This window comes from Spermophilus citellus, assembly GCF_964194105.1.
Source record: "Spermophilus citellus genome assembly, chromosome: 9".
In the NCBI taxonomy this organism is placed as follows: domain Eukaryota; kingdom Metazoa; phylum Chordata; class Mammalia; order Rodentia; family Sciuridae; genus Spermophilus; species Spermophilus citellus.
The window spans coordinates 80,950,101-81,022,189 of NC_138191.1; the positions used below are offsets into that span (position 1 = coordinate 80,950,101).

The window sequence follows — 72,089 nt, forward strand, 5'->3', positions numbered from 1 at the left end:
TCATTTTCAGACCCACTGTTGTAAGTATGATTCTAGTCCAATTTGATAATAATTTTCTTTAAACATTACCAAAATAATCTGAATTTAAAGATGAGAGCCAAACATCCATTACCCTCTGCTACTTATGGATACCCCAAGAAAACAATGTTAAAGGAAAGTTTTTTTTAAGTGTGAAGCCACAACAAACAATGAAAAAGGAAACAATAGTAAGAAAATTCTGGAATTTCTATAATAAATATCTATATCTTCAGTGTTCAAAGTGAATGCTCTTTCCAATGTAGAATTCTCTATCTAGCCAAACTATCAATCAAGTATAAGGGTAGATGGAAACCATTTTCAAACAAGAATGTTCAAATTTATCTACCATGAATTTTCAGTAATCCACCAGAGCATGTGCTCTGCTAAAAGAAGAGATTAAGAAAGAAGACAACACAGAGTACAGAACATGCAGGATTCAATAACACGACAGAGGTGGGAAAAGCCCCAAGATAATTGTAAGTGCAATTCCTCAGATGACTGCTGAGAACCATGACAAGAAATTAAACAATACATAGAGGAGGGGGTTAAAAAGCCCCAGGAAAGACAATCTGAAGTGTTTAACTACATGAAGAGAAAATTTACACATGTAAGGTAATATGTGGGGATAATTTAATGTTTTTCATTCAGAAAATGAAGAAAAAATTTTAATGAGAAAATTGCAAAAGGCATCAGGGGCAGATTAGTTGTTGAGAGTATAAGTTCAGGGGAGGAAGCATGGGAGCAGGAAAGATGATGGAATGAGATGGACATTATTACCCTAGGTTCATGTATGACTGCACATATGGTGGGATGCTATATCGTGTACAGAGAAATGAAAAATGTTGTGCTGTAATTGTATACACTGAATCAAAATGCATTCTGCTGACATATATACCTAATTAAAATAAAGAATACATTTTTAAAAAATAGTATAAATTCTTCATAAAAGGATGAAATCTTGTCATTTACAGCAATATGGATGGCCTGGAAGACATTATGTTAAGTGAAACAAACCAGGCACAGAAAGACAATTTCTACATGTTATCACTTGTATGTAGAAGCTTACAAAAATAGATCTTTTAGAAATACAGAGTAGAATAGTGGCTACCAGAAGCTGAGAAGAGGCAGGGGTAGAAAAAAGTGCTGGGAAAGGATGGTTAATAGTCAGAAGTGCAAATGGACAGGAGGAATAACTTCTAATATCCTATAACACGGTAGGTTGACCATGGTTGATAATAATTATGTATTTCAAAATAACTAGTAGAGAGGATTCTGAATGTTCCCACATAAATAATTTATAATGTTTGAGGTAATTAATATGCCAGCTATTCTGATCTGATCATTATATATCATACACTTGTGTTGAAATACCAACACTGTACCCCAGAAAACATTCAATTACTATATGTCAACTAAAAAATTTTTAAGTGTAGGCTCTTGAACCAAACTCTTTGAATTCAACCCCTGACTCTGCCACATACACCTAATTTTCCTCAAATGTAAAACAGAGATAATAGTACATTTACCTTGTATGTTGTATTGATACATATATGGATAATCTATAGAAATCTCTAAAAACAGTGTCTGTCCACAACACAAGAGCTCAATACATACTAGTAATTGCAGTATGCTTTATGTTTCAGGTATATCTAACATGCATGCAGTCACGATAATGCAAAACTGAATATTCAATAAAGTGAAAATACACTGATAGCGAGGGAGAAAGATGAAAGGATGATGTGACAATTGAGACCTTATACTGAGTAAAAAGGGTGTGTAGAAGGAAAATATTCTCAATTCCCTTATCTAATAATACCTAAAAGTGATCATCCCCAAAAGAGTAATAGTAGTGTATTGTTTAGAATTACAAATCAGAAGATTAGAAGAATTAACTTAAAGAATTAAAAAGAATTCCTTTGAATGGAGAAATGAAGAGAAGGCAGGCACATTTTTCATGATTTAAAAAAACATTAGACTCCTTGAACTCTGTGCATGAACAGATTTTAAAAATGAAACCAGAATTTAACCAAAAATAAACCCCTCTGTATGTAATACCAGATAGAAAGTGATTTACAAAGCAGAACATAGAATGGTAGCAGCTTTGCTATCTGTAGATAATAACACATTGAATAAACATATACTTCCAGGGATAGCAATTAAGCTCCTTCTATGAATGATTCTTGGACGTGTCATTTTGGAAAACATCTGACCCCAACTGCTAGCCTTCTTCTATATTTGGAGGGACTTTCCTAGCTCTCTGTGTCACTGTGACAGGTGAATAACTAGGAAAAAAAAAAAAGTCTGCCTGTGGACACTTGTTTAAAATGCTAGAGCTGGGCTGACAGATGCTCCTCCAGAAGGTTAATGAGATAAAGGTTCCTCCAGCTGGCTCGTAAGCAGAGATTACACCTGAGTGGAAGATCAGCGGATTATTCCAGAAACAGACACTGCTGCATGCTCTTCATAAATTAGCACCCTCATAAAGATAAATCAAAAAGGTTATTTTCACTCAGCTGGCACCAACATTTAATTAATTTTTTCATCCTTCTGTCATTTTATTTCTTTTAATGAAATTTGGGGGTGTTCTGTAATTTTCAGAATTACCAATACACAAAAGCCAGAATGTATTTGGAAACTAAAAGGGCTATTTTTGTTATTTGGATTTTTCTTCAAGTTCAAGGAAACAAAGGTAAGTTATTTAAACATTTCTTTATTTTTAAAATTGTCTATCTATAAAATCTATTTATAGAAGTGAATATTCAGAAACAACAAAGTTACTACTAAATTTTAGAGGGTAAATAGAAGGCAGGTTCTGAATAATAACTGATTAACTAGTTGGTTAGTTGATTCATTGATTATTAGAAAGGATAGTTAATGATGATTTAATGTTTACTACACAATCTTAAATGTGATTTGTGTTAACAAAATAGCAGAGATTAATGCATCCTTTTTGCCATTATAAAAAAATGCAAATTCATATCATTAATATCAATAACATTAGTAGGTCCGTGAAATCAATCCCATTTATCCACCTAAACTCAACATACAAAACCTAAAATTGAAATTAATTATAAGACATTTATGATCAGACCAAAATGCATTTCCTAACTTCTCTCAATTAAATCATGAATTGTTTCCCCTTAGAAAACAGCCAAGCGTGTTTCATCTCCAGTGTTCATAATGGCAATCCTAGAAACTTCGTTGTTTTTGAGGCTATATGAAGAGAACTAGACAATATAGGTTCTTGTGGTGAAGCTTTACCTGAATTTGAAATGAAACCAAGGCACAAAACAGGCTTATAAGAAAAATAATGTGTTTTATTTTTAAAAAAACATGTCAAAGTCTTGATTTTTTAAAAAATAACCCTTATCATTACAACACAATATTTTTAAGCTGCTTGAAATCAATAATGTTAGGTTCTTCTTTAAGGATAACATTAAAACACTCAATGAACATTTTGATTACAGTATTGGTTTTGAAATGTCTATGGAAAAAAATTTTTTAAATATGTATTGCAAATTAAGTAAAAAATAACTGTGATTCTATCAGTTATTTTATACTTAATTTTATACTTATTTTATACTTAATTTCTCTTAATCTGCATTTGGAGGGAGAAAATTTTTTCTGGAAAAGATCATATTAAGTTTCCTTCAAAGTTTCCTTCATGTTCTGTTACGTATAAATGATAGGGGATGAAGCAAAACTTTATTTACCTTTCTTTTCAATTATCAATTATATATAATGGGTTTTTGTTGTTGTTTTAATACTTTTTTAATTTTAGATGCACACAATAACTTCATTTATTTATTTATTTATTTATATGTGGTGCTGAGGATTGAACCTAGTGCCTCACATGTGCTCGGCAGGCTCTCTACAACTGAACTATAACCCTAGCCCCTCTATAATATTTATGAAAACATTTTGATTAAAAACAAATGACTATATTTCAGTATCCTAAGATTAAACTAATGAAGTAGATCAATTTGTCTGTTTGATGAACTTGACCAGGCAAATAAGATTTGCAATTTTTTATATGTTTGCTTAATTATATTAACTAATTTATTTTTTTTCTATTTTCATATATATTGGCCATTATACATAATTACAAATAGCATAATTTCACATATAACAATTTAAATTTTAAAAACTCATCAAAAAATTACAATTTGTTTTATGCCAACTTCTATCAAAAAATGTGCTCTAATTGCATAATAAAAAGTGCTAACATGATATTAGTTTTGGACTTTTTATTACACAAGCATCTAAGATCGTGAATATCTGTTAATTTCAATTAGTGAGGTCTACTTTAATCACAGTTTATGTACTTCAGGCAGACTGGTTTCTTATTTGTGACTAATTAAACGTCATGATTATATTTACATAGAAAATAGTTTGGGGGAGAAAAATGAGGGTTCAATTCAATACAACTAGGTGCTAAGCATAATAATTGAGTATTTAGATAAACTCAAATGTTTCTTTTTTAAAAATTACAGATTTGAAAAATCAAAGAGATATTTTCTAAATCACCCATAGTATTTCCATCCAAATATAATCTACATGGGGACCTCAGTGTTTCCTCATTTTCTTTTCTAGGTATGCTTCTTTTCTACATGATTGTTGCTCTATCACACACACAATTTTATATAAGGCTTTTTACAGTTTTATTAGATTATATGAATTTCTACATTGCTTTCTAGCTTTGACAAACATCATTTGATTGGCTGCCTACTGTTCCCTTCTATAGATATATCAAGATTTGTTCTATCCAAATATTTAACAAAAGAGAACTAATTATTTCTAATTATTCTGTTATTATGAATAATATTAAAATAAATAGCTTTGGGTATATATATATATATATATATATATATATATATATATATATATCAGTAATCAAAACTTAACATAAGTTTACTAAAATAAAATTATTAGATCAAAACAATATAAACAGGGGCTGGGGATGTGGCTCAAGCGGTAGCGCGCTCGCCTGGCATGCATGCGGCCCGGGTTCAATCCTCAGCACCACATACAAACAAAGATGTTGTGTCCGCCGAAAACTAAAAAATAAATATTAAAATTCTCTCTCTCTCTCTCTCTCTCTCTCTCTCTCTCTCTCTCTCTCTTTAAAAAAAAACAATATAAACAGTTTTGTGGCAATTATTCATATTGATAAATTGCTTCTAAAAGTTTTCTAACATCCTTCAGTGATTTTTCCCAGTGTGATTCAAGAATGCTTACCATGTACACAATACTGTGCTAGACACAAAAAACAAAAGAGATTTAAAAACTTGCCAGTTTTCTTTGGAGATTCTGAATGTAGTTTTTCCATAGACCACAAAGGTGGAATGGATTTGATTTCAAAACATTCATTAAATAAAATTGTTTCAGCATCAAAAAAGATACTTCAAATTTTCAAAACACTATTTCACTTCATCAACATCAAGTCTCCTGTATTTTGGAAAAATAACAAGGATGCCAGTTCCATGTGATATATGTGGCACTGCTTTGTGCTCTTACCTTTCTTTTTCATATAAATCATTTCATTTCATTTCTTGTGACATTCAATGTGTGGGAGAAAGAGAAAAGAGAAAACCCACTGTTGGCAAGTCCTAAAAATGGAAATGGTGTTTATCTTAGTGTGTGCCTTTTGCATTACATTTGGCTATACTAAATGAAACCTTTAACAAAGTTATTATTAGTTCATCCAAGTTGGATAATTATTTTAGTGGCTGAAAATGTCAGGAAATTTGCATTTGAAGATACTCCACTTCTTACTAATCCTGTTCTATTGGGAAATGCTCTCATTTCATAAAATTGTCCAGGAAGGTATTTTCTCCCATTGTTGCTCCATTAACAAAGAACATGGCTTCATTTGTATACCTGAGATAGCTGCCCAACAGCAGTCGCATTAACTGTGCAGCTCCTGTATCTAATTTGTCTGAGCTACAGTCTCAGGACAGTGAAATTCAAAAGTTCGAAGGCAGATTGTTTTGCTCAATTATATCTGAAAAGATGTTCTTAAAATTGAAGCTGTGTAAATTAGGGATGCTGAACAAACTGTGGCAATACACCTGAAACTATTCAATTATATACTTACTTTAAAATTAAAAAGAAATGGCTGCCTTTTGGCCCATGTGCGTGTATCACTGATCACATTAGAGGACTTTTGTATGTGTAAGCTAATTAGACAGGGCTGACATGACCTACTGCTTTCTTGGCCATTTCTGTCAATCATGAGGGTGCAACCACCTTAACGATCAACTGGATTTCCATGCTAATTATCTTTAGAAACTCAAATCCTATGTACATTGGTGCCACAATCGTTTTCACAGTTGTGCTATTTTCAAATAATCCACCTGAGACAACAAAGTTTGTTTTTTACAATAGTTTCTAGGTTTATATTATAATTCAATATATATGTTTTAATGACCATAATAAAATGCTGACCTCATTACTGCACTGTGAAATATCAGACTACCTTATCCCTGAGGTCTCTATCCACACTACCACTTTTTGCTTAAGGGTCGGAAAGATAGTTCTGCAGTCATGCAGGCTTTAGAATCACAGAAAGCAGAATTTTGAAAGGAAGAAATGTGAGTTCTGACCAAAATGTGAGTTTCAACATCCCAAAGGAGAGTTTTCAACAACCATGGAGTCTAAGCTCACTGTCTGAGATCTTTTCATCCAAGACTAGGTAGGATTACAGCCCCACAAGACAAGAGCACCAAGTCAGATGGAACCATTTTAATAAAGTAGGAGGGTGTGCTCTTTGCTCTGGGGCCAAGGCAAACTGCATGCCAAAGCTCATCTTACAATGAGTTGATGAGGTTGAGTGGCATAGCCATGGCAATGAGAATTCAAATATGGAAATGCTGCTGTCAAGCTCGGAACTGCAGCATGCACCACTATAATTATTTATTGAGAATGTTCTCCCACTGCTGCACCTCTCTTCCAGCCACAGTGAATGTAGGAAGAATACAAAAAGCTGTAGAACAGCAATGCTGCTTCTAAGCATGTGATTGTATTCAGGAGATAAATAGGTTCCCATTTACATTCAGTTATTCCCAAGGAAATGGTGTCTTTCTGTGTGCTTTTGTAAAGCCATCTTAATTCATGCCAACGTAGTTTTCTTTATTCAGTCATCTTAAGTATTTTCATCACAGCTGGCATCTATTTTCATAATAGCCCCCAGGAGAAAGGTTAAAGAAAGCTAAACCAAAAGGAATTTTGCAAAGATATGTCAGAACCTCAAAATTAACGAAAAGTTTTCACTTCAGAAAGACTAACTCTATTCAGAAAATAACATGTATAGAGCTAATTTTTCCATCTAAGGTTTTTACTGCATTAATAAATAAACAAAAGTCATATTTAATTAAGCTGAACTGTGAAACACAATGGCACTATTATTAACCCATTGTACTCGGATCAGTTCAGACCTCATCAAAACGTTTTGTACACAGCGATCGTGTTAATAAATGTTAGTAACCATTTGCTTTAATACGTTTCTCTTTGATTACTGACATATACACACAAGCTAATTTTATTAATCTTGTGTCTTAATATTTCTCTGGGTGATGAGCACTGTGCTCATTTATAAGGCAGAAAGTGGTAAGTATTTTTTAAGGTAGGAGAGAGAAAACCAAAGCTGAGAACCGAGCAGTGTCCGGTTCTATCTTGTGTCTACTTAGTCTAACATCAGTCCAATATAATATTACGAATGAAAGTAATATGATTTTTAGTACTTTTTTTTTTTTTTTGGTACTTGGAATTGAACCCGGAGGTGTTTAACCACTGAGCCACATCCCAAGCCCTTTTTTTTATATTTTATTTAGAGACAGGTCTCGCTGAGTTACTTAGGGCCTCACTAAGTTGCTGAGACTGGCTTTGAACTTGCAATCCACCTGCCTCAGCCTCCCTATTAATTAAAAAAACAACTTTCCTCTGCTACCACCAGATGATGGTTGGTTTGGGGCCATTTCTAACATCTATTTTTCATGAATATCTCAGAATACCTGGTCATGTTCTTCAGCTCTACCTTGGAAATGGAAGTACCTGTCTTAGGACTTCTACTCTTCATTAGAAAAAAAGATGTGATATTTTGAACTCCACAAATCATGGTGGTTTTTTTTTTTTAAATGCCCATCATTAAGATCTCAGTTTAGTGGTAATTTACTTAAGATTGTGTCACATATTTCCATATTTCCATAACTTTCCTAATGAATGTTTTACAAAACAGTGGGAAAAACTTCTAAAACAAAAAAATAAGAACATCCTCATCTAAACACTAAAATTTCACCTCAAGTTCACAACATGTTTGGCCTCTGGAGATATCAAATTCTGAAACACTCCTTTTTAATGATTTCTCTTTCTTCCTTCTATTATCTCTAATCCTATTCTCATCAGAATAATCCAATCCCTCAGGCAGTTGCTCCAGTTCTTCAGCCCATCCTGGTCTCAGTGTGCTGCACATTAACCCTAGAACCTATTATGGGCTCCTGAGCAATTCTCAGTGGTCTTTCTGTTTGTATGATAGGAACCTTAGTCCTTGACCTCTCCCTTCTATTTCGTTAATTCTACTTGGGAAAACTTTACCTTTCACTTTTTCTATGATCTGAGCTGCCAACTATTTTTAGAGTGCCAAATAGAATGCTTGCATGAAGAAAATCAATGCACTATTACCTTATCTGAGTCCTATATGCAATTCTATCACCATCGGATTCCTTGACTTAGTCCCCTAAAGAGATTCCCAAACCTTCCCTCTCACCTGAGTCTACCACCAGATTTCTCTCTTTCACAGAAGCAGTGATAGCAGCAGAGTTCAGAGCAAAAGCTCTCAGGCTTGCACAGAACTACATTCTGCCTGGAACACTCTGTCACTCACTCTGTGATCTGGGCAAATTGCTCAACCTCATACATTACTCATTCTTATGGTTTCCTCATCTATAAAATAGGAATAATAATAGCAGTGAATGCCTCAAAAGAGCTAACGCTTTTAGTGAGACATCTGGTACAACAAAGTTCAAAACGTGCTGACTTCTAAAATGGATATGATGACTACCACTACTGCCATTGTCCTATCACCTCCTCCTACGTACTGAGAAGACTGAGTCACTTGACTTCCTTCCCCTTGTCCTTTCTACTTCAAAGTTTCTCTGAATCTATCCAAACTCTTCTCATTCTCTTGTATTTCAGAGAAAATTAATTTCATGTCTTTGCTAATGTTATTTCTACTTATGATATTAACTACACTCACCACCAATTCCCATTAGACCTTCCCCTACCAGTCTCCTTTTCTGTTGACTTTATTTCCCAGACTGAAAGGTTTCATGTAACCATTTCGACATTCATTTAAAACTCCAGTGCTGAGGTTCTACCTTTTATGATTCTAATCTCATTGATCTAGGATGGAATCCAAGATGGAATAATTACTAAAATTATCCAGATGATTCAGGATAATATAATTCTTAATAAGAAGAAGCATTAGTACCCTTCTGGAAAGATTCTATATGTGGGTCATCATTTGATGAACCACCAGGGGATTTGTCCTAATCTGATTTTTTAAAATAAATATATATCACATAGCTTTTCTATCTATATACCACCTTCTGCTTAGCAACAAAACCTCTGAAATGGAAATAAAGAAAACCACTCCATTCACAATATCCTCAAAGAAAATAAGATACTTGGGAAACAACCTAACAAAAGAGGTGAAAGATTTATACAATGAAAACTACAGAACTCTAAAGAGAGAAGTAGAAGAAGATCTCAGAAGATGGAAAAATATACCCTGTTCATGGATAGGCAGAACTAACATCATCAAAATGGCGATATTACCAAAAGTTCTCTATAGGTTTAATGCAATGCCAATCAAAATCCCAACGGCATTTCTTGTAGAAATAGATAAAGCAATCATGAAATTCATATGGAAAAATAAAAGACCCAGAATAGCAAAAGCAATTCTAAACAGGAAGTGTGAATCAGGCGGTATAGCGATACCAGATTTCAAACTATATTACAGAGCAATAGTGACAAAAACAGCATGGTACTGGTACCAAAACAGGCGGGTGGACCAACGGTTTAGAATAGAGGACACAGAGAGTAATCCACAAAGTTACAACTATCTTATATTTGATAAAGGGGCTAAAAGCATGCAATGGAGGAAGGATAGCATCTTCAACAAATGGTGTTGGGAAAACTGGAAATCCATATGCAACAAAATGAAACTGAATCCCTTTCTCTCGCCATGCACAAAAGTTAACTGAAAATGGATCAAGGAGCTTGATATCAAACCAGAGACTCTGCGTCTGATAGAAGAAAAAGTTGGCTCCGATCTACAGATTGTGGGGTCGGGCTCCAAATTCCTTAACAGGACACCCATAGCACAAGAGTTAACAACAAGAATCAACAAATGAGACTTAATTAAACTTAAAAGTTTTTTCTCAGCAAGAGAAACAATAAGAGAGGTAAATAGGGAGCCTACATCCTGGGAACAAATTTTTACTCCTCACACTTCAGATAGAGCCTAATATCCAGAGTATACAAAGAACTCAAAAAATTAGACAATAAGATAACAAATAACCCAATCAACAAATGGGCCAAGGACCTGAACAGACACTTCTCAGAGGAGGACATACAATCAATCAACAAGTACATGAAAAAATGCTCACCATCTCTAGCAGTCAGAGAAATGCAAATCAAAACCACCCTAAGATACCATTTCACTCCAGTGAGATTGGCAGCCACTATGAAGTCAAACAACAACAAGTGCTGGCGAGGATGTGGAGAAAAGGGTACACTTGTACATTGCTGGTGGGACTGCAAATTGGTGCGGCCAATTTGGAAAGCAGTTTGGAGATTCCTGGGAAAGCTGGGAATGGAACCACCATTTGACCCTGCTATTGCCCTTCTCCGACTATTCCCTGAAGACCTTAAAAGAGCATGCTACAGGGATACTGCCACATCGATGTTCATAGCAGCACAATTCACAATAGCTAGACTGTGGAACCAACCCAGATGCCCCTCAATAGATGAATGGATAAAAAAAATGTGGCATCTATACACAATGGAGTACTATGCAGCAATAAAAAATGACAAAATCATAGAATTTGCAGGGAAATGGACGGCACTAGAGCAGATTATGCTTAGTGAAGCTAGCCAATCCCTAAAAAACAAATACCAAATGTCTTCTTTGATATAATGAGAGCAAATATGAACAGAGCAGGGAGGAAGAGTAGGAAGAAAATAGCAACATTAATCAGTGACATGAGATGGGAGGGAAAGGGAGAGAAGAGGAAAATTGCATGGAAATGAAGGGAGACCCTCATTGCTATACAAAATTACATATAAGAGGTTGTGAGGGGAATGGGAAAATAAACAAGGAGAGAAATGAATTACAGTAGATGGGGTAGAGAGAAAAGAAGGGAGGGGAGGGGAGGGGGGATAGTAGGGGATAGGAAAGGTAGCAGAATACAACAATTACTAATACGGCATTATGTAAAATTGTGGATGTGTAACCGACGTGATTCTGCAATCTGCATTTGGGGTAAAATTGGGGGTTCATAACCCACTTCAATCTAATGTATGAAGTATGATATGTCAAGAGCTTTGTAATGTTGTGAACAACCAATAAAAAAATAAATAAATAAAAATAAAACAAACAAACAAAAAAATGTGGCATTTATACACAATGGAGTATTACTTTGCATTAAAAATGACAAAATCATAGAATTTGGAGGGAAATGGATGGCATTAGAGCAGATTATGCTAAGTGAAGCTAGCCAATCCTTAAAAAACAAATGCCAAATGACTTCTTTGATATAAGGGGAGTAACCAAGGACAGGGTAGGGACGAAGAGCTTGAGAAGAAGATTAACATTAAACAGGGATGAGAGGTGGGAGGGAAAGGGAGAAGGGAAATCGCATGGAAATGGAAGGTGTTCCTCAGGGTTATACAAAATTACATATAAGAGGAAAGGAGGGGTAAGAGAAGAATAATACAAGTGGAAGAAATGATTTACAGTAGAGGGGGTAGAGAGAGAAATGGGGAGGGGAGGGGGGATAGTAGAGAATAGGATAGACAGCAGAATACATCAGACACTAGAATGGCAATATGTAAATCAATGGAAGTGTAACTGATGTGATACAGCAATCTGTATACGGGGTAAAAATGGGAGTTCATAACCCACTTGAATCAAACTGTGAAATATGATATATTAAGAACTATGTAATGTTTTGAACGACCAACAATAAAAAAAAAAAAGAAAGAAAGTTCATGGAATCAGGGAAATTCTAGTTCCAGTGGAAAAAAATTAATAAATAAATAAAACCTTCTAGGAGTGTGGAAAGAGAAAAAGTCTGACAATAGATAAAAACAAGTTAAGATGCTTCAATGGACCCTTTAAGACCCAGAATGCATCATTGTATAGACTTCATCCAAATCTGGGGATAGGGAGCCACCGTGATAGGTTTGGGAAGTGTGAAAGCACCTTAGACCAAAACGAGCACAAAATGAGACTGTCTAAGTTGCCCCTTTTGGAAGACATTATAATAATCACCAAGTGTTCCCATTCATCTTTTCTAGGCACAAGCTCCCTGAAATTAGGTACAGCCATTACTTTAGCATGAACTTGTTAGGTAGTAGTTAGTAATGAGCTGTGAAATATGAACTAATGACATAGCAAGGGCACAGTGTTTCTTTGAATTGATTTTAATGAACAATCAAGTAACTCATAAAACAACTGATATACTAACCTTGACAATAAACACATGGAAACAAAGGGAGCTAATTAAGAAATCAGTCAAGGACATCATTACCCTAAGTACATGTATGATTGCACAAATAGTGTGACCCTACTATAGGCAGAGAAGTGAAAACTTATGCTCCATTTGTGTACAATGAATCAAAGAGCATTCTGCTGTCAGTATAACTGATTAGAACAAATAAATTTTAAAAAAGGAAGAAAGAAAGAAAGAAAAGAAATAAGTCAACAAGGAAAGATCCATGGGGATAACTCCTGAGCAGGTCTACTGAAGTCATTGAAAAGTTAAGATTTATGGCCATAGGTTTCTCAACATATTCCAGGAGGGAAATTTCATTATGAGCTCAGGTTCACTAAGATGAAGTCTACTTGGTCATTGACCCCAGCACCTGTATTAAAATAGAATTGATTTGTAGCATTTTATCACGTTTGTCATAACAGATTTATGTTTGCAAATTTGGGGGGGGGGGCCTTGGGGAGTATCAGGGATTGAACTCAGGGGTATTTAACCACTGAACCATATCCCCAGCCCTTTGTATTTTATTTTGTTTTTATTTTGAGACAGGTTCTTCCAAGTTGCTTAGGCCCTTGCTAACTTGCTGAGGCTGGTTTTGAACCTTTTCTCCTGCCTCAGCCTCCCAAGCCACTCGATTTACAAGTGTGAACCACCACGCCTAGTTATTTTTGAAAGTTTAAAAAAATTCATGCGCTAACACACAAATCTACTTTTTATTTAACATTGAAATGTCATCATATTTTTGCATATAGTGTATTTCATTTTCACTGCTTAAGTTTAATCTATGTTAAATTCTTCAATTTGACATTTGTGTTTTTATTTTTACCCTTTTACAAATATATATTGCTTTCAACATTTTGCACACTCTTCCAAAATATATGTGCTAGGTTTTTTTTTCCTGTGGAGTAGTTGTAGTTAAATCTCTGTGTCATACAGTAAGGGAATTTTTAATTAAGAAAATAAATTATTATTATTTTGTATGTTGGTTTATTACCTCACAATAGGATTCAAGTGTAGATACCAAGTTGTACTAATTTACATTTCCATTCAAAAAGCATGATGACGTTTAGTCATTGCAACACTAGATATTTGAAATTTTCATATTTTCTGATTTGATACATACAAAATGCCATTTCATTGTGAGTTTGCTTTGAATTTTTCAGATTATTAGTGATCTTTAAAATGTGTTGTTTGTTTAGCTAATTCCTATCCCTCTACTTTTCCTATTACTCCTCTTTCCATTTATTTTCATTTATTTGTTAGTTGGATCATTACTGCAGTATCATAGCAAGTAACAATAGATTACATTCTATTATTATTGTTGTTGTCTTACCTGTTATAAAAAACTGGCAACCAAAGGTATCTTTTAAAGCTGATACACTAAGCAAAAGATATTAAGCACACTTAATACAAAAATTAACACTAGGAACTATAATATTAATGACTAAATGTGAATGGTAAGGGAAGATAATATAAGCTAATTTTAGAGAAGACAATCTAAGCTAATTTTATTCTTATTAAGAATGCAAAACTCATAGGTATTCTAATGAAATTGGGAACTAAGTATTACATAAAAGTATAAGAATAAAGGTAACCAATGGAGCAATTTACAAACCTATCTAAATGCAAGAATATCTATAATAAAAGGGGGGCAGTAGGGAAAGAACATATGGTAAAAGATTTGAGTGAAGAAAAGGGGAAAACAAAAATAAATAGTAACTTTTTTAAAACAAAACACCGGGAAAGATTCAAAAGGTCAGCTTCACTGTGAAACTAATAAAGTTTTAGAATCAGAGGAATTTCAAAGCCCCAGAAGGGCTACATTGAGGTCAAATGGTTATGTTTTCATAAATTGTTTATAAATTAAATATTTGAATTACAAGTAGCACCAAGTTTGTATTTGAAATTTTGTTTTCTTTTCCTTAAAATGGGTCACAAATTCCAGAAACTTTTTGATCCAAAACCTTGGATCCAATTTTCCTGAGGAACTAATGAGTTAGTTTTAAGAAACTAATAAAAATATGAATGAATTTGGTGGGAGGAATGGGAGATATGGCGAGATACAGTGAGAGCAAGACTTTATAACTTCAAATATATGACTTTTAGTTTCTAAGTCATGTAAATATAGTCTCTATTAAGAATGTGTAAACTTTCTTTTTTTAATATTTGATTTTATTTTTTAAATACTTTACAGCAGAATGCATTACAATTCTTATTACACATATAGAGCACAATTTTTCATATCTCTGTATATAAAGTATGTTCACACCAATTCATGTCTTCATACATGTACTTTGGATAATGATGTCTATCACAAAATGTGTAAACTTTCAAAATTAACTTTAAAAGACTGAGGTTAAATGTTGCTGTGAACAAGATTATTTAAGATCATTGAAAAAGCATTTAGTGTCATTAATCATAATTACATACAGTAAATGCATTATTTGAGCAGAAACATATACATAAAAAGGCAAAACACCAAACATATAAATAAAAAGAAAGAAAAGAAACACGGGAATAGATATTTGAGACCATGTTTTAGTAAACTTTTCATCACTATAATCAAAGTAGCTGACAAAAATATCTTAGAGGAGGAAAAGTTTATCGGGGCTCATGGTTTCAGAAGTTTATTCCATGTTCAGCCAAGTCCATATCTCTTGGCCCAAGATGAAGAAGAATATCATGATGGAAGGGCATGGTGGAGGAAAGTTCGTGAAGCTCGGCTCATGATAGCCAGGCAGGAGACAGAGAGAGAGAGAGAGAGAGAGAGAGAGATAAAGAGAGATCCATTACACCAGATATAATTCCCAGTGACTTATTTTCTCCAGTCTCGTCCCATCTGCCTCCAGTTACAACCCAGTTAATCAACTCAATTTATTTATTCATCAAATGTATTAATCTACTGATTAGTTTACAGCTGTCATAATCTAAACATTTGACCTTTGAACATTCTCGCATTTTCTAACAAGAACTTTGGGGAGACACCTCATATCCAAAACCACAATAGATTAGGGTAAAATTTCTGGAAAAACATTATATGATAATACATCAAGTATTGTATCTCCAACAGTGTTTTTTGGGTAGAAGTAAAGATGATGTGTTCTAGAAATCCGTTTGTTTGATGGCTCACATTGGTTGTAGTTATAAATAAGAATAAAATGCCAGTTCAGTATATGAAGTTTGAATTGAAAAGTCATTTATAAGGTAAAATAAAATAAAGCATTGTTAACATAAATGCAATTTTTACAATTTAAAATATTTTTAAAAATTGAAATGCTTTGAGCAACCCAGCTTCATGAGAGTAAAAATATACTTTTTCAAGGTAACTGGTTAGAAGTTAACACTAATTTCTAGGCACAAATTTTCCTGTTTTCAAGTGAATGTTTGTATATGGTATATTATCCAGGTGGGTGGGGTTAGGTTTAAAATTTAGGGAAAGAAATGAAATTGTTGTGAAAAATAACACCAGAAATTGTCTATTTATGAACAAGCTGAATTTGGTTGACTGTATGCAACTTTATTCTTTCTCACGAGGCCCTGTCAAACTTGCTTCATGGGCCTCATCTTCCCAAGCCCTGACTGAAATCTCAGGTAGGTCCCATCAGTTTGGGGGTCATTTTTACCTAATAAAATGTTCTCTAACTTTCCAGTATTGACGAGTGCAGGTGTCCTTGAGAATTACATAATTCTACTATGGTGCTATATTTTTTTTTCAAACTCATTGAAGGAAAAATCTGTGCCTAGTTAAGTGGAGCACCCACATTTAATCTAGAAAGCCTACATTTGGGAAAAGAATGGACAACATTCTCCCCGGTTTGTTCTACCCCTTTTCCCATATTGCTGACTGCCATTTCTTACCCAGAGATTGAGGTGATAAGAAGAAAATAGCACAGTCATAGATACCTGACACAATGTCAGTCCAGCACTGGAGACCCCTGGATGGGGTTGATGACCAAGGTGGACCTGCTCTACATCATAGAATTCTTTAGTGGTTCTCTGCAGATCTGCCCAATGGGACTCTCTTCTCTACCTCTCTAGAAACAGGAAATGTCCCCACTTCTGCTGGCCACTTATAAGCTCCCTCATCTCCCTCAACCGCCTGGGACTTCAGTGGTCACAGGCTAATGACGCCTCTTTGGGCCTCCAGCCAGTCCTCTTGGAAGCTTCTTTTCTCAAGATCCTGTTTTGGTCTCCAAGAAGCACAGTTTTCTTACAGTTTGTTCTTCCTGGTAAAAATGAACCTGGCTCTCAAGGCAACCCTCCCTACCCAACTCTCAGCACACAGCTGCAGGCACAGATTCTCATCTCAGGCTTTTCTCCTTTGAGCTATTATAAGTACACCATATTAATAAAATTTACAATGCTATTTTTATGTTAGAAATAAGTTCCACTGTTCTTCATGTAATTATTCTTCTACTTTAAGAATCTGCTTGCTTAGATTTTGTCACTTTGTATCTTTGCTCAAAAGTAAGATTGGTTAGGTTTTTTGCTTAGGTTTAGATATCAGAGTTTTGCTAATTTTCTAAAATTTTATGAGAATGATTCCATATGTTTCCATGGTCTGGAAAAGTTTTTATAGAAAGGTAATAACTTTTCTATGGATATTTTAAACACACAAAAAAATTGCTGTTTTGAATTGTGATAAGGCCCTAGGAGAGCTTAAGACAACCAGTTTAGAAAACTCCAAGACCAAATGAGGAGAGGGGCTGATGGGACCTTGTGAATCTGGTGGGCACATTCATTGGTCTTGTACAAAACCTTTCTCTGATAGGTCAGGCTCTTTCTAACTCCAAGATTTTCATATAATTTCAAATAGCTAACTGGCTTGTATTATAAATATTAAAAAAAAAATATTATTTCATTTTTGCCTGCCTGCCTGGGATATTCTCTCACTCTTCTTGGCTAATTTCCTGGTCCTTTCTCAGTTCTTGATTTAAATGTCACTCCCACAGAGTAAATTTCCATCTCCACAATAATCTGAATTATATCATCAGTTATAGTTTCTCAGACCACCTTGAACTTTTAATACTAGCACTTATCACAATTTGCAGTTATGTATTTATTATTGTATAATCTTTGAAGTCTTTGTTACCCCCTTTAAGGCAGTGATCCCATCCCTGTTATTCATGAGTGAAAGATGAGGACTGTGTTTTCTCTCCTATAACAACATACACAATTCACTGTGCACTCAGTAAATTCATAGCACACACCAATGCTCAACAAAACTGTTTTAGTTTAGTGTAAAAATGCTTTTTAATATATGCATGACTTTTATAAAGAGATGAGTTCCACTTTTTGTTGTGTCTTCCTAGAAACCAGTTCACTCATTGAACCTCTGGAACTTATAGAACCTGTTTAGAAAAGTATCAATCAAACCCAACCCCCACATTCCACTGACAAAGAAGTTAAATGGTAGAATAGTCATGTGACATCTCTATAAGTCCTGAAGCCGTATCTTCTTGATTGCTGTCTTCATGTATTTCCCACATACCATAACTCCCTTTTCCTACCAAGCTCTGTTCTCTCTCTCTCTCTCTCTCTCTCTCTCTCTCTCTCTCTCTCTCTCTCTCTCTTTCTCTCTCTCATCTCTTTCCCCTCCATCAGGAGTCTGTGATGAGAGAAAGCAGTGTCATAGAGCAGAAGGAGCTTTGAAGTCCAAAAGACCTGGTTTCTAATCCTGACTCAGTCACTCAACACCTGTGTGAATTTGTACACATTCCTTAACTCCACTGTGCCTGTTTTCATACCCATAAAATGAGTGTGGAATTGATATGAACATTAATTTTAAAATTATATGTAAAACAAGTGTCTGGCATAGTGTCTGGCACATGCTACTGCTTGAAAACAAGAAATTCATGTTATCAGCTGGTGATATGGCACTCATGGACATGTATTTGCCCTGATCCTCCAATTGCAAAGTATAGAAACATCTGCAGAAAAAAGTCTGAGTTCAAATCCAATATAATAAATAATGCACTGAGTACTCATGTTTATTTATTGCTCTAACATAGGGAAGATAAAATGGTCTCTGGAAAAAGTCTTTCTACAAACTTCATGGTGCTTCAGTGGTTGCAGCAAAGACAGGAAAATCAATCTTAGATTCAATCTTTTAATTTCTTTTCATGATTACTGTCCTCAAACGGAGAATGCAATTTAAATTAATGCTGTATTTGGTCATTTCCTCAAAATGAACATTGATCAGATTCCGTCTGAAGAATCTGTAACATCTCTTCTGTAATTATTTTTAAATATATTAAGAGGGAGCTGTGTATTATACAACAGGGGCCTATTTCTGGGAGACAGACGTTCTGGGTTCTGGCTCCTGTTCTATCATTCACTTACTATGTGACCTATGGAAAGTTACTTCTGGTTGAGCCTCCATCTTCTCTATAAAATGGGTATATAACTAACTCACAGAGATGTTTAAGGATCACAAGGACATGCATGTTAAAGGCAAAAAGTAAAATACCCTTATTGTGAACTAGTGTAATTACTACCCGTAGTCCTGAAAAATATGATGAATTTAAGCTGCACATAAATAAGGACCATTGGGACTTGACACATTTTGATATAATGCTTATTATTATGATGATGATATGTGCCAAATGTTACACAGAGTATTCAGATAGCTAACTGGCTTGTATTATAAATATAAAAAATATTCTTTCATTTTTAGATATCAGCTAAGAAAAAGTGATGAAAATAGTTGAGACTCACTGCTGAATATTAAACATGTTTATTAAATAAGTATACCTGCAAGTGATCCAAAATGATCCAAAACTAACAATACATACATTTTGCACTCTTCAATAGTGGATTACTTTCCCTTGTAGAACATCGATGCAGGCTCACTGTCATTAGTACTCTCCAGATTGTACTTAAATTTTCTTCTCTATGTTTTCTCTGATGGCCAGTGTACTGACATCTAAGAAATGCTTTACCGCTGCAAAACTTAACTTAGCCCCTGTGGAAAGCTGTTGGCTGTGAGCTCTAAAACTTTTATAGAACTTTTAGATTTCAGTTTAGATGAAGCAAAATGAAATTATACTGCTATAATATAAATTTTCCTGTAATAGCTCAAGTATTGGATTGATTGTGGCTATTTTTAAAAAGTACATACTGTGCATAGGGGGTAAATAATACTTAAATAGAAACATGACTATGTAAGGCATCATTTTTATCAGCCAACACAGTGTTATAAATTTCACACCACTGTAAAACTTAGTCTTTCTCTTAGCCCTGATTAGGCTATGTAAAATGCCTACCTTTATTTCAGATCATGAAAGTGACAACCTTTATATCCAGACTGATGACAGAGAGGGTAACATTTCCCCAAAGGGGTAAAAAAAGCTATTGGCTACACTGGTAGTATGGCTGGGCCAGCTGTACATTCATAATCATCATCAGTAATTGTTAAATGGAAAGGAAATAAGAAATTACCTTTTTAAAAGAGAATGGACGGGGCTGGGAATGTGGCTCAGGCGGTAGCGTGCTCTTCTGGCATGCGTGCGGCCCAGGTTCGATCCTCAGCACCACATACCAACAAAGATGTTGTGTCCGCCAAAAACTGAAAAATAAATATTAAAAATTCTCTCTCTCTCTCCTCTTTCACTCTCTCTTTAAAAAAAAAAAAAAAAGAGAATGGACACACAAACAGGGCCTCTTTTCCTGGCTTGGAGAGCTAGTACTTCTGAGGTTAACATTTCTCAGCATTCCCTAAAACTAAAAGAACTACATTAGAAAATACAAAGGAAGTTACTATGAGAACAAGCCCAAGTTTTCTTAACAAATATTTATTTAATCTTTTATTTTTTAAAACATGCAATAAAATTTTTTTTAAACAGAGAGAGAGAGAGAGAGAGAGAGAGAGAGAATTTTTTAATATTTATTTTTCAGTTTTCAGCGGACACAACATCTTTGTATGTGGTGCGAGGATCGAACCCGGGCCGCACGCATGCCAGGCGAGCGCGCTACCGCTTGAGCCACATCCCCAGCCCCAATAAAAAATTTTTTTAGATGCATTTAAGGTTGGGAATGTGGCTCAGTGGTGCGGCACTTGCCTAGCATGTGCAAAGCCCTGAGTTCAATTCTCCATACTTCCAAAACAGGGCATTTAAATTAAACTCATTTTAGTTAATACATGAAAACATAACACTGTGCATATTAGTCTTGTATTATGTGGTGATCTAATGTTTCTATACATGTACACATTGTGTAATGCTTAAATCAGATTAAATATATCTTCTCAAAAATTTATCACTTCTTTATGATGAAAACTTTTAAAGTCCTTTCTCCTCGGTCTTTAAAAATTCACAGTATATTGTTGTTATCTATAGTCACCTATTATGCAATAGCCTACCTGAACTTCGTGCCACTAACTCACTCTAGCTTTGCACCCGTTGACAACTTTTGCCCATGTCTTCCTGCCACCTTTTCTCCCCTGCCTCTTGTCACTGCCACTCTGCTTTCAACCTCTATGAGATCAACATTTTTAGATTCCACATATGAATGAGAGCATGTGCTACTTGTCTTTCTGTGCCTCACTTATTTCATTTAACATATTATTTCCGTTCCATCTATGTTTTCACAAATGACAGGTTTTTATTATTTTTATGGTAGAATAGTATTCCATTGTGTATCTGTAAAACATCTCCTTTGTCCATTCATCCATAATGAACATTTCTGTTGTTTCCATTTCTTAGCTATTATAATTAGTGCTAAGTGAACATGGGAGTGTGAATGTCTCTTCAGCATACTGATATAATTTCCTTTGAATATATTCCCAGGAGTGCAATTATTGGATCATGTGGTGTCTATTTTTAATTTTTTGAGGAACCTCCATATTGTTTTACATAATGGCTATACTAATTTACATTCCCACCAACACTGTGCAAGTGTTCCCTTTTTTCCACATCCTTACCAGCACTTGTTATCTTTAATCTTTTTGATAATAGCCATTCCTACTGGGGTGAGGTGATATCTGACTGTGGTTCCCTCATTTGCATTAATCTAATGATCCTTGTCTTTGAGAAATTTTTTTAGAGATCTCTTAGCCATTTGTATATCTTCCTGTGATCAAATCAGGTGTGTGTGTGTGTGTGTGTGTGTGTGTGTACATGCTATTGAGTTTTTGGAGTTCCAAATACATTCTGTATCTCAATCTCTTATCAGATACATACTTTCCAAATATTTTCTCCCATTCTATAGGTTGACTCTTCACACTGTTGATTGCTTTCATTGCTATACAGAAGCTTTTAAATGTAATCTCATTTGTCAATTTTTGCCTTTGTTTCCTGTTTTTAGTCTTGTCCAAAAATATCTTTGACCATTTCAATGTACTGAAATGCTTTCCTACAGAAGTTTCTTTTTCTTTTTCTTTTCTTTTTTTTTTTGGGGGGGGGGCAGGGATTGAACTCAGGGGCACTCAACCACTGAACCACATCCCCAGCCCTATTTTGTATTTTATTTAGAGACAGGGTCTCACTGAGTTGCTTAGTGCCTTGCTTTTGCTGAGACTGGCTTTGAACTCGCTTTCCTCCTGCCTCAGCCTCCCAAATCACTGGGATTACAGGTGTGCGCCACCAGCCCAGCTTCCTATAGACGTTTCTTAATTTCATATTTTTTAAATCGGTTGTCTTCATTTAAATAGCTAAGTTAAATGTTTTTCACTCATCATTCAGCAAATAATTATCCATCAACTAGTATAGGTTCTTAAAAAAAAAATTTTTTTTCACTATTTAAGACCTTAATGATGAAATGGATAAGCCACAGTCCCTACCTTCAAGGAGTGTACTGTCTTAGGAAAAGAAAAATGCATTACCAGGCAATGAGAAAATAATAGGATTCTAGAGCAAGTTTCTTCTAAACATCAAAACACAGAAACGTGTGTGATCCATGTTGTTAACGTGTTTTGTTAAACATTTCGTGAAAGAAGCAATATTTAGTTTGAGTGTTAAAAAGGTTAAAGTAGATAATACTAAGATAAGGAGGGAGAGAGGAGGGAAGGAGGGAGAGAAATTTATTGTGAAAAAGCTTAGAATTCAGAATGTTAAAAAGTATGACATCAACAGGAGTCCAGCGGAGCTCGGCGCCAGTACACCCAGCAACGAGGAGGCGCAGTGCTCGCTGCCCGGCGGGGGCTGCTTCAGCCCCAGGTCCAGCTTCCCAGAGCCGCGCTCCCCAGCCAGGCGGCCACTCCTGCGGCGCGGATCCCGGCGCCCGGGGAGGGGAAGCGAAGAGGCCTCGCCAAGGGGCAGCGGCGAGCCCCGGAGACCTCGACCACATCACAACACCCACATGGTCACCAGAGTGTGCGCGGCCTACGAGGTGCACGATGGCACGTGTGACCAGTGCGAACCCGACCAGGCTCCGCGGGCCGACGAAGTGTGCCGAGAATGCGGCTTCTACTACTGCACCCGCCACGCCGACGAGCACAAGTGGAGGTTCCCCAGTCACCACCTGGTCAAGAACATTCAAGGCCTCCAGGCCAGGACCTCGCGAGCCGGCGGGGAGAGGCCCGAGAAGGAAGAGATCACGGTCAAGGTGGAGCCGCGGCAGGAGCTAGAAAGCGCCTTGGAGGACAGTGACTCGGAAGGAGGGAGCGAGACCGGTGAGGAGAGTGAAGAGGAGGACAGTGAGCCAGAAAGCGAGATGATGGAAGAAGACATCCAAGGAAGGTCCGTGTCGGAAAGAGAAACTAAGGCAGAAAGCAAATTTGACCCAAAAAGAGCACTGGAAGAAAAGAGAACATCCAAGAGGAAGTATGCAGACCAAGGGCTTGATTTGAGCCCCTACTCCCAGAAAGACAGGCCGATCATCTGTGTCCTTGGGACTCAGCAGGGTCACCAGCTTTACACCTTAGATGAAGCCTTTGAAGAACTAATAAGCAAAGACTCCACTAGAGTGAAGGCAGCCATTATAGAGTTGGTGGAAAAGTTAAAGCTCAAGAGTTCAGATCCTAAAGTAACTCAGAAAGAGATAAAGGAGTTCATACAAAAAGAATTTAAGAAAGTTCAGCAAGTGCTTGCTGATGAGGAGCATAAAGCTGTTCATCTAGTGGATATCCAGGAAGAAATGGACAGAGATCATCTAACTGAGATACTGGCAGACCTTCAGTCCCGTATGGATAAGCAGAGGATTCAGATGCCCCAGGCCAAGGAACAACTGGGTACCTCTAACAAATCAGCTAAGCCAAGGGCGGGGTGTGCTTAGGCAGGACCCAGTGGTGCCATTGAATAAGAGAGCACACGAAGGCTTGCCATCAGAGTGGAAAACAACCCCTTCCCTTGTGTATATGTAACGGCTTCTGACTTCTCTGAAGCCTGCCCAGCAACAAATGTACTCCCACAGGATATACCTCTAGATCCACAGCAGGCACATATGTCTCCAAGGAATGACCAGTTTTATGCTTACTATGTACTTCTCATTCTCTTGTTGCAATAAGTCAAAGAAAGAGCCTCTTTGATCAACCAGGAGCAACTAAGAAGGGCCCTTCAGGTATCCCCTCAATGGCTGCTTTGAACTTACTCAGGAAAGCGAGCCCCTATAATGTTGTGTAAGTCAACAGTAATACTTCATTAGTGATCTGAAATAATCATGAAAGGAAGTTAGAGGTTTTTTGCCTATCTGCAAACAAAAACTCTACTTTGTTCACTCTGAAGCATGAAACAAACAAGACAAAGTAGGGCTTTACTGACTCATGTCCACAGTCTCCAATAGTCCAGTTCTACCTTTGTGAAAATGTGATGCTGTGAATTAGGATGGATGACCTGAAAATGAAATTGGAGAAAGAGTTAAAAGCTAAAAAAAAAAAAAAAAAAAAAGACAGATACTTTTAGCATATGAGGTCATTCAGGACTTCAGATTCATAATTCAGTGCTTTGGAAATGAAAAAAAAAAACAATGAAGAGGTGGTGCAAAGGAAATGATCTGGTGGAGTGCAGAAAAGACGATCAAAGAAATCTGATTAAAAGTTGAAATTTTTTTAAAAAATGACATCTTCAGGAAATAACAAGTAATTCATTATACTCACCTGGATAATAATTTTGTCAGCAGAGACTGTCAACTGCAAACTATCTTAAGAAACCAGAACAATATCCCGTTAAATCAAGCAGAGACTTACTGCATCCAGGGAGGCCACTTACTACCTCAACATCATCCTAGTTGCATCTTGCAGGAGAGAAGAGGATTTGAAAAACACTGTTTTTAAGACTGTGGGACCTACTTTAAGGCATGCCATGACTTTCAGTGGTGTGATCTGCTTGGTACTGAACCAAGTTTATAATATAATAAGACTAATGGACACAGTAAGGGCAGGATTTGGAAGAGTCTTTGAGGAGTAAACCATCATTTTATGAACCCAGCTGTAAGATCTATTGTTCTGAGAGGAGGTTATTTACTTAATGAGAACAAATAGATTTTAAAGACAAACTCAGGAGGTTCTGAAATAAACGATAGTTACTTGCAGCTTCATCTTTCTGGGAAGAATTTCTGAGATAATAAAGTCAAGTTAACACCGAGGTTGAAAGTAAAATCACCTTAATGTGGACAGTAGACTGGGTACAGATGGCTTCACGTGTCAACAACAGATGATGTTTGAAATAAAATGTGAGAATGAATATTGACAGTCCTTATATATCATTTTGAAGTGTTTGACATGGGGGGAAAGAGGGGATCAAGTTCAGTCCTATGCCAAAGTGCTTTGCAAAAAAAAAGAAATTCATCTGATTCTACTAGCAATCCTAAAAAATGTAATTATTTTACCCATATTTCAGATAATACTGAGAATTAGGGAGGCTATATTTTAAAAGTAATCCTTGCTTAGTATCTCTTAAGGAATGGGTGGAGCCAGATTTCAAATCCAGTAATTAAATCCTTTGCCACCTTCTTCATTGATCTGCTTATGAACAACTTTGGTTCTTTAAAATCTATGATATGTCAGGCACTGTTTTAGGCAATGGAGATATCTTGATTAACATGATATATATAGTCTGTAGCTTCTTGGTGTTTATAATTTAGAGGGGAAAAGAGATGGTATGGAGAAAAAAAGATTATTTCAGGAGTCTAAAAACTTCCCTGGTATCATTAACTATAGATATCTAGATTAGATGGCATTTTAAATCAGCACTTTGGTATAAAGTTGGCAAAATCAGGAAAGTTGAGCATCCTAACAAGTGTATGCATCCTGAGCCTTCTGATAAATCAATGTGTGGCAGGAGGGTGGGAAACAGGCTCAGAGAGGAGGGGAGAAGAGAGTGTTTCCTCCGCTGTGTGGACATTTGGCAATATTTTTCAATTTCTGGCCTACATCACTCTCTGTGTGAGTTCTGCACACAGAGGAAGGCACTCAAGCAATTTTTCCAACATTCTCAGCTATTGTCCAAAAATATCTCCTAGACAATTTTTTTCTGGGAAGTAGTCATGCTGTCAATATCTGTTCAGTCATTTACCTAAGATCCCAAGAAACATGGCTTGCTGTGTATGGTTCATTTCATTGGTGACAAATTTCTCCACTTTGGAAGCTTTGGTGAATCTTTATCCCAAAGTGGCCCAGTTGTTCATCTATGGCTGAGTGATGGGGGGTTTGTGATAAGACAAAGCTTCTAACCCACCTTTCTTAGGGCAGAAGTTTGTCACCTAGTTCTCTCTGGGAGTGTGAATAATGATAACTGGCATTTTTACACTGCATGACAGTTTACAAAGGCACTTCTCATGCAGTTATATTGTTTTAATATAACACAGATAAGAAAATGATGTACAAAGAGAATAAGTGTCCTTCTCTAACGTCTCTGTGCCCAGCAATAAACTATGATGTATTCTAATTCTAACCCCTCTGTTCTTCCCACTATTCCAATGCTAACATTCCATTTCAATCCTCTGTCGCCTCTCACCCCTCCCCCCTCCCTTTTGCTTTGCATATTTTCAAGATTGAAAGGGGAAAGAAAGAAAAAAAAAAAACATGCCAGGTGCAGTGGTGCTTGCCCATAATCCTAGCAACTTGGAAGACTGAGGCAGGGGGATAGCAAGTTAAAGGCCAAATTCAGCAACCTAGTGAGACTGGGTCTCAAAATGTAATAAGTAAATAAAAATGGTTGGTGATGGGGCTCAGTGGTAGAATTCTACTTGGTTAGGTTCCCCGTAGTGAGGGGGAAAAAGCCACACTTAACTAAGCTCTTATTTTTAGTAACTTCATTCTTCCATCACTATTATTTATAAATATATTATTAGTGTTCCCATCACAAATTACAGACAGCACCTTTAGTCCTGTTGGCCTCCATATGGCTGTTGACTGGTGACTGCAGATCTCAGACTTGGCCTTGTTTTTTTTTTTTTTTTTTTTTTTTTTTTTTTACTTTTTTATTATGCACTACCTTTATTTGTTAAAGTTGTAATCAGGAGATAAGATTTTTCATTAAGAAGAAAATACCCACACATTCCTCTCTGAGCAGAGAGTTCACTAAAACTTACTTTGAAATGTATCTCCCATTCCCCTCAAAAAAAGATCATTAGAGAAGAAATCTATTCCTCCTCAGTAAACTTTACTTTGATATCTAAAATATTAACTTTTTTTTTTTTTTTTTTTTTTTTTTTTTTGCTGTGGCAGGGGTGGTACCAGAGATTGAACTGAGGGGCACTCAACCAGTGAGCCACATCCCCAGTCCTATTTTGTATTTTATTTAGAGACACAGTCTCACTGAGTTGCTTAGTGCTTTGCTTTTTCTGAGGCTGGCTTTGAACTTGCTTTCCTCCTGCCTTAGCCTCCCAAGCCTCTGGGATTACAGGTGTGTGACCAGCTAAAATATTAAATATTTAACCAATTATTGGACGTGAGGTAAACTTTCCACTGAACTAGAAATAGCAAAATAAACAATAAAACCCAAATGTAGTAAGGATAAAAAAATAAAAATAGAAGCAGCAATCTTTGTTGTGATCTTAAAGAAAAGCTTTATGAGCTTGTCATTACCATTCATCTTTTTGGTCCCAATATGTTATTGAAGAAAGCAAACATTTGACTTTTTCTATAATTACTTCAGCCTAATTAATTTTGCATACCAAAAGCAAACCTGGTAATGCCTCAGTATTAAAGTTTTACACTGATGCTCAAGTGTATTCAGCTCATAAATAATAATGTATCTGTCTCCTTAAAGTATTTACAAAAAAATTTAAGCAATAATATTGATGCCTAAATGAGAAGCATGTGGGTCTTCTTATCTATTTTTTTAAGCTCTAATCTACCCAATATACTCAGGAAAGAAGAAACAACTAAATATGAAAAACAAAGAGCCTCTTTGTGTACACACACACACACACACACACACACACCTGGCCCTCCTCTAGTTTATTAGCACCATGTTTGCTTTCCTCATCTAGACAAGAGCTTCCTACCACCATGCAACCGGCATCCAATCAACAAGATGCAGTCAACATGGGGATGCTACACTATAAGAGTAAATTTACAAGCTCTCTTCTATCTTTCCTTTCTGATCATTTTGCAAGTTTTGTATGTGTGTATGTGTGGTAAAATACCATAACAGAATTTACCAACTTCTTTTGAAATCTTTTTAATTATTATTGCTGTTCTCCCATTACAGTATAATAATCCTCAGTGATTTTTAAAAAAATTTTTCCACTTGCAGATACTTTTCAATTTGTTGCTTCAAATATTTCTTCTAGAAAATGCTAAACTTTTTTGAACAATAGAAATATATTATCTCAGAGTTCTGTAGATTAGAAGCCTGAAATCAAGGTGTTGGGAAAGTCTGGAATCACAGGTATGAGGGCTGTGAGGGAAAATCTCCATGCCTCTCTCCTAGCTCCTGATGGCTTGCTGACCATCTTTGGCATATCTTGCTTTCTGTTGCATCACTGATGTCTGCCTTCATCTTCACATGACTTTATGATCATGTGAAGTTTACTTCTACTCCTCTTTATGATCAAAACTTTGTTTATTTATTCCTTCATCTACTGAAGGGCATCTAGGTTGGTTCCACAGTTTATCTAGTGTGAATTGTGCTGCTATAAATATTGATGTGGCTGAATCCCTATGCTATTTTTAAGTCCTTTGAATATAGACTGAGGAGAAGGATAGCTGGGTCAAATGGTGATTCCATTCCCAAATTTCCAAGGAATCACCATATTGCTTTTCCATATGGGATGCACCAATTTGCAGTCCCATCAGCAGTGTATGGGTGTACCTTTTTCCCCACATCCTCGCCAACACTTACTGTTGTTTGTATTCATAATAGCTGCCATTCTGACTGTAGTGAGATGGTATCTTAGTTTTGATTTGTATTTCTCTAATTGCTAACAATGATGAACATTTTTCCATGTATTTGTTGATTGATTGTATATAATCTTCTGAGAAAGGTCTGTTCAGGTCCTTGGCCCATTTATTGATTGGGTTATTTGGGCTTTTTGGTGTTTAGCTTTTTGAATTCTTTATATACCCTAGAGATTATTGCTCTATCTGATGTGTGAGGGGTAAAAATTTGCTCCCAAGATGTAGGCTCTCTATTGACCTCACAGATTGTTTCTTTTGCTGAGAAGAAACTTTTTAGTTTGAATCCATCACATTTATTGATTCTTGATTTCAATGGAATATTACTCAGCAATAAGAGAATAAAATCATGGCATTTGGAGGTAGATGAATGAAGTTAAAGAAGATAATACTAAGTGAAGTTAGCCAATCCCCAAAAACCAAATGCTGAATGTTTTCTCTGATATAAGGAGGCTGATTCATAGTGGGGTAGGGAGGAGGAGCATGGGAGAAATAGATGAACTCTAGATACGGGTGGGAGGGGAAGGGAGAGGGCATGGGGTTAGAAATGATGGTGGAATGTGATGTGAACATCATTATCCAAAGTACATGTATGAAGACACAATATACTTTGTAATAGAGATATGAAAAATTTATGCTCTATATGTGTAATATAATTGAAATGCATTCCACTGTCATCTATAAATTTAAAAATTAATTTTAAAAACTTTGTTTCTTATATGATTTCCATCACATTTTGTCTTGTGTTTATGGTTGTTTGTCAAATTTCTTAAACTTCAATGAGAGTTTGTGTCTTGTATTCTCAAATAATATGTAGCAAAGGGAAATCTCCCTTTACCATGTATGCATGTATGTATATATCCACATATATGTGTGTGTATGTTTCCCATCTATCACAGACCAATATTTTTATACATTATCATAAAAATGAATTTCTAAAAAGATGAAATTTAAAAACAAAGATACAAAATAAGCATCCCAATGTTTAATTATTAAATTCAACAAATATAAAAGTACTTTGTTCAGATACTGTACGATATCTGACGTTTACTTTCATTTTCTATATTTAACCCCTTGAATACCAGTAACCAACGCTTTCCTGACTACCACTGGTCTGTGGTCCACATTTTGGTTGACATGGCCTAGAACTTGATCTTCATATTGTGGCTCAGGATCAGCAGTTTCTAACCTTGAGCAGGTTAGAATGTGAAATCTTAGGTGTCTCCTCAGATCTACTGAATCAGAACTTGCTCACTGAATTTTGAGAGGCCCTATCCTGCATCATTTTGGATTCCTTGAATTACTGAGTTCTGACTCTTCCATAAAGTAAGAGTTCAACCAAAATCTATTAAAACTGTCTGAGATTGGAGACCCCTTAAAAGGGTACTATTATTATTTGAACTATGAAGTGCCTCCTCCCCAAAGCCCCTGCATTAATGCAAGAATATTCAGAGGCCATTAGGTAACCTAATTAGTCCATCCTAGTTTAAATGGCCCAACTGTAGACAGGTGGGCTTGGCTGGAAAAGATGCATCACTGGGAACATGCCCTGACAGAGTTCGACTTCCCTGCAGCCCATTCACCCTTCTCTCTCTGCTTTGCAGAAGCATGAGCTGAGGAGTCTCTTCTCCTATGCCCTTTTGCCATGATGTTCTGCCTTACCTTGGGCTAGAGCAATGGAGTTGGCTTGCTATGGACTGAACCTCTGAAACTGTGAGCCCAAATAAATTTTTTCTCCTCTAAATTTTTATTGTCCAGTGTTTTTAAAAATTTTTTTTAGTTGTAGTTGGACACAATACCTTTATTTCACTTCTTTATTTTTATGTGGTGCTGAGGATTGAACCCAGGGTTTCGCACGTGTGAGGCGAGCACTCTACCACTGAGCCACAACCCCAGCACTATTGTCCACTATTTTGATCACAGTGACAAAAAGCCTACTAACACCAAAATCAGTGCCAGGAGTGGGGTTGTTGTTATGATTAACCTGATCATGTAGTTCAGAAGTTTTAGGGACTGGCTTTTGGAAAAGTTTGAAAAAAAAAATGGATATGCAGGATGGAGAATCCCTACAATATTAAATGCAGAGTTGAATGAGTGATTCTGGTAGGAGGTAAGAAGAACAGAATGCTTACAAGAATGTTGACAGTAAAGACAGTGCTCATAATGTTTCAGAAGAGAATAAGAAAATTGGTATCACATTCTGGCAAAGACCATGTCTACTTTTTCCCATGTGCTGAGATTTCGTGTGAATTTGAAGGTGATGGATTAATTAATCTGATGGAGAAAATTTTAAGGCAACACAGCATTCAGATGGTGACACGGGTGTTGCTACAAGTTTTTAGCCAGTCTTGTTGTGAGAATTGGAAGCAAAGGGCAGGCAGGAAAGATTGGGAAAGCTCAAGAGCTTTGAAGAGCCCCCCAAAGCTCAGAGTTTAGCCATAGAAAAAGCACACATAAAATTGGGTCTGAGGAGGTTGTGGTTCTTAAAGAGATTATCATTACTAAAAAGAAGCTAAGTACTTTTCACAGATATAATTGAAAATATACCTTTTGTATATCTCATGAATCATCAAGATCACACCCATTGACGACTCAAGGGTGTAGAAGTAAAACTCATTTAAGAGAACTTGGGGGCACCCTGCCCACATGCCTAGAAAGCTGTTTCCCCAAAATTTGTTTCACCATGCTTAGTCGCCCAAGTGCTCAGAGGCCACTGAAGTCATGGTCCAAAAGGGCTCGGCTTACTGCTTGAGCTGACTCAGACCTTGGTGTTATGCATATGATGCTGGTTCTGCTGGAATACAAGATGCTGGAGTTATGGGATCACGGGGACTTCTACTGAGATTTCAAAGGAAGGCCTGAAAGGTCAGGGAAATTATAGCATGGTGAGAATCCCTATAGGCTGTCCCTGAGAAGGCAGTGTGTGATGCTATGAAGGTGAAGCCAAAACCAGAATGGAGAACCTAGAAACAAAAATATGCCAGTAATATGGACTGTCTGCCAAAGAAAGCTGCTGGCTACAGAAAGAACTAGCATGAGAGCCCATGTGTGCTGCAGCAGGCAAGGCCAAAGATGTAGGACTGCCCAAGTCCTTTGAAGAGCATATCTCTTTGCCAGGTGCCCCAGATGCTAGATATAGGGCTGTAGTACTTGTTAGCCAAGCAGTGTTCTTTTTCTTGTTATGGTTTCATCCCTTCTTTCTCTGCCTTATTTTTCCTTTTTGGAATAGGACTATTTGCTCTGTGCCATTGTATTTATGTAATTTTATTTTGATTTTTACAGGGATCACAGCCAAGAGTTTGCCTTGAGTCATACATTTATGATGTTGTGAGGAGAAAAAAAAAGTGTGTCACATTAGATTGGATAGAGAGAAGTGATGGGAGGGGAGGGGAGGGGAAGGGGTGATAGGAAGGGCAGCAGAATAAAATAGACATTATTATTGCTGTATGTATATACGTGACTATATGACCAATGTGATTCTGCAACCTGTACAATCAGAAAAATGAGAAATTATACCCCATTTGATTCAAATGTACGAAATGTCAAGATCATTGTACTGTCATGTGTAACTAATTTAAAAATTAATTAATTAATTTAAAAAAAAGAACTCAGACTTGGACTTTTGTCAAGGCTGGAACTATTCAAACTATGGGACTGTTGGAGATGAACTAAATGCATTTTGCATTGTGTGTTAGACACAAACTTTTAGGTACCAAGAGCAGAATGTTATGGTTTGAATACGAGTGTTCCCCCAAGTCTGTGTTAATGCATGAGTATTCAGAAGTAAAATGATTAGATGGATAGATTAGGTAGAAACTGTAGGCAGATGAGGTGTGTCTAGAGAAGGTAGGTTACTGGGGGCATGCCCTGAAAGGCTTCGTCTGCCATGTGGCCCCTTCCCCACATTCTTTCTGCTTCCTGGCAGCCATAAGCTGAGAAACTTTCTTCCACCACACATTTTAGCCATGATGTTCAGCCTCAATTCCAGCCCAGAGCAATGGAGCCGGCTGGCCATGAATTAAACCTCAGACACTGTGAAGAGATTACCACCACTAAAACTGTGAACCCACATGAACTTTCCCTTTTCTTATTTGTCTTTGTTGGGTATTTTGGTCACAGCACTGAAAAATTGACTAACACAGGAATGACTATGTGACTTTCTGTGCCTCTAGTAGGAGTTTTCATTTTATTGGGTCCTATAAAGTGTTAATGATAATTAAACAGTGTTCATAGATGTACACCATTGACAGAAACAGCAGTTTTTATATGAATAGATAATTCTGCATTTTCCCAAGTATATTATTAAAATGTATATTCTTAACATCTGTATATTGTTCTGTGAACAATATAGAGGAGGAATGTAAATCAAACAGTGGATAATTGGCTGTTTTTGTATCATTAAATGAATCAGACTAATGTAGATAGATTTCAAAACTGCTGTATATTATAGTAAAAGGGGATAAGCTTTGAAGTCATAAATGCCTCCATTAAATTGTGGATCTGTGTCTATTATTTTCTTCTTTTCTTGAGTCAAAATTTCCTCCCTTGTAAAATAGGAGATTATTCTGATTCTGTAGGTTTGAACTAGGATTAAAATAATTTACATCAGGCATTAGTATGAGGCATCTTATAATACATTAATTAATTAATAATTATTACATAATTATTATTATGTAATAACAGATTACATAATAATCTGTTCTTCTGTAAAGAAGGAAATATAAAGTTTTTATTCCTTTTTTAATGAAGCTGCTTAAAGAACAGAAAGGCCTACCATAAAATTAATGACTGTAAAGTAGGTAAAATTTAACTTGAGAGTGGAAAATATTTGACACAATAAATATATAATAGCCTTTTCTTAACTTTATACAAGTTCTGAGTTTAAAATATCTGCTGTTATGTGTCACAAGCCACTTTCCTCCCCATGGTAAAACAGTATTTGTGGTCTAACATGGGTCTGTCATTTGCTTATAACACCTATTGTAGTGCCTCGCTCATAGAAGATACTCTACAAATGTTTTTGGAAGGAACTTTGGATTCTTTGCTGCTGGGCCGGGGTCAATGCTCTTTCTTTTTGTTCTAGTGGACCCTCAACAGTTTCCTCAGGTGCCCCTGTAGAACACCGTGAGGGAAATCCACTTCCTATGAGTTGCTGACTTGGTCTTTCTACTCTAAGCCTCCAAAACTTTATGGAAGCTATCCTTTGGGATTTGCCTGTTAACTTCAAACTAAAGCAACACTTGAGATTTATAGATTTGTGATTTTAAGATAATAACTAAATGTTGGATTTGAAATGATTGAATCTTTAGTATGAAAAGTAGACACAAGTGAGCACAACTGTTTACATATATCACATTTACAAGGATGGAATACATAGCAGAGTTCTGAAAATGACTCAGATCCTTCCTCATTAGAAACTAGTGAGCTGCTAGGCATGAGTCCCATGCAGGGATAATTCAGGCTCTATCACCAGACAGAGCTGTGTTTATCTTGCCCATAATCACACAGCATGAACACAGAAATTTTAATTAGCAAATCTGTAGAGTGAGAAATAATAAAGTTTCATTTCCTAGAATGGTTTAAGAATTAAATAAGATAGCATACACAGTGCTTCATGAACTTTATTTCATTTAATCCTCAAAGGAACGTTAAGATGTAGATGCTATTATTTTGTTTTTGTTTCACAGACAAGAAAACTGACATTTTTTAGAAGTCACTTTTCCGAATGTTATGCTGTTCTAAGTATCAAAGGTATTTGCTTTTGACAACTACCTCAACTGTCGTATCTTTGTATTTTCTTAACATTAAAGATAAGGTAGCAAGTTTCTCTTTCTTGTTTCCACAAATACTCTGCATTGTGTTAAATAAAAACTAGAGTTTCTTGTAAAGCTGAACCAAAAAATAAAAAATGGCAGTGGGCTCAGTAAAGGGGAAGAATGGAAGAGGGATTTTTACAATTCCCCAAGAGATGGGGACTGAAAACTCAACTTTTAACAAGGTTGTAGAGATGTCCTTTTATGTGCCCACACTACACACATATTTTCCACAGGTTCTCTCTAATATGTTTTGGAATAGGGTTGAGCATTTGTGACAGATACATGTAAATACTGGTTTATAGACTAAGTGAAAATTATAAATAATCTTAAGAAAGGAGAAAAATGATTACCCCATAAAATGCTCTCACTGAAGCATCCTAGATGAAGGGTTTGAAGCAGCACAGGCTCACTCTGTTTTTATAGCTGGGTCGACTGCTGGGGCTGGACACCCTGGAACTGGACTTTCTATCCCCTTACTACTACAATGGAGATCCAGAGTAGCTACAAATGGCTCCCAGATCTTACTTTTTGTTGTTGTTGTTGTTTTAAGTTATACATGAAGATAGAATGTATTTTGACATATTATACATACATGGAGTTTAACTTCCCATTCTTGTGGTTGTACAGGATGTGAAGTTACACTGGTCATGTATTCATATATGAATATAGGAAAGTTATGTCCCATTCATCCTACTGTCTTTCCCATTCCCACTCCTCCTCCCTTTCCCTCATTCCCTCTGTCCAATCTGGTGAACTTCCACTTTCCCACCCCTCCCTTCTATAGTGAGTCAGCATCTGCATATCAGAACATTTGGCTTTTGGTTTTTTTGGGATCGGCTTATTTCACTTAGCATGAGCCTCCAGTTCCATCTATTTACCAGCCAATGCCATATTTTCATTGCCATATTTTCATTTTTATTTATGGCTGAGTAATATTTCATTGTGTGTGTATATATTACATCTGGAAATGTCATATATATATATATATATCTCCAGATCTTACTTTTAAAGAAGCAATTCTATTTAGAATTCTATTTGTCTTATTTATGTATCAAATGAAAATCAAAAACAAAAAACTCAGTACTTAAAAAAATACTTATTGTAAATTTCTGCAGTTTGTTAGAATAAACCAGGTACTTCACAGATAATAATCTATGTATCTGTTTACATTATGTGGATGTGTGTAACCATGAATCATCATTTCTGGACTGGTGATCTAAAATTTATAAACATTTTTACTTTTAGTCTCTGTGGTTATTTTTCACTTTTCCTTCAGATACATAGTGGGAATTGTTTTCAACTCAAATCATCCGATATTTTCTGAAGATACTCCCCTTTCACATCCCCCCACTATTACAGTTGTAAATGTGGCTGCTGCATAAATTTATGGTGAACAAGACTGGCTCATGTTTTAACCTTACAGGAAGAGCTATAACTCAGGAATGAATCATGGCTCTTACCCATGAGTCAGTTTCTTCCTCAGCCCAGTAAACCATCATTGACAGAATATTACTTTCCACTGGGATAGAGATAAGTAAATTATATCTGTCCATGCAAAGTTGGTAGATTTTACTTATTTAGTTGATTTACAGCAGAATGCATTTTGATTCATTGTACACAAATGGAACACAACTTTTCATTTCTCTGGTTGTACACGATGTAGTCACGCCATTCATGCAGTCATACATGTACCTAGGGTAATGATGTCCATCTCATTCCACCATCTTTCCTGCCCCCATGCCTCCTCCCCTCCCTTCCCTCCTCTTTACCCCATCAAAGCTTCTCCTTTTGTCCCATGTTTCCCCCATTATGGATCAGTATCCACTTATAATAGAGAACATTCAGACTTTGTTTTTTTGGGATTGGCTTACCTCACTTAGCATGATATTCTCCAACTCCATTCATTTACCTGCAAATGTCATAATTTTATTCTCTTTTAATGCTGAGTAATATTACATTGTGTATACATATCACAATTTCTTTATCCATTCATCTATTTAAGGACACTTCTCAGAAGAAGCTATACATTCGATCAACAAATATATGAAAAAAAGTTCAACATCTCTAGTAATTACAGAAATGCAAATCAAAACCACTCTAAGATTTCATCTCACACCAGTCAGAATGGCAGTTATTAAGAATACAGACAACAATAAATGTTGGCGAAAATGTGAGGGGAAAGGCACACTCATTCATTGATGATGGGACTGAAAATTGGTGCAACCAGCCTGGAAAGCAGTATGGGAAATTCCTTAGAAAACTTGGAATGGAACCACCATTACACCCAGCTATCCCACTCCTCGGTCTATACCCGAAGGACTTAAAATCAACATTCTATAGTAACGCAGCCACATCAATGTTTATAGCAGCTCAATTCACAATAGCTAAACTGTGGAAAAGTTGGTAGATTTATGTTCACCTGCATACATTGATATTTGATACTGTCATGTGCCTCTTTTTATTCAAAGTTATTTCTGCTATTTGAATTGAACTGAAATTATTTATGGAACAGAAGAAGCCAGTTGCAATAAGCTCGACCTCATTTTCCCATTTGTATTCTGAGGACAGGATGGTCCATGGCTAAGGAAGTGATATGTCAATGCTATCCATTTCTTTAATTATAACCCTATATTAGTCAACCTCTCATTGCTATAACCAAAATATCTGACAAGAACAACTTAGAAGAGAAAAAAATTACCCAGGCTCACAGATTCAGAGGTTCAGTCCATGATTGGCTGACACCACTGCTCTGGGCCCAAAGTGAGGCAGAACATCGTGTTAGAAGGAGGTAGTGGAGGAAAGCTCGGCTCATGACAACCAGGAGGAAGAGAGAAGGGGGGGATGGGGGAGGGAAAGTGCATGTAGGATATAAACCCAAAGGCACAACCCCAGTGACCTACTTTGATGATGCTCTCAAATCATAATCCACCTGCCTAGAGCACTCACCCAGTGAGTCCATTCAAATGATTAATTTATCAAATGGATTAAGCCACTGGTTAGGCTACAGTTCTCATAATCTAATCATCTTGATTCATATTAACAAAGGAGATTTTGAGGAACACCTTGTATCCAAACCATAATGTATCCCTCAGTTAAGAGTTGACAATAACCCATCCCCCTTTGACTTCATTTTTAAAGGTAAGAGAACTAAGACACCATGTTTTTTTTCTAAGATCAGGTTTAAAATTATGACTTCACACTTTCTAGTTCATGCATATACTCTCTCCAGGAAAAAAATAATTAAGATATTTTATTTTTATTTGTTTGTAACTCAAATATTTTTCAAGGTTAAAACAGCAGTAACAAAAGTTCCAAGATGTCATAGGTAGAATTCACCTATGAGAAATCTTTTCATAAATATGCTATTTGATACAACACTAAGAGTACTCTGAATATCTACACTGCACATCAAATGCCAATTAAAAATTAAAACTTCAGCGCTTTCTCACTTTCAGTACTTCAACTTGCTTTGTCTTATCCACTGACACTGTCTACTCTTGGTATCCTACACAGCTCTACTGTTTTCATTTTCTGTGTTCAGAATTAACTCTTAAGATCATCTTCCCAGGTTCAAGCTTTCCTCCCTCTTGAACATGATTTTGATTTTGATTCTACTTCTGGCAATGTTTTCCCTGACACCTTGGTTAAATAAATCTCCCACTTCAACAGGATCCTATTTTTTGTTTTTAGACCATCCCTGTGGGTAGTAGTCCTCTTCAATTTGACTTTGTCTCTGATACTGACATAACTTCTCAAAATCGAGAAGGGAAGACAGAAAATGGAGAAAGGAAGGAAAGAAGGGAAATAAAATATCAAATGTAAATGTATTGAAAAACTGTGTCTAAACTTAATTTAAAAAAATCAAAGTTTCGTTTTAAAATGAAACTACATCAGGGTCACTTTCATCTGATTTCATTAATGGAATTTCAACTCTACCATCACTAGTATTTATTTCTAATCCACATTTTGTCAGGTATCATTTCCTAATGTGTTGAAATGTGGTATCAACTGGGAAATCTTCTCAACCCCTTTCTCTTCCCACAGGACCTGACAACTTTGGTTGTCATTCTGTGATGAGATGTTCTGTCCATGCTTCATTATCCCACAAGCAAAAAGTACTTCTTCCCAAAATTCACAACAGGTCACTGTTAAAGACCATGCTCTCAAATATACATGATACATGTTCTATCACTTCTTGTTAATAGATAAAGTTTTAGAAAAATGTAGACCTGGATTCAAATTTCAGGCCTGATTGATATGGGGGACATTTCTTCATCTATAAAAACAATAACAATAATACTGTTATAATATTGAAATAAGAAAAGCATGCATGAATGCACACATTAAAGTGCTTGGCATTTAGTGTGTGCTAAATATATACAACATACTCCTTCCCTCAGTAAGTAAATGACAGACCAAGTTCACTGTCATTATTCTACTGATGTATTCCACATCCATATTTTATTAAACCAGTGCATCATCCTTGTATAGGATCAGAACAATCATTCCATCATTGAGGTAGCTGGGCACTCTCAAATGTGATAGGATGCAGAAATGAAGTACATCCAAACGCCCTAAAGGGACACTTAAATGGAAATGCTAGCATCTCTCATCAGCAGATGCCTCACTTCCCTTACTCATGTATTAAATTAGAGAAACATTTTTATCTGCTCTATGTCCAGGATAGAAAGTATAATAATCCCAATAGAATTTCTCCTGGATGTGTTTCCTGCACTTCCAGCTCATACTTCATGGGTTTAACTGATCTGAGATCAAAAGCTTAATGCAAAAAATATGATTTTTTTTCAGGGCTAAGTAAGCCAAAGAAAGTTTTTTTGCTAAACACATGATTAATCTTACAATGCTGCCTCTCTGGAATAAGACTAAGGGTGAACAAGATAGTACAAAGGGAAGAAAACATAAGTAAACCTTCATATTTCTCTGTCTTTTCTTTTGAGCAACTGCCAACAAGTGAGTCAGTCTTAACAACACAGTCCGCATTTCCATCTGTAGTGATTTAACTTTTTATATCTGCCAAACTCTTATTCAATAGGATTTGTCAGGGAAAAAAATTTATTTGTGTAAGATCCCTTATTTCTTTTCACTCAAGTCATGAAATATTAATAGAATGATGACAGCAAATGTTCCTGGGATAAGGTATTCATGTGTATTTGTAATAAATAAACAATTTATTTCAAAGAGAGAGTCATTCACTTTCCTTTATCATCTTTAAAGTTTCATACCTCAATTTCCATAGTCCATGCTGTAGGCATCTGGTATTCTGCTTGGAATGCCTCTGAAGCCTTGAGATAGATAGATATAAATATATGTACTTAATCACCATGACTCTTTTACAAAATGTTCCATAGCTTGGAATGTTACAATTCTGTGTCACTCATATTATCTCCTGCCATCTCTCCTGTACAATATTTCCAGATTTAATCCTAAAACACAGCTCAACAAGCTTTACTCCATAACTATATGTTTTTTAAAAAACTTTCCAATATACAATATTTTTCCTCAACACTCCAGTACACAAACTTCAGCCTAACTGTTCTTCTTCTCATTATTACCTAGTAGTTAGTAGAAAGTGAAGCTCCTGATAGATGTAGTCCACATGGGTTATGAAACTAGACAGAGGAAAAATGTCTCTGGTGGTTTATTTAAGGGGATACATTGAAGGCAGGGATAGGGTTTTGAGGGCAGAGTCTGGCTCCATGATGTCTTGCAGTCAGCAGGTTGACTGACAACTAGGCAGGTCACACCCATCTCAGGTGCTCTGTGGGCCACAGCCAAGTAGGATAGAGATTCACACTGTCCCTGGGCAATGGACCAGAGGAAATGTCCACAGGTAATTCCCAGACACCAGATATCTCTGTCCACTAGGCTTCCATGCACGATGACCCACATGCAGCCCATGGACAGCTCCTGACTGTTCATTAGAATGTCTTTCCTCAGATATGTTGAATTAGGATTTATACTACAAAAAAGTGAAGAGTGATGTCAGAAAAATGGCAGAGTAGGCAGCCTCAGGCTACTCAAACATCACAAAGCAAGCAGTAGTTGTCAGAACCAACTTTGTAGAACTCTAGAAAATAGTCCTGAATTTGCTGCAAAGAAGCAAATGTCCAATCAGGAAAAAAGCAACTTGAAACACTAGAATTCTGTAGTGTTTTTACTTGTCTTTGCCCCATCCCCTCTCTAGTGGCAGTCCTGAAGCTGTGAAGGCCTTGTTTCCTCATTCTGGAGGGAGCAGAAGAGAACTTGTTTGCAAATCATTGTATAGGTCTGTTCTAATTTACCTGGGGGACAGATCCAAGGCTCTCAGCTGTTTTGCCTCAGAATTCAGGCCAGAAAAGCAGCAGGCATTGCTTGAAAATCATGAAAGGCAGCCTAACAATGCAAAGATGTATGGGGCAAAAGATAACAGTGGAGAAATAAAATAGATCACCCAAGAGCCAGGAGAAAAATGGGGAGAAATTCTGTTAAGCTAAAATTACAGAAGAGCCTGTGTAAATAGAGGATTTAGAAAGTCATGCCCTTGTCCAAGATAATTACATGATGTATAAATGTATAGAAATATCACATTATACTCCATAAATATCACATTATACTCCATAAATTATACTCCATATATGTCAATCAAAAAGAAAAATATACGTAGCAAACTTGTTGCCAGAAAATTTGAATGCCAGACGAAAATACAGTGACATTTTTAAAGTGTTCAAAGAAAAAACTGTCAACTCTATAAATAATGGAAATATCATTCAGAAGTGAGGAAGAAATGAAGGCTTTCTACAACAGCAACAAAAAACTCTTCATTAAGAATAGATCTGAAGTATAAGAAAGCAAAAGGAAATTCTTCAAGGTAGAGGAATAGAATAATAGAAAGAAACCTAGAAGTATCAAAAAAAAAATGAGTATTCCAGGAAATGGCTAAAAGAAACATAAAATGCATTTATAATTATTTTCTTTTTTAATCTCACTAAATATCACTGACTATTGTGTTAGTGGACTTTTCATTGCTGTGACTGACCAAAGTACCCAACAGAAATAGTTAGGTCCCAGGCAATGTAGAGTATCATGGCAGAAAGGCATGGTGGGGAAAACTGCTCAGTCCATGATAGCCAGGAAAGAGAGAAGGAGGAGCCAGGGGGGACAAGATATAAATCCCAAAAGTGTGCTCACAGAGACCTACTTCCTCCAGCCACATGCCAACTCCCTAGAGTTACCAGCCAGTAACAGTAGTTCTTTCAAATTTTAATCCATCAAGTGGATTAATCCATTGGCTAAATTATAGCTCTCATAATCTAGTTTTTTCCTTGCTACATTAACACGGGAGTTTTTGAGGGATACCTCATATGCAAATCATAATAATTGTGAAAGTAAAAATAATGCATTGTGTGTTTAGAGCATTAGTGAAAGTAAAATGTGTGATAACAATCACACAAATAATGGACCAGAGATATTGTGAGTATATCACCATAAGTTTTTACCCAACATGTAAAGTGGAATAATACCACTCAAAGGTAGATGTTGATTAAACTAAACCCATGACAAACCCAAGAACAGCTATTAAAGTAAATTAAAATGAAAAGTAGAAGTAATAGGACAAAAATGGAGATAAAATGTAATTATAAAAATGCTCAATTAAAATGCAGTCCAAAACAAAAGGGAAAACTAGAACAACAAAGAGATTGAAAATTAACAGTCTAGTAGTTATTGATAAAACCATGACAATACTTAGAGACTGAATACCTGGTCTAAGCACAAAATAGCCACACTGTCTACAATAAAAAAAAAAAAAAACTCTCTCTTTCAAATATGAAATCATCAGTAGGCTACCAGTAAAATATGTTAAGTGAAGCAGCAGACACACACTAACCAAAAAGAAGTTAGGGTTATTAGATTATTATCTGTTACTGCACAATTCCGAAAAAGAATACTACTAGAGATGAAGAGGGGTACCACATAGTGACAAAGGTCCAAGTCACTAAGAAGACATAATAATCCTAAATGTTCGTGCACCTAGAAGGAGAGCTTCCAAATTAGTGGTGTAAAAATAACTGAATGAAAGGAGAAATAGACAAGTATGTGTTTACTATTGGCTACATCAGCACTCCTCTCTAAATACTGATAATACAGGAAGATGGAAAAATCAGCAAGGATATAAACATCTGAACAACTCTAAAAAATCAGCCTGACCTAATTGCCATTTATAGAACTTAGCCACTCAAATGTAACAGAAAACATGTTCTTTCCAAGTCCACACTGGATATTGGCCATCACAGATCATAGTTAGAAAATAAAACAAACCTCAACAAATTTTAAAAGAATTTAAATCATACAAAAATGCTCTCTGATCATAATTAAATTAAATTAAAAGTCAATAATAGAAAAATATCTGGAAAATTCACAAACACTTGGAAATTAAATTTCATTCTTCAAAAAATTCACATGCCAAGGAATAATTCATAAATGAGACCAGAAAATATTTTGAAGTGGATAATAACAAAAACTCAATAATGACAGTTTATGGAATGTGGCTAAAATTATAATTGGAAATATTTTATAGCATTAACATCTTATATTAAAAATTAGAAAGTTCTCAACTAATTGATGTACACTTCCCTCCTAATGAGCCAGTAAAAGTGTAAAAAAAATCTAAATTAAACAGAAGGAAATATTAAAGAGCACAACTAGGGCTGAGGATGTAGCTCAATGCTATAGCACTTGCCTAGCATGTGTGATGCTCTGGATTCAATTCCTAGTACCCAAAATAAATAAATAAATAGGAAATAAAAAACAATAGAGAAAATGTAACTAAACTCTGGTTTTTAGAAAATGTGAATAAAATTAATATACATCTAATTTGTTTCACCAAGAAAAGTATAAAGCACAAATCTGACTTGTATTTGGTGGCTTATATGTTTATTTAACCTAGTTTAAGTGGTTTTCTGTTCCTTGCAACCAAATATCCTTAATCAGAAAAAGACTAATCATATAAAACCACCAATCCTGAGAGATGAAATCCCACAGGCACAATTTAATCTTGTGTTTATTTTAAATATATGAATAAACTTTTTAATGAATTTGTTACATTTTGAATTAGTCTTGCTTAAGGTGATGTTTCCAGAGATTTGATTCTATTAAAGACTTGATTCTATTGAAGACTACCTTTCATTTGCACTGAGGATTTTTACCGTTCTCATCCATAATTTCTGGATATAATTGAAAAATAAAAAGCCATTAAATTTATTTGATAAACTCTTAAGATTTAATTATTTTTATACAAAATGTTTTTTTCTTAAATTTAGAAAATTATATTTTTAATTATTAAATAGTGCTACAGGGAGAATACTCAAGTGAAGCGAAGAGAAAATGAGTATGGTGTTCAGAAATGTGTCAGGGAAAGCTAAAGAAATTCTACTGCTAATCAGGCATCAAGATATGACAGTTATTGGACCATTTCTTATTAAGATATATTAACAAGTTTTTAAATGGTTTCTTCAATCTGGAGGTTCCAACGCACTGAAGAAGATCATAATTTTTCATGTACATAAAATCAATGTGAAAGATAGAAGGGATTTGTACAAAGAACATAGATAATTTTAGATGGTTTTCTCAGAGCAAAAAAAAAAGCATAGACAAAATGTTGTAAAAAGAGATAAGACTGAAACGTAGGTTAGTATCATAAATACTGACCTAATATTTAATAATATTCTGAATCTTAATAATATTCTGAAATAAGTATAATTCACTTTCTTTGTGCCAGACACTATAATTATCTCAATAATCCTATAATGTAGAGATTATAACTTTCCTGAGTTAAGTCAGTTTTAGATAGCATAATTTGCCCAAGATACAGATGGAATAATAATCCAAGGATTTCTGATACTAAAGTGCATGTTTTTATCCATTCAAATATACTTCCATATCTCTTCAAATATGCTCACTTATGCAAAATAAGAAAACTGATGACTCTTATCTATAGGTAGTGGCATCTTGATTAATTTCTTTGTTTAACAAAGCATTTAGACATTCTGGCAAAATAGAAATTAATGTTAGCACAGAAATTCCTCTTTTACTGCTTTCTGCAGTATCTGGTCTTCCCTATTTTTCTTGGGCTTTACACTCTGGGAGGTTTTTCCTTATCTATTTGACCACAGCTGAGATGTGTATTAAAGATGTGCTTTCTGCTGGGAGTTTGAGGCTGGGGCAAGGGGCTTGTTTTGGAAGTTCAGCAGTCACAGACTGTGTGTAAATAGGCTTAGCATCCCTTCTTATGAAGATTTTTCTCAAAACATTGTAGTCTTCCCATCTATTATCTCTAGTCATGTGAATAAGTGAGTGACTGCAGCCAGCCAGAGATCTTATCTAGAAACCTAAAAGTCTACAGACCAGTGTGGTTCAAGGACTGGTGATAGTGTTTTACTGCTTCAAGTCAAGCACAGAAATTAAGAATAAATATTAAAAACTGTTGTAGCACTTTGAAATAGTAATTTTATCTGTTAAATTTAATAATAAAGTGGGTTTATATTATGTCTTTTGTTTTTTATGTCATTTTTCTAAAATTTGATTTTTACTACATTTACAAAGTACCAGTCTGTAATGAAGAGGTGAGTTGGGGTCAAGTCATTTACCATAGAAGAACTCTTTAACCCTGAAAATTCTAGACACTTACCCGAGGGCCTCTTAACCTCATTTTCCTCTATTGCTATGGTTACTATTCTGAGTAAATTAAAAATAATAGACTCAGAAGAAAATACAGCACTCTCTAATCCAGTTTTGTCTGAGGTTCACTTCCAATGACTAAGAGTGAACACTTAAATAAATTTTTAGAAAGACCCGCTTCCAGTTATTGCTTAAATTGCTTCATGCTTTAGCTTGAGGTCCAAAGTAAACTAAAATTGCCATTTCCTTAGGTCCCAAATTACAAGACTCAATCAATTTCAATTTCAGAACCCTGGTGAAGGTCTCAGCCAAACCATGTATAGTAGAAGTGCAAAAAAAAAAAAAAGTCACAAATTCATGGATTTTATCATCAAAATGCTAATTAAATGACTAGTTTAAACTTGCAGAACTAGTGATCTAGGAGTTCTAGGGTCCAGCTTCATAATACACATCAATCCAAGCCCTAGGTATGGTTTAATACTATGCTTTAAAAAATATACACTATGCTTTTGGTGGCTAGCAGTGATTTTTCTGACAGCAGCAGTGGTAAAATTAGGCTCTAATGATACTGGGATGTAGGGACCCACCTTTCACTTCTCTGTTTCCCAAAAGAGGCCTGATTGGTAATATTCCATTTTTCCTTGCCTTCTGTCTATATCACTGTTCGTCCAAGAAGACAAGAGCTTTGTTCTACCTGTTTGGAAACATTTGTGAAAGTCAGGGGCCAAGTGCCAAAAACCTTATCTCTGAATTTATGTTACATCACAGATAAGTCAGTATATATGACAAGCAAGGGGCATCTAATCCAGTAATGCAAGACATATTTAATATTGGGCAAAAAAATCCATCATGCTCATTACATTGAAATACTAAAATAAAATAAAACATGATGCAAAATGCTATAATGGTTAAAAGTCCTTCAATCAAGTTGATTCCTATACATGATAAAACTTTAGGTAATTAAGGAGTGCCTAAGAAAAGAAATTCCAAAAATATAATACAATTATCATGTTACTGTAAACTATATCAAGCCCACTCCTTTATAACAACAGCAAGATAAGGGTACCATTTATATCTGAATGGATTAAATTATACTAAATGAATTAAATTACATCTGAATTGAATTAAATCTAAGAAAAGATCTGTAACGCATTATTGGAGAAGATGATCAAACTTTTCTGCAGTGTAATAAAAGTCAACATTTGGGCTGGGATTGTAGTGCAGTGGTAGAGCGCTTGCCTTGTACACATGAGGCCCTGGGTTTAATCCTCAGCACCACATAAAAATAAATAAATAAAAATAAAGATATTGTGTCCATCTACAACTAAAAAATTTTTTTTTAAAAAGTCAACATAAATATACAGTGGTATTGTATGTGCATAGGTAAGAAAGACTGATATGTTAAAAAGTTAAGTGTTTGAAAATCACAATAATATTTTTAGCAAAATTAGCACTTTACAGATTACAGATATATAGCTCCATGATAAAGTGCTTGCATAGCATATGCAAAGTCCTGGTTTTGATCCTCAGTACCGTGGGGGGAAAATAAATAAATAAATAACAAGCTGCTAATAAAATGCACACAGTGAGAGAAAGACAACAGACAGGGAATTCCTGAACAAAAAGACAAAGAGCAGTGAGGAGGTAGAAGAAGATTTGTAAAATCCAGATCAAGAAATATAATTACTATTATAATTAAAGCAGAATCATTTTGGTATAGGGATAGAAATATACAAAAGAGATCCCAAAATATAACCAAGTGTAAATTTGAGAAATGTATTATAATTCAGTAGAGGAAAAGATGCAGATAGGTGGAGAAGGTGTCATGAAGGAAAAAAATAAAGTGAAAGCATTACCAAATGTCCCCCATGAAAATAAAAGCCAGGTGGAATAACTAACTATATGCAGGAAGACAAACCTTTAAAATCATCATAAGAAAATTAAGTGAGAGTTTCAAGAACATCACTGGGATGCTGCTTAGTTTGACTTTCCATATTTCCCTACAAAACAGGTAGAGTGACTGTGATAACAAAATATGCTACCAAAATCTACAAATTCAAACTGTTGAGAGCCACAGCCAAAGGGGCCCCAGCAAACTTCCAGCTGCCAGCAAACTTCCAGCTGCCGATCCTCATAAGGTCCCTTTCCTAACAACATATCTAGATTTCTCTGAGAATAACCAGCTGCTGCATTTCGCCTCGCCGTCTCCTTGCAAAATTCCTCATTGTCAACCTTCCATAACAGGTATTGTCCTCCATTTAGCACAGCTTTACAAATATTAGCCCAATCTGCTGGCGTCATGTTTAAGTTGGTAATGGATTCGACCAAGCTTACAGTGAAGGGTGCTTGAGGACCATAGGTTGTTACAGCCTCTTTTAGCTCCTTCACTGTTTTGAAATTTAAACCCTGGTAAATTCGCTGCCCTCCTACCTCAAATACAGGGCATACTTGAGATCCTGTCTCAGGATCCCAACTATCAACTGCGGGGGTTGGGAGTCTCCTAGCATATGGAGGTGGTGCTGTTGATTGGACACTTATGTCCTCTGGTGATAGAATGCTGTTAGTAGCAGTCTCCTGTAGAGGTGGTGCTGATGGTTGGACACTTACGCTCTCTGATAGAAAGGTGTTATTAGCAGTCTCCTGTTGTAACTTTTCCCCTGATGGCTTTTTCTGCTCTAAACTTCCTTCCTCTGTCTCACTAGCTCGAAAGACCTTCTCTTTTACTTGAATCTTTATGTCTTCTCCTTCCTCTACCTTTGTCTGAATTGAAGGCTTTGGACTAAGCAAACCAGATACCAACGTCCACAATGTCAATGTGCCAACTGGCAGAGTCCCTGGGTTGTTCTTTCCTATTCTTTTTAAATCTTCACCATGATGGTTCCATTGTGATATATCTAACAACTCCTCCTTAAAAAGCCATGGGCTACATTGTTGTATTGTATCAACGTATGCCCTGACTGTTCTTGATTTTACTGAGATGCCTCCTTCCTCTAACAATTTACTTAACAGTCTTTCGGTTTGTTTTTTACTAATTTCTGATCCCGTATTTCTACTATAATACAACCCAACAAGATGACGCCAAACAAAACGGAGACAGAATGCAATAAAAATGGAACCACACAAAATCATTATATCAGCCTTTCTATCCTCCTGACATGTGCATCCGTCCTTTCTCCCTATCTGTTCCTCAGACGCAAATAGTTTTTCCTCAGATGTGAGCGGTTTTTCTTCCGTCTCACTCATCTCCGGGGACAGGCAAGTTAAAACAAAAATGAAGCAAAACAAAAGAGGAAACTTAGAATGGCTACCCATCCTCTCGCCCTGCCCTCAGGGGCGAGCAGTTTACTTACCCTCAGTCGCTCCCCGTGCGAGCCACCAAATGCCGCAGTCTGGCTGGGCACAATTCAGGAGCCACTTGTCAAAAGAAACTAACTTTATTTTTAGAACTACAAACGCCAAACAAAATTGCTCCTCAGGGAAAAAACCCTCAGAGCCCAACTGCCACCACTGGCTTCCCACAAGCCTCTCACCCCCACACAACCCTCACCACCTCCCACAATCCTCCTGTTCTTGAGGCCGATTGGCTGGGTTGCATGGGCGGAGCCAAAGAAGTCCCCCAATGAGCAGCTCCGCGGAGGAGCCAATCAGCTAGATGTTGCTGGGGCCGCTGTGAACCAATCATCAGCTGGCAGTCTGAAGGGCAGGGAAACAGCCCAATGAACATCACCGCAGAGGAGCCAATCAGCTAGATGTTGCTGGGGCCGCTGTGAGCCAATCATCAGCCGGCAGCTGGAAGTTTGCTGGCAGCTGGAAGTTTGCTGGGGCCCCTTTGGCTGTGGCTCTCAACACAAACAAGATATTTCCATGAAGGAATTTGAGGAATTAAGGTCAAACTAACTGAAACAGTCAATCATAACCTTGGCAACAGTGAGAAAGGAAGCAGAAAACAGGTAAAAGAAGAGCTGCAGGACACAGAAATTACATTGCTCAAGGACTTAAATCTGAGATGGCCATTCTGGAAAGCTCGGAGGTCTGTTCTGTTCAGTACCCAAACTAGGCTAGTTTCCTGGGCTACAATTTATGAGTGTAAAGGTACAGCAAGAGCCAGATGGTGCAAGTCAGTTTGTACCCTATGAAAACTGAAGGAAAACAATTAAGTTTCCTTCTGGGACAAAAACCAGTCACTAGATAAATCTGCTGGGAGTGGAATGTGAACTGAGCAGGACAGAAACAAGAGGACCTAATGATAGAAAAGATCCATTGAAAATGGGGAAGAAAACAGAGAAGGTAGGTCACAGCACTTGTAGCTGAGTGCTTCACAATAATAAGAGGGAAGCTTCCCGTGAAGCTAAGGAAGCTCTGCTGGCCTTACACTCCTAAGAGTATGAAAAACCTATCCCGTGAAGCTAAGGAAGCTCTGCTGGCCTTACACTCCTAAGAGTATGAAAAACCTATCTCCCTCAGCATGAACAGAAGACTGTGGTCAAGTCATATAAGAGTCTTTTTAAGACAAAATATTGTACAGAATCATATAATAAAATATATGAAGAATTTATAATGAAACAGCATGATGCATGCATATGAATAGATAGGTAGAAAAATTTAGAATCCAAAATAGAACCAATTTCATATGAAAGTTTAGTATATGTTAAAGGCAACCTCTCAAATATGTGGAAAAGATGTGGACTTTTCAGTAAGTGATATTAGAGTAACTAGAGATCCTTGTGATCATTCTTGATACCCAAAGATAAATTCTAAGTACAATAGAGATTTAAATTTTAAAAGATAAAACCACACAAATATTGGAAGGAATTCCAAAAGGAGTATACACACTTACAAAAATGAGAAACTCCAAATAACTGTGTCATATTTAACTATGATATATTTTATACATATACTTGTAATAAAAACTTTAAAATTTGTTTTATAATCCATAATTATAGAATCCTTTTATATTCACTACTTGCTGACACTTTAACACTGGTCCTTTGAGGTAAATAAAGATATGTATGATACCAATCCCTTAAAAAATATAAAAAGTGAAATTTAGAAATGTCAAGGAACCTGAACCTGTCCCAGGCCAAACATCTAGGAAGTGATGGAACTGAAAAAAAAAAAAATTCGTTTTAATCCAGATATCACATTTCTTTCATTTAATTGTGCTGTCCTTCCTCTCTCCCTCCCTCCTGCCTTCCTTCCTTCTTTCTCTTTCTGCCTTTGGATTTTACATTTTTATCTCTTTGCTTTCCTTCCCCTCCTTATTATCTATTTTTCTCTAACTAGAGAAAAGTATACCAGGAAAGAAAGATGGATGGATGCATAGACACATGTATGCATGGATAAATGGATGGTCAGATAGATGGATAAGTATGTGAGTGGGTCAACAGAAGAATGCATGTATCACTAGCTAGATATATGGACAGAGAATAGAAAGATGAGGGTCTTAAAGATGAGGTGTGTAAGAAAGGTGTCAAGTAGAAAAAACAATGTACTTTTCTGTTTGCAACCTGGACCACAAAGTCTTAAGGAGAGACTGACTTCAATACTACTGAATCTGAGAATATCACTATTAGAGCAAGAAACCCCAGGTCACCTTCATACTTCAATAATCTGCTCAGAAAATCTGATGAGAGAAGAAAAGTACATTTTCCAAGTAGTAGTTGTATTATACCATGACTGTTAGTTCTCTAGGAAAGCAGAAAATAATAATACTTCTTGTGTTATTCTATTTCTGGGGCTATTTTTTATGTTCAAAGTGTCACAGTTAATAAAGCATGCCTTTGATTCTCATAGATGGGACTCTGGAGATGATTTGATTGGATATGGCCTACAAATAATTGTTTCTGGCAGTTACATAATATTGGCCATTTGCTGCTAAGAGTTATTTGCCATTTGTTGGAGTTTCCCATAATAATTATTTTTTACTAATAAATTTTAAGAAATTTTGTTATTCTTTGATCTTGACCTTTTTAGTTCATACATTTAATCTGATGCTGCTATTTCCAGGAACCTTTTGATAAATTCATCGGGGCTCCATAAACAAATTCAATAACCCCTAGGATTGGCAGGATTATTGTGCCTTACAGCCTTATAATCAAGCAGCAATTTACTGTGACCTACAGAGGTAGAAAAAGTCTTTTTTCCATTTTTCAAAACATCAAATTGCCTCTGTCAATTGCATTTGAAATGCTGACTGTTATTACATAGAAATTACCTAGCTGCAAAATCGCTACATCACAGCTTTTGCAATATCAAGTTCAGAACATGACTTCCAGCTGGAATTGTGAAACTCAACTCTGTCTCAGAGAAGTTGAGGTAGTTCCTTCATAAAATAACTCCCTGAGCTGAAGATAACCTCAGTAATTCATCAGACACACAATTCAATAAAACTTAAGTTTACAAAAGTGTAGAAATTAATAGGTGTCAGATTCACTGAGGTCTACTTTGTATTCTCCTAATTTGATTAGGTATGTAAACAATGAAGACAAACTAAATATCCAGGTAATGTATCTGTGTTAGTCAGCTTTTCATTTCTGTGGCCAAAATACCTGACAGGAACAACTAAGAAGAAGTGAGATTTATTTTGGGTTCATGGTTTCAGCAGTCTCAGATCATTAAGGCAGAACATCATGGCTGAGGGGCATGGTAAAGGAAGGCTTTTCCACTCATGGCAGTCAAGAAGCAGAAGGAGGAGAGAAAGGAGCCAGGGACAGATAGAGTCTAAGGTCACACCCTATTGACCTACTTCCTCCAGCCACAAACCCCCTGCCTACAGTTGCCACCAAGTTGTTCATTCATATTATAATCCATCAAATGGATTAACCCATCAATGAGGTTACAACTCTCATAATCCAATCTTTTCACCACTGAACAATCCTGCATTGCCAAACACACAAGCTCTTTGGCAGAACAGTTTTAGATCCAAACTGTAACAATCTATGAAAGGGGTAAAGCATCACCTTCTTTACTTTTCCCTCATGAAGAAAACTGCAACCTGAAAATGCCAATGGGTGACACAAAACCATTTAGAAAAAACATGACCCTTTCTGCCTTGGGCAGACAAGCAAGGCAGAAAACTGTTAGACAGTTACCATTCTACTCCAGCCAAATACCACAGAAAACCTAGGGCCCCATTCACACTCATACCAACCCCAAGAGTGAAGAGAGCCTAGAGATCGCTTCCCACTTAGCTATAAGCAAAAGTCTCAACACACCTACAGAAATGGTAACAAAAAAGATCATGAAGGGATCCAAGAGTCTTATCTGTTGCAGGAATTAGCATGACCCCTCCCTCAGTGTCAGGGACCACAGAAGGAGCCAGAACTCCCATCCTCACCTCACACTAATGAGGTATAACTGGGGGCCAAGTGGAGAGCCTTTGTGTGATAGTAATGATGTGGCACTCCCTGTTTCCCCATTCCCCTGCTGGAACAATGCAGAGAAAGCCAGGGAAAACTGAAGGTTTAACCACACTCTAGAGCCTCATAGCATAACACAAAACATTCTGTTTCCAATAAAATATCTCCTGTCATACTAAGAAACAGGAAGATCTCAAACTAAATGAGAAAAGACAATCATTGGATGCCAATTGCATCCAGTAAGAGTGAAGGCTTTAAAGTAGTATGATAAAGATTATTAGTGAGCAATTAAGAACCCACTCAAAACAAGTGGAAGTATAGAAATCTCATAAAATAAATGAGATGGGCAGAATCAAATGGAAATTGTAGATCTGAGAAGCACAGCACAGTCATACATCATTTAACCACAGGGTTATGCTCTAAGAAATGCTTCATTAGGCAGTTGCATCATTGTATGACCATTATGGAGTATATTTAGACAAACTAAAATGGCTAAGTGATGTAATCAGTAGGTGATGTAATCTTATGGGACCACTGTTTTATATGAGGTCTGAAGTCAACAAAAGAATGATGATAGAGAAATCACACACAAAAAAGAAAAAAGTAAGCTAAATAACTCATGCCTAAATAATCCATATGCCAAATGGGAGTTCTCAAAGAAAATGAAAATGCGATATGTTAAAATTTTTGAGACACAGCTAAGGATTTGCTAGCAGAGTAATATGCATAATTTAATGTAAACATTAGAAAAGAGAGAAATCCTCAAAAATAAATCTTCTTCCTCCTCAAGAAGCAAAGAACAAAGATTAAATGAACCTAAAACAAGCAGGAGGAAGGATATAACAAAATAAGAGCAAAAAATCAAGTAAGCTGAAAGTGGAAAAATAATAGAGAAAATCAATGAAATAAAAATGGCCTTGGGCAAGATCAATTAAACTGGCAAACTTCTAACAAATCCCAGAAAAAGAAAAGAGAAAAGAGAAGTTGTGAATATCGAGTTCAAGAAATATATAATTAAGACTTTGAATATTGGTGAGGGATAAATAAGCCTGTGGGTCAATGTAACAGAAGAGAAAATCCAGACATAGACCTACAGAAATATGTACAATGGATTTCTGCAAAGGAGCCAAAGCAATTTAATACAACTGAGGAAAGACAGCCTTTCAACAGATGGTGTTTGAGCAATCATACATTGTATGTGTCAACATGTGTCTCACACATTATACAAGCAATCCAAATGGACTATTGACTTAAACGTAAGGCGTAAAATTATAAAAAGCTTAGAAAAATAGGAGAATCTAAAGCTAGAGATTTCTTAGACTTGATACCAAAAGCATGACACATAAAAGGAAAACCAATAAATTTTATTTCATCAGAATTAAAAATTATTCCACAAAAGACTCTGCTAGAATGAAAAGACAAGCTGTATATGAAGAGGAAATATTTGCAATCCACACATCTCACAAAGGACTAGTTTCTAGAAAAATATAAAGAACTCTGCAAACATAACAATAAAAAATCCAATTATAAAATGAGAACAAAAGATTGGTTGAGACAATTCACTTAAGAGAATACGCAGACAGCAAGAGAACCTATGAAAAGATTCTCAACATCATTAACCATTAGGGAAATGCAAATTAAAACCACAAAGAAACATTTCTGTAAACCTATTAAAACTGCTAAAATAAAAAATTTGTGATGAAAATGTTTTGTTAAGGATTCAGGAAAAAATGAATTACTCATGCTTTACTAGTGGGAATGTAAAATGTACAGTTTGGCAGTTTCTTAAACCAAACATGCAATTACCTGTACAACTCAGGAATTGCACTCTTTAGCATTCATTCATCCCAGAGAAACTGAGTCTTATGTTCACACAAAAAATCTGCATACACATGTTTGTAGCAGCTTTATTTATAATAACCAAAATTTTTAAACAACCCAGCTGTCCTTCAGTTCAGTAAATGGTTAAATAAAATATACCATGGAATATTAGTGGGTAATAAAAAGGAATTAACTATTGATATATGCAATGACCTGGGTGAATCTCTAGAGAATTATGCTGAGTGGGAAAAGCCAATCCCAAAATGTTATACAAATACTTTATGATTTCATTTGTATAACATTATGCAAAGGAAAAAAACTATCAAGATGAAGAAGAGATCAGTGAGTGCTGCAGGCTAAGGAATAGCCATTCCTTGATGAAAGAATTAGATATATAGGTATGATCGTATAAGGACAATTGTGGGAACTTTGTGGTGAGAGAAATTTTGTGTACTTGGCTACATCAATGCCAATGTCCAAATTGTAATATTATACTGTATTGGCATTATGAGTAAGTGGTGATGTGTACATGGGTCTCTCTATGTTATTTCTTACAACTGCATGTGACCTAAATGACCACAATTTTTTTTTTAAGAGAGAGAGAGAGAATTTTTTAATATTTATTTTTCAGTTTTCGGTGGACACAACATCTTTATTTTTTTTTATTTTTATGTGGTGCTGAGGATCGAACCCAGAGCCCCGTGCTGCCAGGCAAGTGCGTTACCGCTTGAGCCACATCCCCAGCCCAACCATAAAAATTCTTTAAATCACCTACAAAAAACTGTAGGCAACTTTTTTTTCTGTTCCCATATTTTAAAATATTCTTACTGCATAAATAGTTAAAAGTAATCATTCTTCTCCCAACATAAATTATCAATTTTTTTATTTGGAATCAACAATTTTTTCCCATCTCAATATTAAAAGGCTGAAATTAAGACCTAGGAAAATATACATACCTTAATCTTTACAGAATTGACAGATGTTCATGAAGTGAACTCATTCTTTGCACCAAAGTATTATGTTGAACTATATAAAAACATCAATATTAAACCATTGTTAGTTATAAAAGGTAGGTTTGATCCAGTATATAATTTGTCATTGTGAAAAGTATTTTGAATTCTGCTGTATTTTCTAATAAACATGCATTTAGTACATACTTCATACTTAATAAAATATAGAATGTTTAATTCTAAGGAATATACCATATAATTTTCCCTCAATCTGTGGTTACTAGCACTCTCCCAAAGACTTGGTCTCCCTCAGACTTTCCATGTCCCTAGTCTAGATTGAAGCCACTTTTATTTCTTGTGCCCTTCCATGTTGAGAAGTTTGATCTCACTAGATAGGATTCTCAAAACACCATGAGAAAAAGCTGGAGGAGCAGGAATTGGCCAAGACTCATCCAGAGGCTTGGACCCCTGGTCTAATCCCCCAAATTTCTCTCTCAGAACCACCTTCAGTTAGTAGGGGGAAAAAATGGCTAAGTCTAAAAGTATAGGATAACCACAAGGGTTCCAAGAGCCTTCTAGACTGAAAATGATTCCTAGTCCTTTTCTTCAGATTGCGATTGAATCTCAAAGGCCAGGAATAGGTAGATGAAAGGATAGAGACTGCAGTATCAGCCTGTCCTCCCAGGTCTCTTCCACACTGAGGGTCACCTAGGGCATTATGCAACCTAAAGCCTCTCTTGTCTAGGCAGACCCAATGACACCTCAGCACATCACCTCATGGCACACGGGAGTACCTCCCTGCACATCCCTCTCTAAGTCTTCCTTTCAGTACCCTTCTTGGCAGGCACCTCCTCATGGGCCATAACAAATACCATACAAGAGCTGAGCCTGGGCACCCTCCCTGCTCAATAAGCCATGATTTGGCCATAAGCATCTGCTTAATTTTTTCTAGCTTTTCCTACTTAACCTATAAAATAATGAAAATACTAATAAAACAAATGAAATAATACCATATTTTCCAAACCATAGTATGTATATCACTCACAATACGTGAGATGACTTAGATGATTTATGATCTGTATATTGATCTTAAGTACTTTTGTCTTCTTTTCCTATTTATATAAATTTTTCTTTAAAAAACCACTTGTACATTTTTCAAGATACCAACTGATTTAAATAAAAATGTTAAGTACATAATATTATAGAAAGCACATGGATGTGACAAAAGAACTTGTGGAGCAGTTGCCAAGTTGATGGACGAGAGTGTCCATTGACCAATGAACAGATTTTTTTTAAATGTGCTAAATAACACAATGGAAATACTTTCCATCCAAAAAAGAGTGAAAATTCGTTATTTGCAACAACATAGTAGAACTGAAGATCATCATGCTAAATGAAATTAGCCAAGCACACAGAAAAGTACCACATGAGCTAACTCAAATGTGGAATAGAAGAATTGATCTCACAGAAGTTGAAAGTGGCATCGTGGTCACCAGAGTCTGGGGAGAAAAGGGGGAGGGGCGTTCACCAATGAGTACTATGCTAAATCTACATAGAAGAAAGAAGCTTTAGTGTGCTGCTGCATAATAGGGTGACCACAGAAAACATTCATATGCTGAATATATCTAAAAAAAAAAAAAGCTAGAAGAAAGGATTTTAATGTCTTAATGTTTAAATATATGTATATATTATTTAATGTTTAAACTGACTTAAACATTAAATAATATATACATATATTGAATCATTACACAATACTCCAACAACATGTATAATTTATGTTTTTATGTGTTAAATTTTTTTTAGTTTGTGAAGGAATTTGATGTATTGGGAACACTGAGTGAATATGATATTTTCCTCAATATAATAATAATTTTAAAAAACTGTTAGTAAGGGTTGGAGATGCAGCTCTGTGGCAGACCCTCTCCTAGCATGGACAAGGTTCATTCTCCAGCACCACAGGGAGGAAAACAGGGGAAAGTGCAGGTTGGGCTGGAAAAGTATCTCAGTGGACAGCACTTACCTAGTGTGCATGAGACCCTGGGTTTGGTCCTCAACCTGGAGAGAGAGAGAGAAATTAGGTATTCATAGGTGCTCTGGCCATTCCAGAACTAAAATAGGAAGGCTATTTCAGGTGCATGCCTGAATTTTCCATATGTCTACTCCCATTGAAAAAAAAAATTAGCAGTTAATTGCTTCACTTCCCTTTCTTGTTTGCCAGCATATACAGTCCCAGAGCATGCAAATCACTGCTACCACATGCCCCCCTACACTTCACAAGTCACATAACAACACCACCTTCCTATGGCATTCAGTCCCCAAACTTTTCCACTACAAACTCCTTCCCTTTTCTATCTTCTGAGCTGTAACCACCTCCTCTCATCGCATTTAATCACTCAGAGCGGTGTCAGCCTGGTTAGCACTCTGCTCACAAAAACTGGTCTCCCCTGCCTCTGTTATTCTGCACAAGCCCAAGTCCTCTTTCAAGATTCATTTCGAAATTCATTTGTCTGGAAATCCAGCAGAACACAATGCTTTCTGAGGCTTTACTTACTTTTTAAGTCCCCAGCACTGAGTGCATAGAGGACTTGATTTTGTCTAGGCTTGCACTGCAGGACAAAAGAAAATAAACAGAAAATCACAATGATGAATAATGAGTGCTATGATGAAGATATTGTGCCTTTTAATGGAGGCAGTCGTATAGGAAGTTCTTCAGAATACAATCTTTGGAGCCAGACCGTCTGGTTTGAATTCCAGAACACAATTTGCCACTTGGAGAAGTCACTCAGCCTCTCTGAATCTCTGGGTCTCATCTGCAAGCTGGAGATAATAATAGTTTCTCCTTTATAAGGTTATTGCAAGGATTAAAGGAGCTAGGATAGAGAAGGGTTTAGAACAATGCCTGAAATATTAGTTACTGTTATAGCAGGGAGTACAAATGGCAACATGTAAGAAGTGGTCCTAACACTAAGTCTTAACAAGAGGAAGCCTGGAAAAGATGGAGTCTTAGTTGCAGGACAGGTAAGAGTCAGTCAAATACATATGTGTTTGGGAGGAAAGACCAGTCATCAAGTAAATCAATCACAAAGTCGTACTGTAAAAGTGGGAATGGGATCATAAGTGCATGGCATATTATAGAAGTACATCCAGCATCTCTACTGCAAGAGTACTGGGGTAGAAAGTAGTAAAAACCAAGGCTGCACATTTCACGCATGTCACAGAAGGCTTTGCATGCTGCACTAAAAGGCTTGGGGGAAAAAAGTATTTGAGTGTATTCAATGTGCTAGATGCTGTTTTATTTTGAGGATTAGACACTTGGTTACAAAGCAGGGGTGGGGGGTTGGGGGGGAGGGGACGGAAATGCAATTGTCTCTGCTGTGGTTTGGAAGCATCCCTAGAGGCCTGTGTGTTCAAGGATTGGCAGCCAGCCTGTTTGGATGTGGGACCTAGTGGAGGAACTTTTAGGAGGTGGGGCCTAATGGAAAGAAGGAAGGAAGGGAGGGAGGGAGGAAGGAAGGGAGGTTGGGAAGATGATTGTAGGTGTGCCCTTGAAGAAGATATTGCCACCCCCATCTCTTTCCTGTTTGTTCTTTATTTCCCAGCCACCAAGAGGTAAACAGGCCTCCTCTATCCCTGGCTCCCACCAAGATGCAAGAGGACCAAACAACCATGAACTGAAACTTCCCATACTGTGATCCAAGCCAAATCTTTTCTCTTTATAAGTTGATCATCTCAGGTATTTGTTATAGCAATGAATGCTGATTAGCACAGCTTTTACCATTGACTTACCATTGACTTTATTGAAGCACAATGCCAAAGTATTTTTTACAGAAAGATGAGCAACATACTAACAGATGAGTTAGTGTTCAGCAAAAAATAGGCAAGGAATCAAAAGGTTATGTTCATAAACACACAATAATTAATTATATAGCACTATGTGCAGAACCCTTTCAGAAATATTATATCAATAATCAGTTTTGATTATTCCTATTTTATGGATGATGATCCCAAAATGGTAAACCAGTTTTTCTGATTCTAAATGTAATTTTCTTGAGAATACAATATTCTTTATGCAGTAGATGTTCTTTATGAACTATTTTTAGCAGCAAGATTCTTGCCTGTACGTGAAGTTTTAGTCCATGATAGTGAAAGCAGTCTTGAAAATCAGGATTGGATCCCCTTTCCTCTGGTGTTGAAGATTGAACAACCAAGAAACACTGAAATAAGAGCAAAAAGTTTTATTCAAAGGATAGAACAGAGAAAGAGAGTCCTCCAACGAGGAGAACGTCCAGAACTGGTGCCTTAGGGAGTGGGGGTATCTTTTCCCTTTATGTCAGGTTTCCTTTCTTCTCATGCCCCCTCCCCACATCCTGCCCACATGGTGACCAAAAGGGCAGGAAAAGAGCCAGCCAGGGGGTGATTGCTTGTATTGGAAAGTGTGATCCTTCCCCTCCCCAGGAGGTTGTTAGCAACCAGGTGATGGGGGGTTCTCTCTACCCATTTCCTTTTCTTCCATAATTAGCTGCCTATCCTTTGCCCCAGTCTCATTCTCTGCTCCTTCGGATTCAGGGAACCCTTACTGTTGTAAGGGGAAATGGTTGAGGACTACTCTCTCTGCTTCAGGCTGGGAGAGGGCAATACGGGGCAAGCAGTTTGGGTTTCCCTTTTGGGAACTGGGTCGGTCAAGGTGTCCATGTTAAAAGTCTGATTCAGAAGCAACAGGTTGTAAGGTCATTTGAGAGGCAGGTGCCCTATGAGAGAAACAAGAAGACATGAGTACTGGAATGAAATTAATACAAAACAAATGTTGCTGCATCTGGAACATGTCAATGACTATCATGATTATAATGATAGAAACCAGTAATTTTTTATCAGGAGGTTCAAGAGCTAAGACATTATTCCCATGACAAGGTAGTGAGGACATGGCCTCTATCTACGAATGTAAATCTTTGAGCATACTAGTTACATTGCCAGAGTTATCAAAAATGTAAACACAACATTTAATTTTCATAATGTCATAGATGCCCACACAAGTTGTAGTTAAGATATCTAATGTCATCTGATTTTGTAAATAACTTTCTATTGGCATAACCTCTGTGTTTGGTAGAGATTCCTTTATTTTTGTTACTTAGAGCTAGATAATCATCCTAGCAAACACAGATTCTAAGTCTGCCTATGTATGAGGTTAGAAAGACTTGTAGGCCTTAAATTGACTAAGCTTTTGATTATTTAATAGTTATCATGCACTCCTGTCTAAGAATCCCTCTTTTATAGCCTCCAGTCTTACTCTTGGTGAGGCTGACAGGAGGGTATATCTTAAGTTACATTAAAAGAATTATTGTCTTATTTTTGAATGCCCAGGTATGGCTGTGCTTTTGGTTATAACTTGTTTTGTTTGGTGTTTAAGACCAAGCTTGTCAAATTGACCATGATCCTATCTACTGTTAAGAATTTGAGTTCCCTCAGTGTTCACTCTTGGGAACTTGTGAGTAGCCTCTTAGATTCTCTAGTACCATTTGCCAACATAGGTCAGGGTCTTGTTGACCACCTGGCTTCCCTTGGAAGCACTGGGGATATTTCCCTCTGCAATGACCTTCCTCTTTGCAGCATGCACACTGGTTGGTTTCTTCTCTCCAGAGTCTTATTGATCACCCTTCTTGAGAGATCATGTGGTCCAGAGTTGCAAAGCCCTCAGTGAAGCCCCCTTGCTCCCTGGGTTTAAGCTGACTCAGAAAGCAAGAGCCAAATATCGGCTCTTTTTCTTCCTTGGCCCTTTTACTTCCTTAAATTTAGCCTCCAAGTTTGGGTTTTAAACATTCAGCAAGCCAATTTCACCAGTCTTAAAGGAAAAGCACTAGGTTTTACCTTTAATGTCTGCGATTTTACAATTATTTACCCCTTCTATTTAATTGGGGTCAGTATTAATACTGGAAATCAGCCTTCCATCTTGTTTATCCTATAGGTAATGGCTTATTGTGTCAAATTAACTCAGGTTGTTATATTAAAAGTTGTAATTTTGCAAGGCACTAACAGACAGTAGTCATAAAGTTTACAAAGAAAATAAAAAATCAAATTAACAAGAATATAAACATTTAGTTCATAGATAGCTATGAACCAACAAACATAATTTTTATGATTCCAAATCTTTACTTCAAACTTAAGTTTGAAGAATACCAGCTTGGTAAAATGCTCTTCTAAACCTTATATTTTGAAGACTTCCATACTTGGAAGATATAAATATATCTAGTATACAAAGAAGCCAGTAACAACACCACAATTCCACTAATGATCTTATATTAGCCAAGTTTATCTTTTAAGAAAAATTTAGAATCTGGAATGTAGTGTAATACTCTAAAATAATAGTTGTTGTTTAACCAGAGTTGTACAAATCCTAATTCCTTTAAGACTAGTTTCTGAAAAGAATAAAACTTAACAGAAGAAATTATCTTGACAGATAAGGGCAGGTTAATGTTTTCAGAAATCTTTGTTACTTCAAGTCCATAGAAATTAAACTTTGGTTTATATCAGTACATTAATATTTGACCTTAGGAAAAAGCCTTAACTAACTAACTGATTGTACTAATTATATATAACCAATTTAGTTAGACACAAACTTTTTGAAATTTATCCTCCACAAACTTTCTATAACTTTCTTAGACATGCTACAACTTTTTGCTTTACCACACTTTAAAAGACTTTCTCATCCAGAAACATTTATTTTTCCTTCTACTTTTATACTAAAATATTTTTCCATACCTAGAACTTTCTTATATCTCTTTCTTAACTGTTGATCCCTTTTTAAATTCGCATTCTGAAAAATCCTTATGAAATTTGTGGATTTAGACAAATTACTCCACTTTAATAAGATGAAATACTTTGTTTTTATAGCACTTTAATTGAAACTCTATTGAAACCTCTTACACTCTGTATATAAAATTACACCTGACAGAATCTTAACTCTTAATAATCTTGTTTTCAGTGAAAACACAGAAACAAAGCAATGAAAAGTAAATTTTCATTTACCCATTTATGCAAACACAATGTTTATATATATTAGCTTTTGGAATTTAAAGCAAGAGTAATTGATCTTATATTTAGAAGTTGATGCTTTAACACATTAACCTTGCAAATTAATCAGATATCTTCTCTAACAAACACATTTTATGACTAATCCCATTGATATTTTATTAGTCGGGTTCTCTAGAGGAACAGAATAATCAGGAAGTATAATTATAAAAAGCTAACTTATTAGGTTGGCTTACATGACCAGAAGCTGAATATATTGTCCATAATGGCTATCTGCATGCTTGATAGCTGAAAAAACAAACAAACAAACAAACAAACAAACAGTAGCTGCATAGTCCAAGAGGCTGAAACCCCAGAACAAGAAGGATCAATGGTGCTACCCTAGTCTGAGACCTAAGCCTTCTGGAGAATCACCGTCAAAGTCTGCTTTGGAAGAATGAAGAAGCAAGAGTCTGATATCCTCAGATGACCACAGCAGCAATCAAGAACCCATTTAAGAAGAATCAAGCTTGTTTCTGCTGCTGTTTCTTTGTTCTTCCAACTTTTATTTCATCCAAGCCATCATCCTATTGGTCACTGCTGCCCACTCATAGGGAGGGTCTCCATTTCAGTTGATAATCCCAAATGTCAATCATTCCTAGACACACCCTCATTGACACACCCATAATTCTCTTAATCCTTGGCATCTCTTAATCCAATCAAGTCAAAAGTTCAAATTAACCATAGCAGATGTTAAAACTGATTTATTCATTTTTAACTGTAAAACCCAAGCTATCAGACAAATATAGTTAGCCATCTCTTCCCTAATGAAAAAACAATCTTAGGAACAATGGATACTACATTTTACGCATTTATAGAAACCAAAACTCTGTTAATTGTCTGACCACCTAGGAAAACTTGTGAGTTAGTAATTTTAAGTACATCTTTAGTCTCATCTGTTTGCTTAATTTAAATTGAACCTCTTTTTTTTTAAGTCACATGAACAAAAAGGTATTTGGATCTATTTCTCATTTAAATTTTAATCTATGAACGATCATTTATCAATGTCAATTTTGATGCCATGTACATGATATATGGACACAGGCACATATGTAGACACAACAATACAATCCACAGGTATGCACACATACATAAAACAGACAGGAAACAAAAATCTTGTTTCTTTTTGTAGGTAGAGCTACACGGGTAGGAGGCAATAATACAGATGTTTATTAAAGCCTCTATTAGATTTAACTTGTTAGAAATTAAAATACAGTCTTTTAGACTTTTACATTATGACTTAGATGTATGGCAGCCCTGTTTGGTTGGAAGTGTTAAGTCCAAGAGCCTTTTTGGAAACTGAAATCAAAGGTCCCAGTGGCCACTTGTCCTCAATAGCTATCAGATGTATTCCCAACATCACCCTATCTATGTCCTTCTCTTTTGTGAAAAAGAGATTTTTCCAATGTATTTAAGAGATAACTCTTGAAGATTGCCCTCTGGACAAAGAGTATAAAAACTGCTACAGTTAGATAAAATAAGACTGAGCAGAAAAATATAATAATTTAGGCACATTCACCATAAAACCACATGTTCACATCGAGAATTTCAAAAAAACAGGAGTCCTAAAAAATATGGCATGACCATAATTACTCTAGTAAAGGAACATGCAGAATATCTTTATCAGATCAGCATGTACCCTTGGGTCAGATTAGAGTCAGTTCAGATAGTCTAAGAATGACAGTGCTGAAATATTGAGGTAAAGATTCTCAAGGTAAACAACACTTGTATATATGAGACCACTTCATTTTCTCTCCCTGAGCTGTAGTATTTAGGGAGGAACTTGTTAAGAAAGCAGGTGGTAGAGTGTGAGAACAGATAAGATAACCAGCCAAGTAAGTCTCATAGCAGCTTGAATTTAAAGTGACACCTTTTCCCCCTCTTTGGTCCTCTGCAAGCCTCCTAAATCTTAAGTCTGTGAGCCTCTGAAATTTACATTTCAAATGCCAGCCTTGGAGAGCTACAGAAGCTAAGATCCTGCAGAAGCTAAGGAAGGGAAGCTGCTGTTTTGAACTCCAAAAGCAAAACCTCATGCATAGAGCATTTTAATAATTCTATTTATTTATTTATTTTACATACATGACAATAGTGGAATGCATTACACTCATTATTACCCATTTACAGCACAATTTTTTGTAACTCTGTATATAAAGTATGTTCACGCCAAATTATGCCATTTTTCTTTTGAAAAATCCATCTCTTCAGATGTGATTCTATAGTTTGTTTCCTTCAGAGGCCATTTTTTAATTCCCCCAGTTGGTAATCAGGCAGGTTTAAATACAGCAAATTATAAGACATCATTTCCCATCAGTACTTTTGAGGAGGAGTCTCCCTCTGAACCACGTGAAAATGAAAAGTACAGAAGGACAGAAAGCACTGAGGAATTGTCTCTTTGGTAGGGGATGTTTCCCCAATATCGGCCTCTAGCGGCCAGCAGTTTCCATCCCTCCTTCCATGCATGACCTCTGGATGTAACTGCTGCCTTAACAGTCTGGTCATAACTTCTGCTTTTTCATGAATGGCCATGAAAAAGATGCAAGCCTCTGGATTATCCACCCTTACCATGTGATTTATAATCCCTGGGAGAACATGGGTCCCTTTTTTGTAATGAATCTTGATCTGTCTGTGTTTAGCCTCCCATTAGTTAATGAACTTTTAAGAGGGTAGAATTTGGCCTCCCTTAGAATGAAGGATCATGGTTGAATCTAATTTACATTTTTGGCCCAATTTGGTTTTTTTTAAACAAGATCTGAGAAGTCCTTAAGCTGCACATAGGAACCTCAAACTATTCCCTTCCATTTTACAGAACAGGCTGAGCTGTAGAATGGTATTAAAATTTATATTTCCCGCTGATGGCCATGATTCTCTATCAGAGAGTGTGTACTGAGACCATGCTTGGCAGCAGCAGAACACTAGGTATAAAGCCTAGAAAAAGAGTTTACACCCACTGTGGGCCAAAGGAATCTTCAGAGGACTGTGGGTATAAATCTCCCTTTTTGCAGTCAAAGAAGCTTGCAGAGCACACATGTGCACAGAAATAACAATGGGGAGAATCCCCACAGGCTCAAGAAGCCTTAATATGCAAACAAAGGGAACACAGACATTTCCTTAGAACCACTCCAAGTAAAATGTCCCTTTCTCAATGGCTAGAGTCTGACTGATATGGGGCAGGGTGCTCAGGAGGAGCGAATACAAGGAAGTGTAGTTTGGCTCCACAGAGGTACACGTCACTGGGGCTTTGGATCACTGCCTTTTCATCAGTCTCCACAGGATATACCTACCCTAAGGGTGGTTGGCAGAGAAGTCAGGGGCAGAAACCTTTGAGATGCACCAGGGAGTGGCCCTATCCACAATCTCACAGTTGTTCCAACTCATATCCATGGGGAAGGTGGGAAGACTGGACAGAGTGAAGCCACTGAGATTCCATGTGGAAGATAGGAATCAAGGCAAGCAGTGTCAGCAATGCCCTTCACAGCACTCACTTTTCCAACAATGTTTGAAACCCTCTGAGGTTCACTTACTGTCCTTTTGGTTCAGATCACTATAACTAAACTGATACTGTGCACCATCTCACCTTAAATCAATGCAGCTCCTAGCAGTCAAGAGAGAATCTAGTTCTCTATGCAGCAGAAATGACCATTACATAGTGGCTCTTAATTCTTGGCTCAGCCAAGAAAGTTAGCAGCAAAGATCAAAGTTGTTTTGGAAAAGCAAGAAAAGTACTGAAATCTAAGATACTGCCCAGTCATTAATCAAGACTAAATGAAAACATTGCCTCTGTATCTAAAACACAGACATTTTCTATATAAACCAAAGATTTTTTTCCTGTGTACAAAACTTTCATTTTAGTGATTACATCATGTTTAAAAACCAGTAGAGTATTAAGGAAAAGGAGTGGAAGATAATTCAGAAAAAAAAGCTTTCTATCAAAAATAAATAAAATCAATAAAAGTAGAATTGAGGATCATTTTTTAATTTAATAAACAAGCTCCTGCCAAATATCCTAAAATACTTTTCATATTTTTATAATCTTTTGCATCAACTATGAGAAATATCTAATTCCCTGTTAATAGACAACCCTAACTATACTTGGTAAGAAAAATTAAACTAAACTTTTAGGACAATAAAGCAGAAAACGATACTGTTTTAAATGTAATTTTTGTTGTTGTTGATGTTACTGGGGATTGGACCCAAGGTCACTTTACCACTGAGCTATAGTCCCAGTCCTTTTTATTTTTTATTTTTAGACAGGTACACACTAAGTTGCTAAGTGTCTCACTAAGTTACTGAGACTGGTCTCGAACTTGTGATCCTCCTGCCTCAGCTTCCCGAGTTGCTGGGATTACAGATGAGCACCATCATGCCCAGCTTTAAATACAATTTTTACCACTTGATAAACTACATATTTATGGTTGGGCCTCCTACATAGCTCATATTCAGGTTAGTATAGTCTGATTCAATGCTTGACTTTTGGTGGGTTTTAGCAAATCTGATGATTTTTTTCTTGAACTCTGAAAAAATCTATTTGCTTTAAATAATAATTAAAACACAAACATCCATCATCTGACTGTGTCTGAGTGAGGGCCACAATGCTAAAGTCAGATGTGGGAACTGGACCCCTGTGTTGTACTAGCAGGTTTCACATTGCATTACTTCCTGCTTTCCAGTTGGGCTGCCAGTCCTTGACAGCTACAAGGGCCCAACTTCATCACTACCTGGTTGTCTGGCACCCATGAAGTTCTCTGTTGCACATTTTTTTTTTAAATTAACAAATAAAAGTTGATGAATCAGTTACCCCTCAGAATGTCAAATTACATAAGATTCACATGAAGCTGCAAGTTAGTCTGAGAGAAAAGAAATGCAAAGTTAAGTAACTATCCAAGAGCTGATGGCTAGACTTTCCAAGGAAAAAGTGCCTCCATGGCAATCACCATGGGTTGAGGAACGGCAGGAGAAAATGCTGGTTCCGTTTAGCTTCAGAAATCAGATGAAATTGGGTTTGTCACAACGTGGCTCTAGCATTTTTCCAGCTGTGTAGTTGGTTGAGTTACTGTCAAAGGACAATGAGACCATCACACAGTATCTGAAATAGAAAGATAACGCTGAATATATCTTTTTCTTCAACCAGCGATGGTTTGGGTCAGGCAGAGCTCCACCAGAAGGGTCGATGGAAAGCATGCAGTTCAAGGACACTGGCACAGGAGCTGGTTTGTTTGCATTAACTGTAGAAGCCTGATTCCTGGCCCTCGAGACTGCCGTTGATGGGTTGAAATTAGAAGATGTGTTTATTGGAGTGAGTCCTGACTGGGCAGCTTTCAGAAATGAAGAGCCAGCCCTGATTAGCTGGTTTGTGGAAGTGTGTTCACTGATGCAGATGTTGTTCAAGTGACTGGGGATAAACACAACTCCACTGATGATGTCTTGTCAGGGCTACAGAACAATTAGTCTTTCCTTACATTTGTAGAGAGTTATTTAATCTTTCTAAATTTGGGGTTTTTTTTAATCTATAAACCTCACAGGAATTTTAGAAGGATTTTTAAGAGAAAATATTCATAAAGAACTTGGACTATGCTTGCCATGTAGTATTTAATAAAAGCTATGTGTATATATTTAAGACATAAAGTATTTCTCTCTAAGGTTGAATAGAGTTCCTATGAATGATGACCTGAATGCTTTTGTCAGAACATCATAAAATATGATCATCCACATTCTCTCTTTTATAAATTGAGTTTAAACAGCCTTGTATTATCTAGGATTCTGCTTTCTTTTGTTCTTTCTAAACTCACCTTGGATTCATGTAATAAGTAAGATGAAAGTGTTAGAGTGTCCTTAGAGAAGATGGGAGATGGGACGACTAGATTATTGTCTCCGATTCTCCCTCCCTCCTTGTGGAATTGTAAATCCACCCCCATTGTTATGTGACCTGTAGTAGCTTCCACTAGGAAAACAAAGTGTTTTATAAACCAACCAGTGGACTAATAGATTAATCCACTGAAGAGGTCAGGGCCCTGATGATCCCATCACCGCCTTAAAGCCCACCTCTGAACCTTGCTGCACTGGGAACCATACATTAGACACAGACTTTGGGGGACATTTCAGATCCAAATCATAACATAGGAAAATCCCCTTACAAAGCTTTTTATCTCACTGTGGATTTGATTTAATGCAGGATTAAATTCCATTCCTCATGTATATATATATATATATATATATATATATATATATATATATATATGGGAACAGAAGAGTGACTATTAAAGCATGAAGAATTTTTAATGTACTACTATAAAACATGGACAAATCAAAATTAGATAGGAGGTAATAAAAATTATGAAATTAAGACTTGTCTGTTAAGAGCAAGTATAATTTTCTGGCAGAAACAGTGAACACAATCTAATACAGTATTCTATTATAACAAGGTTTTCCTAGAAACAGATCCCAAGACTTCTAAATATAAATTATGTAACACTTTCAGAGGGCCTACCAGTTCTCTCAGAGAGAAAGAACTTTGATTAAAAGTGGCAAATCAGTGGCCTGCCTGTAATCCCAGCAACTCAGAAGGCTGAGGCAGGAGGATCTCGAATTCAAAGCTTGCCTCAGTAAAAGCAAGGTGCTAAGCAACTCAGTGAGACCCTGTCTCTAAATAAAATACAAAATAGAGCTGGGGATGTGGCTCAGTGGTCAAGTGCCCTCAATTTCAGTCCCCAGTGCCCGCCAAAAAAAAAAAAAAAAAAAAAGAAAATCTGACATTGTTTAAACTAAGTAAAAAAAATATATTATGGAATGTGATCTATCTTATGGAATCACAAGGTGCAAGTTAAAGCAGCTCTGAGTGATTTACATGAACTAATGGAGAGTGTCATCAGAGTCAAATAAGAAATATTTTTTGTCCTAAATACATCCTGTTCTAAAAGTCTCCAAATTCCAAGCTAGTGAGTTTCATTGCCTTGGATTTTGTGATGTCATATGCACTACCATGGCTGCAAATAAAGAATGAGATATAAGTTATTCTGTAAGAAATTTTAAATTGACAAAAACGTGAGGACTGGCTACAAATAGCAAAAAACAACCAAACTTTTGTTTTGGTTATTCTATTAATTTGTATCATGAGTACTCAGTACTTGACCTATGGAAAATAATATTCATTTATTAAGTGAGTATTGATTTAATGAACATTGAGTGAATCTATTTTGTGCTTTATTTAGAGACAGGGTCTCATTGAGCTTCTTAGCACCCCGCTTTTACTGAGGCTGGCTTTGAATTCTCAATCTTCCTGCTTCAGCCTGCTGTGCCGCTGGGATTACAGGCATGAGCCACCACATCTGCCATGCTCTTTTTAATCTTCTGTTAAAAAAAAAAGAAAAAAGAAAAGAAAAGGTGGTGTCAATATCTGTTCTCTCTTTCTCCCATTGGCTCAAAATAAATTGGGATAATATGATAGCATTTAGAAAATGTAATGCTTTACATAAATATAAGAGAGTTGATTTGTGTGTGTGTGTGTGTGTCAACAGTGATTTGAATTTGTTGTGCATTTCTAATAGACCACCCATCCTGTTAGGTACCTTACATAAATACTTTCACTCCATTTGATCTCCAAACCCGGTAAGTTAGATGTTGTTATACACCTTCCCCTGTTTCCATTTTACAGATGAGAAATGAAGGCTGGGGTTGTATGATTTAAGGTGTCATAGTAGGAACTTGAATCCAGAAGTCATTGTTGTTGTTCTTTTTAGATATACATGACAGTAGAGTATATTTTGACATATTTATACCACTTCATTCAATAGCCACTCTGAGTTTTCCAATTCAGAATGATCTTAAAGATTTCAGAATCATCACTGTCAGCATAAATTATTTTTGAAATGGTAGTGTAAAATATTGGGAAAGTGGCCAATCATATCACTAGAAACTTGTAGTTGAGATTACAAATAATTTAATTATTATAGCATAAAATCAAATATTTACCTTTTAAAAAATGTTATCTTTGATTAAACTACTATTAAAAGTCTACCTAAAACTGCCAAATAGCTTTGGTTATCTAGCTCAAACCAATTTCTGTAAGAATCCTATTAATCTTTTTTTCATGAAAAATTTTATAAGTTCAAATCCCAACAGCATGACAAAAGCCAAAACAAAGGTATCTCTTTGAAACCAATATATAACCTTGAAAGTATGAATTATGTACTCCAGATCATACCCAAAATATTTTGAATCCGCTTCTCCAAAGATTTGAATGTAATAAAATCAAACTGTTTATATTTGAATATTCTGAACTTTTATAAGAAAGGCTAATGGGTGTCCCTCAGTTCATCACTATTTAAATTAATTCATATGCATTTCATGTTTTATTTTCCTTCCCTCGCCCTGTGCATTGTTCATGATAGTAACAAATTTGAAAAAAAATATAATTTCTTCTCACTTAGGCCTTTATTTTTTATAGTATTGTCAGCTTATCTACATAGTTAAAGGAAAATTAAATTCAGGAAGCTTAGGGCCCTGACTTCTTTCCCCATTCAGACTGTTGTTTCAAAAGGAAGATTTTGAAACCTGAATTATTTAGATGTACTCTACATTATCTGAATTATTGCATAATAATTCAAACCTTTATTTTGTCTTTGCTAAATGGCTTTGAGAGATAAATGAATATGGCTTTCAAAGTTATAGAATTACTTTGACCTAGTAATTATTTATCACCCAGAATGCTTCCAGCCAGCTACAGTTAACAGAAACACAAGTATAATCTTTTCAAATAATGAGAATCTTTGAAATTCTTTTAGCAAGAAGCTTAAAGGCAGCCAGAAACTGATATCAACTGATGAAGCAATACAGAAAAAGTGGCATATAACACAATGGAATACTTTTCAGCCAAAAAAAAAAAAATGAAGTTCTGTCATTTGCAACAACATTGGTGGAACTGGATGTCATTTTGTTAAATGAAATAAGCAAGGCTCAGAAAGAAAAGTACCACATGATCTCACTCACATGTGAAATACAAAAGAGTTGATCTCACAGAAGTTGAGAATGGAATAGTGGCTACCAGAGATGGGCCCTCTTTCCCTAGCAGGAGGAAGGGAAGGATGAGGAAAGATTGATCAATGAACACTAAGTTATAGTTAAATATGATTAACAAGTTCTGGTGTGCTCTTGCACAGAAGGATGACTATAGATAATGATAATAAACTTTATATTTCTAAAATCTAAACAAAAGAATTTCGAATATTTTTACCATACAGAAATGATAAATATTTGAGAAGACAAAAATTTTTATCACAATTTAAACATTATACAATATATGCATGTATCAATATACATCAATATACCTCATAAGTGGTATCGCATTA

General features: G+C 36.2%; 1 protein-coding gene across 1 annotated transcript; it reads left to right on the forward strand.

Moving 5' to 3' along the window:
* Nucleotides 1-23,087: 23,087 nt before the first annotated feature.
* On the forward strand, nucleotides 23,088-24,002 carry LOC308656720 (tripartite motif-containing protein 44-like; the record flags this gene model as incomplete). The annotated part of the gene is made up of 1 exon (XM_081308101.1): nucleotides 23,088-24,002. The coding sequence occupies one exon, from the start codon at nucleotides 23,088-23,090 to the stop codon at nucleotides 24,000-24,002; it is 915 nt and encodes a 304-aa protein (XP_081164227.1).
* Nucleotides 24,003-72,089: the final 48,087 nt, after the last annotated feature.